The following is a 72,089-nucleotide window of genomic DNA, read 5'->3' on the forward strand; positions in this document are numbered from 1 at the left end:
ATATGTATATATATATCTTATACTGCTGATATAAGTGAGCAGAGTGACCTCATACTGAAATAGCCTGCTGCCGGGGGCTTCAGTACATATATCGACTGACAAATAGCCTGACTCGCAGTGAAGTGCTGCTACATCGAAGGGTTTGGCATGGGGCAGTAATTTTTTCATTCATTATTCTTCGTTTTCTGAAAAACCCTTATCAATTCAGATAAGCAAAAAAAGTGAGCAAGAGCTCACATAAATATGCTATAGTAGATATCGCACTCTATTCCTGACCATGTATGTTATATTTGATAAGGTTTTGAAAATGTATAAAGAAAATTAAACCGGACAATGGAGAGCTCCATTGTTTAGGAATAAAAACTTAAAATTTTTTTCATATGTTTGGTTGATTGTTGTTATATTTAATGACACTTTCCTTTATATATATATATATATATATATATATATATATATATATATATATATATATATATATATATATATATATATATATATATATATATATATATATATATATATTATAGGCAGAACATGCACGGGAATACTGATACGTCAACTACAGGTTTGGGTTGGGGCAGCGTGTTTTTTTTAAAGTATAAACATATAACAAAAATAAATAGCACTGAAAATAAAAAGGAAAGTGTCATTAAATATAAAAACAATCAACCAAACATGTGAAAAATTTTTTATTGTCATAGAATGTTTAATGACAATATTATTGTCTTGTATAACATAACATGACAATAAAAGTTAAATAACACTTTTTGTCTTTATGTATATAATATATACTGTCATTGTATATACAATGGCAATATAGATTGTATATAATGCATATTCTACTATGAAAAATCCTTTTGAAAGAAATGAAGCAAACAATATTATTGACTAAAAGTAATTATTACTTTGTAATATTGTTTATTTAATCCTTTTACTAATTTTAGGCAAAAAAAAAATTAATTTTTAGTTTATTTAGACTGTATTTATAGTTTTATCATAAACTATTAATACAGTTTTTGATATGATTATCTATATAAAAAAATAAATACATTTCAAGACTTAGACTAAGTTTTTTTTTTTAATTTATTATTTCATATATACTAAGACTAAATATAAATCAAATTGTTAAAAAAAATCTAAGAATTAATCTATTAATGTAACAATGATTAAATTAATAACTTATAATCTAATAACTCTTTATGAAACCGTTAGTTACTATTGTTTAGATTTCAACGTTATTTCGAGATTAAATAAAAAATGGCGCGCATTTGACAACTCCAAAAAAAATATATATTTACGAAAAGTTAACCATAAAACTAAATATTTTTGGCCGATAGTAATAAAAGCTGATTTTAATTTTAGTTTTACATGTTCGTTTGATCTGTTTATTATTATGAAAAGGCACAAAAATGTCTTTTGAACGTTCCACGCTGACCAAAAAAAAGTATTTTGGTTCCAAAAAGGTCTTAGACGTTCAGAACGTAAACTGAACGTACATTGTACTTTTTTTGTACATGCAATGTTTGCTGGGTTTTGAGAATATTCTAAGTTGTTCTTGAAGTATTCTAAGGTAAACTTGGCTATTTATTGTAGTGTTAGAATATAAATTCCATAAGCCACCATTTTGATTGGTGGCAATGACATTCCATATCATGGTTTTGGAGCAATATTTTATAGTCAAAAAAAATATTGGGGGTTGTAGAATGACAACCAAGTTGTTCAATTAATGTGTCGCTAAATATTGTAGCCTCCCAATCTTCTGCTAACCAGTCCTGGTATTATATATCCGATAAAAGGACATACGTCTTTAATTTTGTTGTTGTTGAGAAGGTCAAGGTTTAATTTCTGGAATCTGTAAATTTGGCTCTTTAAATAAAATTTTTTGCTCAAACTTTTTCTAATTGTTACAACACTTGATGCAAACCAGCGGGTATACTTATAGATAAAATTTCAGAAGCTCTGGAAAACACGTTTTTGCATAAAGATGAATGAGGTTACCTGCCATTTGAGTTACCATATTTGGTCGTGCAATTTGGGTTTTACTTTTTAAATCACCAGTTTCATCATATTTTTCAATGTTTTTATGATACAGCTATGTGTTGCATTAAAATGTGAAGCGATAGCAGCCAGTTTCTTTTTTCATACAAAATACTAATTTGAGCACGTATTTCTGTTTTTAATTCATAAGTTTCTCATAAAGAATAATTTAATTTTTCGCTTAAATTTTTTTTTAATATGTTTTGTTTACATTTGACGTAATGTATATATATTACATATATTACAAGTACAAACAAGGCTTCTAAAAGAAGATCTCAATGATCTTATCCCCAGAGGCCTAAAATTAGCAGTTTTTTTATTTCAAACAAATGAACTCTTTTGATTTTAAAAACCACCTTCATTGGATTTATCAAGAAGCATTAACAAATTTTTTTATTAAAAAACAAATTTAAAAAATTTGTGTGAGACTTTGTGCTCCTCAAAAAGTAAGAGCGAAAGAAACATTAATTAAGTAACATTAATGGCTAGTAAGAAGCAAACCACTAGTAAACGTTTAAATTTAAATTAAAGATATTAGATTATTTAAAGTAAAGTCTAAAGCAAAGAGATTTTTCTTGCTTTTATTTTCCTATATGAATTAAAAAATCTTAAGTTAGTTTAAATCTCAAATTTTTATCCTAAAAATTATGCATGTTAAGTAAAGTTTATGAAACAGGTTGAAATTCTTGATGGTTAGCAACCAAAGAAAGAAAAAATTTAGTAGATGATTTCTCTTTTTTGACGATAGCCCCTGAGGACTAACGTTAACCGTGGCAAAACCAAGAAGTTCGATGCCGACTCTGGTCAGATAAGTGACATTGCAGACGTCGACAGGAAAGGCGTGCGATTGCACTCTATTCCTGACCACGCATTTATTTCTTTTTTGCGACAACTTAACCACAACTTTTTAGATTTTTGAAAACGTTTCAAAATCTCGCAAAATAAAGTATAAGGTAATAATGCGAGAAATTGCTTTTAAAAATAAAATATATATACTTTAAATTTTTTTAAACTTAAATTATTGAAAGATACTATATAGTTAACAAGTGCATTTTTTACGATGTAAATGTTTTTAAAACAACTTGTATGGTTAAGGTGGTACCACAGAAAAAAACAACAGATTTTTGAAGGAAAAATCAAAATTTTTCTTTTAATGTTAACTGGTGCAAAATTTAATGCTCCTTTAAATGATATATAGGTTTCAAGTGTTTTTATGAGCTAAAATAGTGTTTTTAAGATTTTATTATGAGGCAGTATGAAGATTTAGTCCATAGAAACACCGTAGCAACGGGTATTATTTCATATATCTTGCTTTTTATTGCTAAAAATGGATAGGAATTTAACTGAATTGAATGTCATATAATATACTTTGCATTTCCGATTTAAAAACCATTACTTAAAACAACAACTATTTCAATACTTATATTTTCTATATTATGCCATACACGATTAAATTTTTTTCTTAATATTACTTGCAATGTTTTTCAATGCTAAATTTTCTTTAACTTTATTAGGATCATGTTGTACTTACATTTTAGCATGAATATATTTTTACAAAACTTTGCCTCTGCAGTAATTTGTCATTTTGTAGGAATGCTGCAACATTTCAAGACTCAATATTATGCTAAGCTATTGGTATCAATATAGTTTCTTTGCATTTTTAAGCTAAATATCTAATATACTCAAAAATCATGCAAAAATAAACTATAGACTATCTCTCGTCTTTTGACAAAACTTAAATTTTGAATTTTTTGAAACCTCTACAATGGAGCTTAAAAAACCGTCTACTGGGTAAAAAAAACTGTGTACTGGTTTTACTCAAACAAAAGATTTTTACTTAATGTTATTCTCTGCTTATACTTTATAGTGTTATAATACTACTGTACAACTAAAATTAAATTAACTATGAGTACAAAAATATCTAGCAAGCAAAATTTTATTAGACATCACAAAAGAAAGTGGAATGGCGTTATTCCAAGGAAATGTGCAACAAAAACTAAAATAAAGAACCGACTTAGTGAACCTACCTGTTCCAGTAGCAGGAAACTCAATGGCAATATAAATATTAGTGATAGTTTTTTGGATAAGACTTGTGATAATAATAATTATTTTTTATTCAACATTAATATTTTAAAAGAGATTATATCATCTACAGCTTGTCAAATATGTCATAACCAATTAGACATTGTTGATCAACTTGGCAGTTGTATGGGATTTTGCCATGCATTGAAACTCTTTTGTTACTGTTGCGAATGGAGTAAAGACTTTTACACCTCAAGTACAATTTCTCAAATAAAGATGCAGGGACGCAATATGTTTGAATCAAACATTCGTAGTGTTATAAGCTTTCGAGATATCGGTCGTGGTTTTAGTGCTTCGGAGACATATGCAAGATGTATGAACATGCATTGTTTAAGTGTAAATGGATTTTTTGGTATACAAAACAAAGTAAGCAATACTTATGAAAGTGCAGCATTTGACAGTAAGAAAAAAGCGTCTGATGAGAAGCAACATGGGGTACACGGAAAACCAACGCATAAGCGAGTAACAATTGATGGTACTTGGCAAAAGCGCGGGCACAGCTCTCTTAATGGAGTTGTTACAGCAGTAATAGATGACAAATGTGTTGACGTGCAAATCTTTTCCAAACATTGTAAAAGTTTTCAAGTTTGGGAAAAGAGAAAAGGAACTTCTGCATATGAAACATGGTTTGGAAATCAACGATGTCACATAAGTCATCGAAATTCATCAGGATCTATGGAGTCTGCCGGTGCCGTTGAGATCTTTCGTAGATCAATAAGTGAACGCAATTTAATATACCATGAATACTGGTGATGGAGATTCAAATTCCTTCAAAAATGTTATTCTTGACAATCCCTATAAAGATTTTAACATAGTGCCAATCAAACTTGAATGTGTAGGGCATGTACAAAAACGTTTAGGTAATAGATTACGTAACATAGTGAAATCATACAAGGGTACAAAAACGCCTCTGGCTGGAAAGGGCAGACTAACTGATAAAACAATTAATACCATGCAAAATTATTATGGCATGGCTGTAAGAAAAAATAAAGGAGCACTTTATGCTATGAAAAAAGCTGTGTTTTCCATACTTTTCCATTTTACGGATTTTGAAGACCCAAGTTACCGCCATCAGTTTTATCCAAGAACACCAGATACTTGGTGTAAATGGCATCTAGATCAAATTAATAAGACTAATAAGTATAAACCTACTGCTAGTATGCCTATGTGGATTCATCACATTATTCTTCCAATTTTTAGAGAGTTACAATCTGATCAACTTCTAATAAATGTTTACTTGGAGAAACTCAGAACGCAAATGAGTCTCTAAATTCAATTATTTGGACAAAGATCCCAAAAGTGTTTTTGTTAGCAGACAAACACTGGAAATGGGAGTTTATTCTGCTATTTTACGTGTGTGTGAAAAAAATAAACAAACGCTCCAAGAATTACGTTGGTTTTACAAAGCTACTAATCATAATACTCATTTGAAGGTGAGTAAGTAGAAATATATATATACATACATATATATATATACATACATATATATATATATATATATATATATATATATATATATATATATATATATATATATATATATATATATATATATATATATATATATATATATATATAAATTAGAAAAAAACACTTATCTAACTTTTATCTTCTACTTTAAGTTTCACCATTGCTGGATCATCAGGAAGAGTTACTAAATCTCAAAATAATTTATAGAAAAGAATATTTTTACAGGAAGTTATAAATTATTATAAAAAAATTTTTAATTACTATATATTTTTGTGTACGGAAAGTTACAGAAAGTAATTATTAAATAATTTTCTTTGGAAGGGGATAGTTTAATTTGATTTTAGAATAGACCATTGTAAATTAAAATTTTTATTTTTTTCTTTTTAATCCCAAATATATTTTGACAGCATAGTCTCTTTTGAATATTTTTTGTGTTTAAATGATTGTTTGTGGTTGGCATAACGTTTTTTCCATTCCCCTTCGGGTAAGCCAATATATTGGTTATCAGGTATTTTTTGAGGAAACAATGCACTTGTAAATTATATTTTTCGAAAGGCATTTTCCATTTAGAGGGCAATCTATTTTTTGTTTACAATTATAATAATCAGTGTTTTTTTCTTTTATATATTCATTTTTATTAATTAACGCGTAGTTGTGGCCTTTTATAATTCTTTCTAAATTTTTTGTACAACTATAACTTACTTTAATGGTATTTCTGGTAAAAATCTTATGTAATTTATTAGAGGGAGGAAAATGTTTGTCTACTAATTTTAGAAAATTTTTACCTATATTTGTTGAAACATTTTTGTTGTACGGGGGGTTAAACCAAATTATGTTTCTATTTCTATTACGCTTTTTTGCAATTTTCTTTTCAAATTTTAGCTCGAAATTTTGAAAGCCACTTTTTTTAAGGACATCTTCATAAACGCGTTTAGAGGAGCTAAAAATATTTTCATTAGAAGAGTTTTGGTTTAGCCTACTGTTAATTGAAATTGGAATTTGTTTTTGAATTTGAGGGGGATGGTTCGAATTCACATTAATATACAATAATTCGTCATTAGGTTTTTTGTAGGGCTTATAGGAACTTTCTGAGAAGTTAAATGTGACATCAAGAAAATTCACTATTTTTAGATTTATATTTATTTCAATTTGGAAGCCAATATTTTTAAAAATTAAGAGATAGTGAGATTGCATTCTGGTTCCCTAATTTTGATGACGAGCAACTGTTTCAAGATGATTCTTTAATGTTTCACGAGATGCTTCTAATAACAGGGCCCTGTTATTAGAAGCATCTTGTGGGAAATCATCAGGTAAAGTAGACGAACCTTTTTTGATTATTTCTTCTTTTTCTTTTTGCTCAAGAATCGATGGCCAGAGTGCTGGGTCATTTTCAACGCCTGAATTAAAAAAATGAATTTAATTAATGTATTTAATTAATCATTTAACTATTTTGAATAATTGTTTGTGTAAAAACCTTTATTTTCTTTGGGTTTCAATTCATCATTAAAACTGTCGTCTGTTTCATTTTCCACTGAACCAAGAAAACCAAAAAGAAAAAGAAGAAATAATCAAAAAAGGTTCGTCAACTTTACCTGATGATTTCCCACGAGATGCTTCTAATAATAGGGCCCTGTTATTAGAAGCATCTCGTGAAACATTAAAGAATCATCTTGAAACAGTTGCTCGTCATCAAAATAAGGGAACCAGAATGCAAGCTCACTATCTCTCCCGGCAATCACAAAACAAATTTATCAGTGAATGCGCTACATTAGTTCAAGAAGCAGTTGTGAAAGAAGTAAAAAATGGCGATTATTACCGATGGGACCCCAGATGTATCTCACACCGAACAAATCTCGTTTATTCTTCGATTTGTGCGATTCAACTCGGGTAAGATGATTTGGGAAGTTAAAGAACGATTTCTCTGCGTTGAAGATATGGAGAAAAAGAAAGGTGCAGATATTGCTTATTTAATTTGCAATGTTTTAGCGAAAGTGAATCTCGATTTACAAAAATTGAGAGGCCAAGGATACGACAATTGCTCTAATATGGCTGGAATCTATAATAGAGCCCAAGCTCATATACTGGAAAAAAATCCGTTTGCTTTATACATTCCTTGCGGTGCGCATAGTTTAAATTTAGCTGGAGTTCATGCTACTGAGTCTTGCGCTGATATCAAAACGTTTTTTGGCAATATCCAAGCCCTTTACGTGTTCTTTAGTTGCAGCCCAGCAAGATGGAAAATTCTTCTTGAAGAAACTGCTTTATCACTTTACAAGCGTGAAGTGATAAAGCAGAGTGAAAAAATTCCACGAGGAACCATCAAATACAGCCCACTACCTCGACAATACAGAAAAGAATTTTAAAGCAAATATTTTCAACGTAGCATTGGACCACATAATTCTACAAATTCAATCAAGGTTTAATGTGGTGAAAAATGTTTCTTCTCAGTTTTCCTACATCTGGCTTCAGTCTGAAGACCCTTCTTCACAAGATGACAAAGCTCGTCAACTTGCAAAATTCTATTCAAATGACGTTAAAGAAGATGATCTTGTTGAGGAAATTTGTCACTTTGACCGGTTGAAAGCATCTTCCTTGTTCAATAGAGGCAACTCTCTGAATCCTTTAAAATCAAATATATTCCAAAGGCTTACAACCAATTTTACCGTCGATATGCATACTTTTGCGCATCTTTCACACAATGCCAATATCCGTTGCAGAGAATGAAAGATCTTTTAGTAAACTTAAGATTACAAAAAACCACTTCAGAGCCACCATGGGACAAGAGCAACTTTCAAATCTTTTTTTTTTTTTTGCTGTTTAACAATAAATAATCAACATATATATACAAGAAAAAAATAAAAATATGTCCGTAGATACAAAGAAGACAGTAAAATCTTGTCAACAAGCACCGTTTTTGTATATACAATAAAAACTGTCCTTTTTTACAATGATCTTTATAAAATAAAATAAAAATAGTTAAACAGACAGGGGCTCAAAGAAGATGAAAATGACAATACTTCATCGCAATTTTTTATAGAGCCCCTTTATGCATTTTTAATAGAATATAGATATAAAATTAAAAAACCCGTAAAAATTAATTAAAAAATTTTATGATGTTGTCTATTGAAAATGATCTCGCGAAATCATTGTCATATGATGAAGTAATTTATAATTTTGCCTCGAAAAAAGCTCAAAAATTTTATTTAAATTAGGAATTGTTTATGCTGTGGTTAGTTAGCAAAAAATGAAATAAAGTTAAAGTAGCTATAAAGGCATAATGTATTTTTTTGCTTCTATTCTAAGTATATATATGAAGCGAAATCTATAAGGGCGCCAAAAAGGGTGTTGTCCCAAGCGGCTTGAAGGCTCTCGGCGGCCCTGAATATCATCGAAAACATTCCAAAGTCTTTTTTATTTTGCTGTTTTGTAAACTTTTTTATAAAATGTTTTTATACTACCCTAATTACTTTTTATAAAATTTACAAATTCTAACGATTGTTATTAATAAAAAGCATTATCCGTCAATTAACAAAGAATATTATTAAAAAATTATATTTTATTTAAAAGTTTTTACTTTTTTACTATCAGAGAGTTTATTTTATTACTAATAGTAATAAAATAAAACTATAAAATTGCATTTAAACATAGTAATACTATGTTTGAATGCAATTTTATTATTTATCTTATAAACAACTACGACTTTAAAGAAATATGATGCCTTCAAAAATTTTTTAAAAAGAATACATAAAGTTAATAGTCCAATTCCGAAGTAGTAGTGAAATTATCGTTGCTCTAGTTATACCGGTCTGTGAATTTCCTAATCCTTACATTTATACATCCTTATATTTGTTTTTTAAATGCACGGGTTATTTTCTTGAAAAAAAAAGTTCCGTCACTGCTTATTCCAATAAACTTTATAAAAAAAGAAAAGAATAAATTTTTAAAATTGATAAACAAAAATAATAGTTAACTATATAATACTAATTTGAAAACTAAAAAACATTCTAAATAAAAGTTCATATTAAAATACTCGAACTCGAAACTCACACCGACCATAGCGCTCGCATTAAATATCATCTTTGATAAGTCTTAATTGTGTAAATTAAAATACTTTTATCGCTTTACAATTTGTTTAGTTTAGGCCTATAATTTGTACTAAAGTTTGCTTTTAATTAACAGATGTAAAAAACATTAGAAAATATTAAAGTTTTAAATTTGTTCAACCTTAACGTAAATATAAACATAATTAAAATATCTTTCTAATAGAGTTTTAGTTTTCTTTCGGTTGGATCAGTTGAGTATTTTTATTTTTTTTAATTTCTTGTTAAGATTTCTTTCGTTTTTCATAGTTAAGCTTGTTTATAATTTTCTCTCTTTTGTCGGGTTTTTTCAGCGCCTTTTCAAATAACTAAAACACCACACCACAAGTGTGGCCAAACTTTCAAAAAAAAATAATAGCGAGCGTGGTCAGGAATACAGTGTGGTCGCACGCCTTTCCTGTCCACGTCTGGTGACATTGGTACAGGAAGGAGGCGTGAAATTCCTACTTAAATTTTCTTCTGCAGTGCTCTGTGATAAGATCGTAAGGACCTCTTGGAGCACCTTAATAATCACAAAATAAAAAAATTTATTAAAATTTTATTCATTTAATTGAGTAATAATTTATTTTCATGATGTGAAATACAGAGAGTGAATGTAAGAATTTCACACAGGAGAGAGTTAAAATTTAGTCAAAATTGTATGACATTAAAAAACGTTCTTTAAACGTAGCCGATAAATATATTTTTTCATTGAGTTATATATACTTTTAGTACTTTATTTTAACTATTATCAATTTAAAGAAACATAATTAAGAAGTTGTTATCAAAAACAACACAAACATGGTAAAATTTTACTTTAAAAATAAATAAGTCATGGTAAACAAATTTATATACCAAAATCCGTTAAAGAAGAAAATGAAATAGTACAAAGAAAATAAACAATTAATACTAAATCCTCTTGTATTTCTTTTTAACTTTATACTTTAAGTCATCTAACTTTATATGTATATATATATATATATATATATATATATATATATATATATATATATATATATATATATATATATATATATATATATTTATAAATTGAAAATACCACAAATTTAAATATAAAATAGGCTAATTGTATATAAAATATATATAAAATTCAATAATTAGTCCTATCAGCATCATCTAATGTATTAGACTTTTTTTTGTTAGTTAAAAGTTCATATGCACTTTGCACTTCCATAAACTGTTTTTGTGCAGCTAATCTTTGTTCAGGATCATGAAAGCGATCAGGGTGCCACTGACGCACCAGGGTTTTATAGGCTTTTTTAATTTCACTCTCTGTAGATGGGTTGCTTAAACCAAGAACTTTATATGCATTTGTTTCTCCCTTAGGATCAAGGGCTTTAACAAACTCATCATAAAGATTTTTCCATCCATTCTTTTTGCCTTCTTCATATATCACCTTTAAAGTCTGAGAAAATTCAAGCCAGGCAGGACTTTTAAAGAAATGAATAACTGAATCTTTAAATTTCACCTTTTCTCCTTTTTCAGTTGTAATTTCTGCATTGAAATAGAGGAAAGATAACCAAAGACTACTAAACAATGCCATGTATACCAAAAGAATTGCAATGCGATGACAAAATACTTGACGTTTGTATACTCGTCTATATTTCCGATAATAGTTAAATGTCACAGTTGCAGCTAATGAGCAATACATGAAATTAGGTGTATTACCGGATTCACTGTCCGATAACTGAAACAGTATATAATAACAGCAAAATGTTGCACAAAATGGCTTTATTAACCCACCTTCATCTCGACCAATATTGCCAACAAGATGTACACCAACCGTAATTCCAATGCATATTAAAACCATTGATATAATTACAGGTGTTTCAGTTGGCAGTGCCAACCGAATAAGAAATCCGTAAAAATATCCCACTAAAAGTTCACCTGAAAATCGTACCACATTAAACTTTGGATAATCTTTAAACCGCATTCTTTTACCAAGCTTATCCATATAAAGAGGATCTTCATTTGCATCATCAACATACTCAGGTATCCTCCAGAGATCACGTATCCAACCAAGTGTAAAAAAACCACCTAAAGTGGACCACCACAAAAATGCTTGCATATCTCTTCCCAAGTAAAAATGATGCACCCCAAACCAGCCAAAAAAAAGCCATAAAAAATAGGTTACGCACAAACTTTTTTTGTTTCCCATGATAACAATGATACTTCAAAAAAAATGTTCAAATTAAAGAATATTGAAAAGAAAAATTTAAATAATGTCTATGTGCAGTGCAAATTTCAAAACTTTGTGCCAACTTTAAAACTTTATTCTTGAGTCAACTTCAGAAATATTTTACTGCATAAATTTTAGTTTATTTTTTTCTAAAATAAACTATAAAATAACATAATTATTTTTCATTAATATTTAGATTTTTAACCAATATACAGAAAATCTTAACACACAAAAGATATTTTTAACATATAAACTCATGAGAATACCATAGGTCTATAGAAAAATAAAAATAATTATTAATAAATGTAGCTTGTGGTATAAAAAAAAAATATCAACTATGATATAACACCACAGAATAAACAATTTTTCACATTAATACGTAGTTAATAATATTTTTAACTTTGTTAAGAAATATTACAAAAAACAAATAAAAATAATATTTAATAAATAGTATGTAAACAATATTTAATAAAATTAAAAAAAAAAATACAAATACAAAGTTGTATATTATAAAAGCAAATCCATATATGGCCCTATATATTTCATATTAATTTGGAAAACTTATATATTAAATAACTATAATGTGTGTATATATATATATATATATATATATATATATATATATATATATATATATATATATATATATATATATATATATATATATATATTTATATATATATATATATATACATATATATATACACACACACACATTTATATATATATATATATATATATATATATACATATATTTATACACACACATTTATATATATATATATATATATATATATATATATATATATATATATATATATATATATATATATATTATATATATATATATATATATATATATATATATATATATATATATTAGGGTGGCTCTAAAAACAACATTTTTGAAAAAAACCTGTTCCTACCCCTTTACTTTGTTCTATATAATACTAAAACACTAGGTTTAAAATTTTTTTGAACAAAAAATTATTTTAGGGGTAGCTCAAGACCCTTAAAAATTTGACTGGTCCCTAAAATTTTGAAAATAAAAGTTCTTCTAAAGTATGTCAACCTGGTACTCAAAAGAAGCGAAATTATATAAAAACTTCAAAAACAGTAATCACTTTACAAAAAAAGCATGTTTAAAGAAACTATTTTTTTAAAACTTGATAATAATGACTTTTTTTATTTTCAGCTTAAAAACAATAGTTTTCATGCATTTATTTAAGAAAAAAGTTATTTTTTTGTAAATTGATTATTTTTTTAAAGTTTTTATATAATTTCGCTTCTTTTGAGTACCAGGTTGACAAACTTTTGAAGAACTTTTATTTTCCAAATTTTAGGGACCAGTCAAATTTTTAAGGGTCTTGAGCTACCCCTAAAATAATTTTTTGTTAAAAAAAATTTTATACCTAGTGTTTTAGTATTATATAGAACAAAGTAAAGGGTAGGAACAGGTTTTTTTCAAAAATGTTGTTTTAAGAGCCACCCTATATATTTATATATATATATATATATATATATATATATATATATATATATATATATATATATATATATATATATATATATATATATATATATATATATATATATATATGTATATATATATATATATATATATATAATCATAAATATAAACAAACATGATAAAGTAGTAAACTAAACATAATATACTAACTAAGCAGCATAATTATTTAAAAATCATTTTGTACATGAAATGTAATACCTGCGCCTTAATATCATAAAAACTAAAGAATTTTTAATGCTTGAGAAATTTGCATTTCATGACATCACATTTGTAAAAGGACTACAGCTGAACCAATACATTGAAAGTTTACCTTTTTACTTAAAACACGTGTCAAAACATCTTTAAAGTTTTTTTTAAATAACTTAGTATCTATAAAGTCAGGGGCGGATCCAGCTTTTTTTAGTCTTTGAGATAGCTAACTTCCAGATATGGAGCAAACACCAAAATGTTTATATGTTTATACTTATGTCAAATAAGGATGCTTTGCAAAAAATTGCGATGATTGGAGGCTGGGAACAAAAAAACCCCAAATTTTGTGCCCCCCTGCCCCAAACGTGAGAGCAACAAGTTGATAAAATATTTTTTGTACTGTTCTCAACTAGACTTATATTCATCGATAAATTTTAAGTTTCATAGTATTATCTTTTAGTGATCAAAAATAATGACTATATAAAATTTATAACCCCCTCAAATTGAGGGGGGTTTAAACTTTATATGGTCATAACTTTTAAAAGCTAAAATATTTTACTATGAAATTTAAAATTTATCGATGAATATTAGTCTAGTTAAAAAAAATGCAAAAAATATTTCATCAACTTGTTGCTCTCACGTTTGAGGCAGGGGGGGTACAAAATTTGGGGTTTTTTTGTTCCCAGCCTCCAATCATCGCAATTTTTTGCAAAGCATCCTTATTTGACATAAGTATAAACATATAAATGTTTGGTGTTTGCTTCATGTCTGGAAGTTAGCTATCTCAAAGACTAAAAAAAGCTGGATCCGCCCCTGAAAGTTATGACCTTTAGAAATAATTGTTTATTTAGGAAAATTATATTTTCTTGAAACAAAAAAGTTCATATGCAATATATTTCGTTAGGTTCAGGGTCTTAAACTATGGTAATAAACTTAATAAATTTTAATTTCAAGGTCTCTCTTTTTTTTTTTTTTTTTATGAAGACAGTCGGTACTTTTTACGGATTCACCCCGCTCTGATGCCTTTTTCTTGCAATATAAATTAATAAAATAGTTGTCTGTATGCTTCAGAAAAAAAAAATTGGTAAATGATTATTTATAGATACGCGACATGAAATTTTTAAATTGATCAAATACTACATTGTTATATTGGATTCATTGGAAAGAGCTTCATAACAGTATTTCAAAGGTGAAAAAATTATTAAAATTGAATTGTTCTAAGAAAAGTTATATGGCATATATTCATTATATGGCATATATTTGACCAAGTTTAGAGTTATTCTTAACTTTAGGGTCTAAAATTTCGAAAACTAGAAGGTCCTTTAGAAAAAAAAGGGGGAAGTTGGAGGAAATGGGGAAAGGGGGAGGAGAGGTTTTTTAAAATTTTATTAATTTAATTTAAAAAAATTTTAAATTTTAGATGCAGAGGACTTTTTTTAGAAATCGACGCTTGTGCCTCTGCACTTCAAAACCCGTATATTCGCCTTCCCCCAACTACCCGGGTGTTTAGCGGAACTCAAGGAATACAGTACCCGCAAAAAGTATTGCGACAAGTGCTAAAAAATTCATAATTTTGATCTCTGAAGTAAAAAATTAATTTAAAATAGTTAAACTCATTTTATTGAAACCAACCGTTTCTACGAGCAATAATTCCTCTATATAATAACGCATACTAAACTGTTTCAATTCAGTTGGAGTCTTCATCCGTGTTCCGTTGCGTTACTCCTTTCAGCAAAAAAGCCTATTTTTTGTATTTGTAATGCACAAACAACAAGGAAGTTTTAAACAACAAAAAATTCATCACAAACAAAATTTTACAAAAAAGAACTCCGTGCAGAATTAAAGTTAAACTATTCTAGTACTCAAAAAAAATATATGTTGACACAAATTTCTAAAACATTTTTTCTTTTAGCTTCGTCAATAAAAAGGTCGTGGTGAAGCTGCAGTTTTTGATGATTGGGAAAATCGTTTTTGTAGAAGTTTTTAATGTAATTAATACTGCATTCAGTGTTATTTTATCCAATCACAAACTCTTCAACTCTTGTTAAATGACAAGGGGTTTCAGTTGGTTCAAATCTATCGGTAAGGCTGCATCTAAAATGGTAAAGTATAACTGTTTGTAGATCTCATTTGGGTCCTTTGGCTGGTAATAAGTATCCCTGAAGTCAACTTTAAATCTTGCAGGTACTTTCCTCTTCCTGGGCAGAGCTGGTTTGTCTAAATCCATCGTTTTAGCAGATTCAGTTGCCGCATTAAAAAGCGTTTTGAAACGTGACTCAGTACGCAAAGATCTCAAAATTTGTTTCAGGGTCTGAATGATGGATTCAGCCTTACTAAATTTGAGTTGACTTCTCTGATGTTGAATGCTTGAATCTTCTAGGATGGTAAAAATGATTCGAAGACATTCCAATTTAAAAAAGGTGTCAAAAACCTGAAGAGAAAATAAAAAGGTCATTGCTTCCACTCGGTATTTAATAAAGTCAGAGTTGGTGGTAAGCTCTTTCAGCCAAACCAGAAGTGATCTTTAATTACTGGTAATGGATACTAAAGATGGTTTGCGCATTATCTATCTGGTTGGGCAAAAAAGTCTAAATAATGTTCAGTTTTGGTGTCCATCTTCGCCTTCATTTTGGTTTTTTAGGCTTGAAAACCAAGCGAGCCTCATTGGTGAGCCTCTGGTAAAAGCGATGAACTTTTGAACGAGTGACATGAAATTTTCTATATCAGGTATGTTTTTTATTTAATCTTGTACAACCAAATTTAAATTGTGAGCTCTGCAATGAAAATAAAGGGCTTTCTTGTTTTCTTGTTAAAGAACAAGTTTTTGCAAGCCAACTATTTTAAAAGACATGGCAGCAGCTCCATCGTAGCATTGTCCCCGACAGTTCTCGAGCCTTAAGTTGGAACAAAAAAGGATGTCTTTCATAATCAAAAACAGATTCTTGCTTTTAGTTGTGGCTGTCTTATAAAATCCACAAAAATCCTCATTAATTTTTTCCTTTTGTAATTTTTTTTAGACTGAGGATTTGGTATAGGGCAGCAATCTTTTTTCTTTTCAATTAAAATTTCTGTATAAAAACTCTCCACAAACGAGAGCGCAAAGCGAAAAAATAAAATTATTTTAGAGCGCAAAACTGTAGCTTTACCTAAAATTACATTGTATTAGTTAAGAATTGTGTATTTTTTACTTAAGTTTACCCATAATTCTTCATTGTCCTGTAGGACAATGATTTTTTGATTTAATTTACACAGTCTGTGTCACATGTCTTAAATTCCGGTGTCATGAAATAAATTAACCCCCCATAATAACTTAACTCCCATTGCGTAAAAAATTACCCGGGGAGTTAATCTATTTCGAAATAGATTAGCTCCCCTTGAAATATTGAGAAAGTCTCTCTCTTTCTCTCTCTCTCTCTCTCTCTCTCTCTCTCTCTCTCTCTCTCTATATATATATATATATATATATATATATATATATATATATATATATATATATATATATATATATATATATATATATTTATATATATATATATATATATATATATATATATATATATTATATATATATATATATATATATATATATATATATATATATATATATATATATATATATATATATATATATATATATATATATATATATAGAGAGAGAGAGAGAGAGAGAGAGAGAGAGAGAGAGAGAGAAAGAGAGTGACAGAGAGAGAAAGAGAGAGAGAATAGTATAGATATAAACTCTATAACCTTAAACATTATTATTAGCAAAAGAGAATAATTCTGAGGTATTAGTATCAAAATAATAGTAATAGTAATACTAGATCAAAAATAGTAATACTAAAACAAAAACTAAAAATAGATCAAAACAAGTTTTGATCTATTACTATTGTTTTGATCTCCTTTTTATATATAATATAAAGGCTTGTCAAAAATAAACAGTTATAAAGTAATTTTATTCAACGCTCACTAAATACTTATATGTTATATATTTAAATATATATAATACTAAATATATTTTTAAAAAATTTTAAAATACTTACACAATTTTGTAGATATAATTATAAGTTAAATTATTTAAAACGCGTATTAAAGGGGGTTAATTTAATTCAGTGGGGGTTAGAAATACTTAAGCCCCAGGTTAATCCATTTCGCTATATTTTAAAATAATTCAACTTCCGGGGTTAATTTATTTCGAAATAGCTTAACCGGGGAGTTAGAATGTTTTAACCGGGAGTTAACTTTTTGGGGAGTTAATCTATTTCGTGTCACCGGCATTTCCGCCTGAAACATTGAAATTCCGGACGGAAACGGAATGACCTAAAAGTCACAAATTCCGGCCGAAACGGAATTCCGTTACATCCCTACCACTGATCTATATTATAACTGGATAGCGCATCTCTAATATCGAAATTGAAGCCGAAAAAATATTTTGGCGGCCATATTGTGAGGACCCGCGATTTGTTATGATGCGCTTGAAATTCTTAGAAAAGAAACCAAAAGAAAGAAGAAGAAAAGAAAAGGATTAAAAGTACCTTGAAATTAGAAGGAAAAAAAGGCAATATCAACAAAATAGTAAAAATCTGTTGTAAAATGTCTAACGAATGATCGTATTCTTTAGATAATTTATCTAGATTCTTATGTTGATATTCAAAAATTATGATAATAAGTACAAGTTGTAGGTCACTGATCTCAATAATAACTGGATAGCGCATCTCTAATATCAAAATTGACGCCAAAATCGCCATGTTGGAAAGCCCCAGAACGCTGAACGGAATTTGAAAATACAGAAATTGAAGATGTGTTTATGTTGTGTTTTCTACTTCGATTATATCTACTCAACATATTTCGATGATATTATTATATCTAAAATGTTTTAAAGTGTAAAAAGGGAAGAAAAAAAAAACACGAAAAACATTAGCGTTACAAAAAATTGCCCTATAAAGAACAGACTATTTGATAATATTTGTATTTGCTTTTTTGATACTCAAAATAAAACTTTGCTGAAAGTCAATTTCATATTTACTCCGGTTACTATTGGATGTTTATTGTTACAATTTTATGCAATCTTACTTTTTAATAGGAGTTAAATAGTAACTTTACAAGTAATTTTACATGACAAAAAAATATTGAATCAAACATTTATGTATATATATATATATTATATATATATATATATATATATATATATATATATATATATATAAATATATATATATATATATATATATATATATATATATATATATATATAAACATATATATATAAACATATATATATACATACAACCAAGAGTCATGTTCAAAATATATTGTTATCCAAAAAAAATAGAAACTCTCAAATAACAATAATACAAAAAGAATATAAAAAAATATCATACAAAGATAATCATCAAAACTATGATATATAAATTCAAATGGATTGTTACTTTTTATTGATTTTTGAATAAGACTAGTTTACTGAGAGTCTTTCTGACATTTACTCCTGAAACTTTTGCAGATTCTAATTTTCCGAGCTGATGCAATCTTATTTTGCAGTAGCACTTAGCAAGTAACTTAACAAGAGTAAAGATATGATTTTCATAAATTGGGGTATCAAACATATGGTTATCTAAATCTCGAAACACTAAAGATAAATTTATTGCTTCCAAAACAGAAATTGCAATAGCATCAACTATACTGCATTTTATTCTTGGCAAATTTCCAGAAAGTGTTGATAACATTCTAACAATATTTTGTTCAGTCATTTCACACACTTTGATTACACTTATTGAAGGTTTGAAAAGACCACCTCTATCTTTAAAAGAAAGAAAGGTAGATTCATAACGATACTCAGTTGAGCCAATAGCTTTACAGCATTGTATGCATACCAATTGCTTTTCAGCCATTTTGGCAACATAACCAGCAATATACGATAAAGCAGATTTTTTATACTCTGATAATACATTTAGATTTGGTGCTTTTATGTAATCGTGATCAGTAGTTTGTGGTGTTATATTATCTAATAGATTATATTTTCTTATAATAGTTGCTGTACTTATAGTGCTTCTACTGTCTGCATCATCTAATACATGAAGTATACTAACTGGGTCTCTGGTTTCACAGTTGCCAGTGCCGCCTGTGATGCTACTTCTGAGAAGTAATCTTTTGTATGCTGCTGTAAATTGCTGACAAGTTGGATTGTTATTAAATCCACCAGATGAGCGAATTGCCCCAAAAAAAAGCTCTAAATGATCCTGACTAAATTTGTATGTTAAAAGATATTTAAGCGGTGCTTCTTTTTCTTCAACCAAAGTATGAAAGATCTAAAGACATGTGTAGTTTAAAAAATGAATAGAAACTACAAGTTATTATTAACTCAACTTACATTTATCAGTTGAATGCTGATATATAAAGTTATTAATAATAAACATGGTAAAATATCGAAAACAAAAAAGAAAATAACAGAAATACAGGTATATTTATTAATGCTTGTTATAAATTTCAATTTTTTAAAGTGCATTTGCTCATGTAAAAGTATGTAAGTAAATGAGAAAGATGTATTATATATATATATATATATGCATGTATATATATATATACATGCATATATATATACATATATATATATATATATATATATATATATATATATATATATATATATATATATATATATATATATATATGTATATGTATATATATATTATATATATATATATATATATATATATATATATATATATATATATATATATATATATATATATAGAGATATATATATATACATACATGCATACCTGCTTTGTGCTTTCTATTGCTACAAGAAATCCAATAAAAGCAGTCTTTCTTTTTGTTGTGTGCATTTCTGTACCCATTTCATTTTGAAGACCAGTTATGTACCTGGCAATTTTATTTTATATTAATATTTAATTTAATATACAGATAAAAGGTAACATACAGGCAACTGAATATAAAGAGACAGAGAAATAAATATAAAAGCATTTAAACAATTTAATTTTAATATTTATAAAATATACCTGTAAGCTTAACAAAAAATGGATTCCAGATGCATTTATTACTGATGCGAAGTGCTGCTTTATAACCCTTAGCAAATGGATTTCTTGAATTAAGATGGTCGAAAAGCTGATCAATCAATCTTATAAATTTTACTGTAGCTTCACAACCCTTAAATTGTGGTAACTTAAGTTCAGTCCAACAGTATTCGATAGCATCAGCAACACTAGAACTAAACACTTGAGCTGCAAGGTTAACTTTCATTTTCTGTTCCCTTCAATCTATATGTTGAGATTTAAGTTTATTACCAAGTCTCAGACCCTCCGCATCTTGAAGGTTGTGTAAATCTTTAATATATTTCCAGCATATTTGTTTTTTTTCTGAATCAAACAAAATGCCTTTTTCTGCTAATGTATTTCTCATCAGTTTTAGCATATGACATACATCAAGAAGAACAAAAATTTTTTCATTTGCTATTAGTGGATGTGAAAATGAAGGTACCATATTAGTAACTTTCAATGAAACCCCAAGTTCTGCTAGCATACTAAAATGGCAAGATGGACCATCACAAGTAATTGATACAACTTTGACACCTGCGTCAGACAAACGCTGAATACAGATTCTAATGAGATTAGCTCTTTCACTTCCAGTGAGACCATTAATAAAAAAATATCCACATGGAACTTTCCATGAGCTATTAACACATACAACCATAAAAACTAATACATCCTTTGCTACAGGTGTTGAGTCATCATCTATATCATAGCCAAGATCAATGTAACCACTGTATTTTTCACCGTCCCATGATATATGTTTTTTAATGCTCATTTCATCCAACATGAGAGAGCAAACTACTGTTTTATCTTTACATTTTGCTTCTTCAACTTTTATCTTTATAGCTTCGAATGCAGGTTTTGTAAAACCAGGATTCGCATCAATTTTTGCATACCATTTTCGAATGTGTGATTGACAAGGCAAGGCAAAATCAAATGTTTTGCGCACAAACTCGTATGCCTTTTTAGAATAAAATTGCAACGTCAATGCAAATGCCTTTACTTCAGGGGGATATTTTCCCCCCTTTTTGGAATGCTTACCAGTAACAATTTTTTGCATAAGTGCTCTTGGTACTCCAGAAAATGTCTTTAAAAGCATTTCTTGACAGTTTTGGGAAATCATTTTGTTTTTATTCAAACTTTGAACCACAGACTTGATAGAAATTACTGTTTTTTTCATTCTGCTACACTTTCGTTGAACAATTTTTAGCTTTTTTTTTAAAATGCAAATTTTTTGATGGCTCGTTTCAAGTTTTTTATTTAATTCCATATAGCTAGAGCAGCACTCATCCACTATAGTCGATTCTTTGTTTTCATTATGTACTTCAGTTTGCAATTTTATTGCCTATAATATATATAATTATATATATATATATATATATATATATATATATATATATATATATATATATTTATACATACAATAATAAATAAATATATTAACTTAAATAAATAAATAAATATATATATATTTTATATTTGTATTTATATGTATATATAATATATACATATACATATAAATACAAATATAAAATATATATATACATATATATATATATATATATATATATATATATATATATATATATATATATATATATATATATATATATATATATCATAAATATATTTATTAATTTACTATTTACTATAAACAGCCTCAGGAACCTTTGGGTTGTAATACACTAACATTGCCCAACTAATGATTCATACAACAATGTGTAAGCTGTTTACCTTGCAAATATGTTACAAGCCTCAGGCATTTTGCAGCGGGTAATTAAGAATCAAAAGGTGCATACTGATATATACTTAAATCTAATTATATATTTGTGTATATATATAGGTACGTGCGTATCTGGCTTTTTACGGCACCGATTTCAAAGTTAAAAACTGTGACCTTTTTTTTCACAGCGTGCTCGAAGTCGGTGTGGTAAAGATGTATTTATTTGTCTTTTTTTTTAGAATTTTATATCAGCTTAGACTTTATTAGAAAAGTAGAATGTTTTATCTTGAATAAATTATGGTTTTTTTTTACGAGTAATAAATTTTTCAGTTTTTTTATTGCTATTTAAAATTTCGTTCCTGTTCTGGCACTGCATTGATATCGAAGGCATGTTGGTACATATTTGAAATTTTCCAGTCAACTGTATAGATCTATTTTCTATGTGCTTGCTAAATTTCATTAAAAAATATTCATGACCACGTACCGTATTTTTCGACCCAGTGGAGGTACCATTTCCACCTCTTTTAGTGTTACTGTTACTGTTACACTTTATAAAACTGTTTCTGCTGTTGTTACTGTTACTTTTTGTTATAAATTCTGTTGTTTTTTTTACAGTTATCAGTGATTTTCATTCGGTTTTAAAATTTTGTTTCTGTTCCGGAGGTGCATTTATATTGAAGGCATGTTGGTACACATTTAAAATTTTTCAGGCAACTGTATAGATCTATTTTCTATGTGCCTGCCAAATTTCATCAAAAAATATTCATGACCACATACCCTATTGTTCCGCGCAGTGGAGGTATGTATTTCCACTTCCGTTACATTGTGTTAGGGGGAGGGGCGGTTTTTGACATTGGAGAATTCAGTATTTTTGATTTTTTTTTCATTATAATGATATATTTTATAAGAACTGTTATACAAACTTTTTTTTTAATAGCCTTTTACTACTAAGGATATTTGGGTTTTCTTTTTTTTAATTTGTTAAATGATGTACACAAAAACTAACAAGTATAATGAAACATGCAGAAACATGCACTAATTATATTATAATTAGTGCATGTTTTTATTTCACACTCTTCTTACAATTGCCAAAATGAGCTTCTTTATGATATTCATAGGTGATCCAAAAGGTTTTGTAACCTTTTTGGACCAACACGAGTTGCCCAGAGGATTGCTACCACGCTATAGAGGCAACAGACTACATATGCTTTTTCACACATGTGGTATTTTAATCCATCACTATGCCATATTGAAGATATTTCTGTGTTCTGGCTTGGCGTTATGCGGAGGTCTGCGAAATAGTTTATTTCAAGACTTTACATCTGAAACAGGTATTTTTTTTCTTTTTTATACCTGTTCAGTTCATTTGATAAAGTGCTACACAATATTATAGGGTATAGAATTAATTACAAATATAGTTATAAATACAAATTACAAATAGTAATGGCACTTGCAAGATTAACGGGGAGTAAAGACTATTATAAACAAAGATTATTCTTTGTTGCTAATTCACTTTTTCACCTTAGGTGTCCGTGAGTTGTGTGTTTTAGCTTTAATTGGAAAACTACTTTCTGGTCCTTGGATTACAAAATTTTATATTGCACCAGGTACGGGACTTGACTACATATCTGGCATTCAGATAGTAAAAGATGTTCGGAACACTCTTATTGAGAGCAGCAAGAATCCTTTATCTCTACTTAAACGAGAAACTGATTTCTTTGGTAATGATATTGAAGATGTAGTTTTTGATTCAATAATCAGCTTTTGCCCAGTAACTGATGAAATGAGTAAAGCATTAGCTGACTGCCTTAATGCAGTTATTAGCGTCATTGACAGGCAGTACAAGCGGCAATTTGAAATGAGTTCTAATGATCACCTTAAAGACCAGACTAAGTCAGCTAGGCTTCACAACATTGATTCAGAAGAACTTATGGGTATGTTTAGCGCTGCAAAGCACAAAGCTCCAAATGCCACTCTTTGTTTTCTTTCTTCAAAACTTCGTGCTTGCAAAAATAAAACAACTGCACTGCTATGCAAAAAGCCAAATGATATTCAAAACAAGTTGATATTATGGGCTATCTCTAATGCCAGAAAAAAGCGGTTTACAAATATGCAATGTCATAATGACCTGAAGTTAGAATTGATAAAACGAATAGCAGATAAAATTCAGAAAAAAGAAAACAAAGAACGCAAAAATGTAGAAAAAATATTAAAAAGCTGCATGCCTGATCAGGTAAAAGAAATGTTTCCTGACCTAGAAAATAATGAGGCCTCAGATATCGAAGAAATTCTTATTGGAGCTTCTATTGGAAGAAGTATTTGCCACATGTGGTTCGATAATGCCACTAACACCCAGGATGTATATTATGGCAGAATTGTTGGCATTAAAAAAAAGAAAAGTGATGTATATATAGTTTCTTATTGGAAACCAAAAGAGAATGAAAATGATGATGGTGTTGAGTATGATGTGAGCAAATATCAACCTTCTGCAGACATAATAAGTGGTGATATGGTGATAACATAATAGAAATGTGTAATAAGGTATATGATATTTTAAATAATAGTATGTTTTATAAACTTGCATTAATAGATATTATTTACAGATAGTAGGTTAATCTTTATTTTTTATAATAAATTTTACAGTGCCTAATGTATTTCATATTCTCTACCCTCCCCTTTTTTTAAGATAATGAAAAGATTTATAATTATTTAATTTCTTTTTATGTATACATATATGTATATACATATATGTATATAGAAATGTAATTTTAGGTAGTCGGTTAGTTACCGATATCCAACAACCAGGGTTGACCTGGTTGCAACGAGCTATGGGAAACCAAAGCTCATTTACTATTTGACATAAGCAAATTGCCTGGCTCATGACAATTAATGTTAATCATAATGATGGCTATACATTGTTTCTACCCAGAAAGACAGACTTTTGCTTGCATGGATTGAGAGATGTAAGTGTTTAGTTATAATAAATCAGTACACTCTATGCAAATGGCATATGCCATTACCAGATAGTTACGCTAACACAATATAACTTTCTTTTCATTATAACTTATAATCAAATCTATTATATTTCAGGTTAAAAAGTATTGAAGGGTCTACTTCTATCGATTTTTCTGTTTGGTAATGGGAAATGTGTTGTGTATCAGGAGTTAAGTGATTTTTAATTCTTTTTTAAGTTCGGATATCATTCTCATCTTCTCTAATTTGTAATGGGTTTTTCAGTTATTGTGCTAAATATCTAATATAATTTCATTTATCTTTTATTGCAAGGTTTTAACTATGATGGCAGCTTGCTACTGTAGATGTTTATCTTAAAGACCTCAAGATTATATTTATTAATTCAGTAATAACAGTTACATGTTAATTTATTATACATTAGTTAATTGTTAGCCTTAATTTTTTTTTAAATTTTATATATCTGATATATTTTATCTTATGTATCATTGGAAGGTTACGCAACATGATGAAAACCACACGATTGCTTCGATGGATGTTGATCTTTTTCATATCAAGATTAAACCGGTTCATATTTTGTTAGAGATTGATTATGTTTATTAATGCAATAATAACAGTTATATATTTATTTATTATCCGCGACATAAGGCATCATAAATAGGTATAGCGATATTAATTTAGGGGTTTACTTTATTTTAGATATCATTGGATGTGGTTTCTTTGCGTACTAAAGAATCGACTCTTTCTAGCTATTGATGACACAGTTTTGTTTGCTTCAAAAACTAGGCTTTCTTCAAAGCCACAATTCTGTTAAAAACATTACTAAGCAAAAAAGAAAATCATTATTATAGTCTAAATTTTTTGTTAATGAAGTATGTTTTTAAAAAAATTACTTTTATTTTTTGCGGTTTGTTGGAATTTATATATAGTTAGATAGATATAAGGGCTACGGAAGGGAAAATGAAGGAGAGCCGTGGTGGACAACCCCCCCCCCCTCCATTGTTTAGATGGATATATTTTTGTAGGTTTTTAGTTGAACTATTTGGTGTTTTATGATTATTTTTTTGTACTCCGGCCCCCACTGAAATATCACGCCTTTTCCGATGTTATATATGTATATATATATATCTTTTTTGTATATATATCTTTCATTGAAATTCATTAGTAACGATAAAAATAAAGCGAAAACGCAAAGGCTTTTAATGTATTTAAAGATCACCTAAATGCATTTAAAGATACACTCTAGAAATCCTAGCCTTGGTGCATATTTAATAAAGTAAATATATATACCCTTAACCATATATATATATATATATATATATATATATATATATATATATATATATATATATATATATATATATATATATATATATATATATATACTATTACGTTTTAACCATTAAAAATATTTTGTTACTTAAATTCGAAACTTTTTTAATTCCGTTTTTTAATCGTTTTGCACATTTCACTATGCAAAATCAAGCGCAAATTAACAATGATTCTATTACAAAGCTGCCGTTAGCCGAACGCGAGTTTTATACGTAAGTTGCATTTTTCTTAAGCAATCCTTCATAAAAAATAATGTTACTTAAATGAGCATAACTTTTTTTGTAATGATTCTTTTTTCATAATGTTTTCACCATTTTATTGCAAATTTGAAGCTCTTTCGAACCATATATAAAACTTGAATAAATAAATGGTTTGAAATTTTTACACACATACCTAATATATATATATATATATATATATATATATATATATATATATATATATATATATATATATATATATATATATATATATATATATATATATATATATATATATATAGAAGTTTGTGCTTTGCAAACCTTTTTTAGATGGTCAGGAAACTGTTTAAATCGAGTAGGTGTAGCATTATTTTTAAGTCGAACTGTCTGACCAGTTCTATTAATGTCTCTTTCCATAAAATGGTCTGAGCAAATAACACCAGATTTACTTGGTTGCCAATTATCACGATGCATCTTTAAAATCCATTCTCTCTTATGGTCTTCATTTAAAGGAAATCTAAAACATATTAATGTTATAAGCAATGCTTATACATATATATATATATATATATATATATATATATATATATATATATATATATATATATATATATATATATATATATATATATATATATATATATATATATATATATATTATATATATTATATATATATATATATATATATATATATATATATATATATATATATATATATATATATATATATATATTATTGTCATAGATTCTATGATAGAGATATATTATAATATTAATCTAATTATAATACTATTGTTTTTATAATATTATTAAAGAAAGCAGTGGTCATTACATACAAATGAAAAGTTCTTCTTAATTTTCTTTTAACAACAGATTCTTCATCGGAACTTCCTGAACTATCACTTCTTAAGCCCGCAGTTCGTTTCCTTTTTTTGCACCCATAAGCAGAACACTCTGAACCTCGAAGATCTTTTTTTAATCCGCTCATATTTGTATTTTCTTAGCTGTAATTTGATACTGCGTATCTAAAGCGATTAGTCGAAAAACAGAACTAAAGGCTTACGGGATTTAAATTCTTGGGGCTTTCCAATATGGCGATTTTGGCGTCAAAAAATTAGAAGTTTTGTTCGGAGTTGCGCTATCCAGTTATTATTTTTTGAAAAGTAGAATAGTTAAACATTATTTTTGTGTTGTTCTTTTTTGTAGTTACCACCGCTATCGTTGAATTCATGGTTCTTAAAAACTTCGTTTTTGATCAGATGTATAATTCATATTAGAGGAATGTTGATAACTTTTTAAAATCTATTGGGCCCAGTGCAAAAACTTATTTTCTAAGTGCATGCCAAATTTCATTAAAAAATGTTATGTAGCAGACACCTAATTTTTTGTAGCAAAATAGGTACTTATGTGCTATAAGAATGTGTTATTTTGTGGAGTTTTGAACCAAAGTATATACTTTTAGAAAAAGTTAAAAGTTAGGCATTATTTTTATGTTGTTCTTTTTAGTAGTTACCACCGCTATCATTAAATTTATTGTTCTGAAAAAATTCGTTGTTGATCAGATGTAAAATTTATATTTAAGGAATGTTGATAACTTTTTTAAATCTGTTTTTCCCTGTGCAGAAACTTATTTTCTAAGTGCATGCCAAATTTTATTAAAAAATATTATGTAGCAGACACCTTATTACTTGTTGCAGTATAGGTACTTTAATTTAACTTTTTCCGGAGAATTAAGGTAGGCAGAGGGGGGCTAACAACGAACTTTTTAAAAAGATCGTTGTTAGCCCCCCTCCTCCTATATGTATATTTATATAATAATATGTAATAACAATAATAATAATAATAACAATAATAATAATAATATATATATATATATATATATATATATATATATATATATATATATATATATATATATATATATATATATATATATATATATATATATATATGTGTGTTTGTGTCTATAATAGATGTGAAAATGATATATAATGATAATAATTAATATAATTATAATTATTATATAGTAATATTTTATTGTTACTTTTATTACTTATTAAGAATTAAATTTAAAAATAAATTTATCATAATAAAAAGGATATGCAAGTTGGTTATGATAAGTGAGTGAGATATCACTCATAGACTATCATAATTCAATGTCATCAGTATCATAACATAATTGATAGATTATAGGTGATATATCACGAGATGATAACCATATGGTTATAAAGCTTATAATTATTATCATGATAAATTATTTTAAACCATTGGTAAAGTTAACTCATGATTGATTAAACTCAATATTTATTGCATACAAATGATATCAATTAAATGTTTTTGCTTAAAACAGAAACAAGTAACCAATTTTCACTGGAAATTCTTTTTTCATTTTAGAAATAACTCTATGTGACATTGTATGGTATTATGGGTCCCAAAAAGAATATGTGTGTGTTTCGTGGTGCAGCAAAAAACCATTTAGAATCAAACTTTGCATTGCCTTTGCAGGTAGATAACAATTGTAAAAATGGGCATATTCTGTTTGTATTCATCAACAATAATGAATCACATCAATTAACTATTGAGCAAGTCAATAAACTTTATGGCTTCAATATTTGCTATAGTCAAACTAAATTTCTTGTTAATGTATCAAAAAAATGGGCTTGCAATTTTTTAAGAGATTCGAAACGTTTTGTTGACTTCTGCAACGAGCCTTTCATTTGTCAAGCAACAACATTGCCAGCAACACAATCATTTCAGTCAACCCCAAATTCAAGTAAAATTGTTTCATCTTTGTCAGTTGCCTCATCTCCTAAACATAATAATATTTTGTCTTTGCCGAATAAAATAAGTCCTTTGTTATCCAGGTTAAGAGCTGACCAGTTGACACCAAGAAAAAAACTTTTAAAACGGAGATTAAGTGTTTTTGCGACTGAAATTGCTACCGAAAAACAAAAGCATAGAGAGGATGTAAAGGTGTTAAAAGAAAAAATTAAAACAAGGCCAAGATTAAAACATCTCAAAGAGGCTATTGCTCGCAAAGAAAAGACGATTCGAAGTTTGCGGAATAAATTAAAAGTCCAGCGTCTAAACTTACAGCTGAATAAGCTTCAAATTTCAAATTTTCGTTTAAAAAAAGAGCTGCAATCCACCCAAACAAAGCTGTCTACTGAAGAAGTTATCTTACGTCAACAACTTGCTGACAAGAATGTAGAGATTAGTGTCCTGCAAAATGATATGCTTATTTTACAGGAAAAGATAGAGCAAATGCAGCAGAAAATACAAAGCACCAGATGTAAAAAAGTTTACTCATTTGATATTAGGGCACTTATCTATGACATGCTGGAATGTCAAGTTCCTACACACAGTGTGCCCCAACTTCTTCATAAAGTTGGAGAATATTTTGGGTATAGATTTAGTGACATTCCGCATCGCAAAACTGTGGAGCAGATGATGCGCGAGCTGGGTATTATTTCAGAACTCCAGGCTGCTGAGATAGCATTCTCAACAAAAAATTTGACTCTTGGTTTTGATGCCACAACCCAGGAGGGTGTTCATGTTAATGTTGTGCACTTAACAACTGAATCTTCATGCTTGGTTGTAGCCATTGATCAGCTTGCTGGTGGTACAGCTTATGACTATATGAGTCATATTACAAAGTCTGTGGATAATCTTGCTAAGTTGTATAGTGACTTTTACCAGGAACAATATACTGATGTACGAAGCACCATTATCAGCAACATAACTAACACAATGAGTGACAGAGTGACAGTGAACCATGCAACTGTAACAAAGTTAAACACTTTTTGGCAGAAATCTCCTAATGAACTGAATTGTCACCTTCACCCATTGGATACAATCACTTCTGCTTACAAGTCGTCACTACAAGCTTTGGAAACTTCAAAAGGGAAGCTTTTTGGTAAAGATTGTTTTGCAGCAAACATTGTTGTTCAGTTAAATAAACTCCGTTACAAAGATGGTAAAGGTAAATAAATATGCTAAACTCTTATCATATTTTTACTATAATGATGTTTTCTTGATATTTTGAATTATTTTATTTCAAGTTTTTATTTTGAATTTAAATCTGAACATAATAAATGTGTTAACATACTTGTTTCAAATTTGCAAATAATTTCTTTGCATTGCACTTTTGGTTTTAATTTTATTTTTATAGGTGATCCAAAAGGCTTTGTCACCTTTTTGGACGAGCATGGTCTTCCTAGAGGACTTATACCACGCTATAGGGGAAATCGGTTGCACATACTTTTTCATACGTGTGGAATTTTAATACATCACTACCATAAACTTCAGAGTTTTCTTTTTTCTGGAGTAGTGTTATGTGGAGGACTGAGAAATAGTCTTTTCCAAGACTTCACATCTGAAACAGGTTAGATGTTATGATGGAATAATAATTAAAATATTTGGTTCTAATTTTTTTTTATGGCATATTTTATTTAATTTTAGGTATACGCGAGATGTGTGCCCTAGGTTTAATTGGAAAGTTAGTGACTGGTCCCTGGATGAAAAAATTCTATGTTGTACCAGGACTTGACTACTTGTCTGGCATCCAAGTGATCAAAAATGTTTGCAATGCACTTGTTGAAAGCAGCACAAAGGCTCTTTCCCTTATTCACAGAAAAACAGACTTTTTTGGAGGTGATCTCAATGATCCAGTTTTTCAATCACTTATAGACTTTTGCCCAAGGACTGACGAAATGAGAGACGCATTAGCCAGCTGTCTAAATGCTATCATTAGTGTTATTAAGCGTCAGTATGAGCGACAGTTTACTATGACCTTAACTGACCAACTCAAGTCCCAGACATTATCAGCACGTCCACATAATATTGACTGTGAAGAACTTGTGGGTATGTTAAGTGCTGCAAAGCAAAAAGCTCCTAATGCCACAATTTGTTATTTGTCATCAAAAATTCGCGCATGCAAGAATAAGACAACTGATTTTCTTTCTAAAAAACCAACTGATATACAAAATAAATTGATAGCCTGGTCTATCTCCTCAGCAGGTAAAAAGCGCTTAGCAAACATACAATGCCATGAAGAAATGAAGGCAGAATTGATTAAAATGGGTAAAAAGATTCAAAATAAGGAAGAGAAAGAAAGAAGAAAAGTGGAAAAAATATTAAAAAAATGCATGCCTCTACAGGTAAAACAACTCTTCCCAGATCTGGAAAATTATGAAACTGCAGATATTGAAGACATTCTCAATGGAGATGCTGTTGGAAGAGGTATATGCCACATGTGGTATGATGCTGACACAAAAAGCCAAAATATGTACTATGGCAGGCTTCTTAGCATTAAAAAAAAAATAATGCTTTCTATATAGTTTCCTATTGGAAACCAAATGAAAACGAGGATGATGATGCTGTTGAATACGATATGAGCAAATATCAATTATCTGCAGACATCATAAGCGGTGATTTGATGTTATCATAAGCAAATTGTGTGCAAATAGGTAGTAAAAAGGTATATGTTACTGTAAATGATAACATAGTTTATATACTTGCATTAATAGATTTCATTTACAGATGTGGATCTTTTTATTAGATCTATTTTACTCTTTCACCCTCCCCCCATCCTCTTCTTTTTTTGTATGCTTATAAAAGGATATTTTTTTAAATTCATTAATTGTATATATCAGTTTTTATTTTAGGTAGTTGGGTAGTTACCAATATCTAATAATGTTGATTTGGTTGCAAAGTGAGCACCATTTACATGAACACCCTCCTGGGAAACAGGAAAGCTCACTTAAAGTTAAACTTAACTATTTACTTGACTTGTCACAAATATGTTGATGATGATGTTGGTGATACACAGATGCTAATGCATTAACGAGACAAAATGTTAGTGTTAAGTCATTTTATTTAACCAATATACCTTAGACATATTTTATATTTTAAACTATTTTAATGTATTTTATTTCAAGTATTATGGTGAGTAGTTGCTCAAGAAAACATTAAAAGGTTGGCTTTTTTTATTCATCAATGATTTTTCTATTTAAATAGTAAAATGTGTTATACATCAGGAGTTCTTATTATATTGATTTAATAGTTTTAATTGATTCCTTTATGGTTTGGTTATAATAAGATCATTATTTTTTTAACTTTTATTTTTATGTCAGCAAACATTGAGGGATCAACTTGCTTCTATTGATGTTTCTATTAAATGGTAAATTATGTTATGCATCAGAAGTTAAGTTATTTTGATTTATTTTTACCCTAGAGCTTACCAGATATATTTTTATTTATCATTGCAAGGTTTCAACTAAGAGCTTGTAGAGTTTTGTTTCTATGAATGTTGATGTCTTAATAAGACAAGAAAATAGTTAAATTATATTTATATATATATTATTTAGATAAATATATATATATTATATATATATATATATATATATATATATATATATATATATATATATATATATATATATATATATATATATATATATATATATATATATATATATATATATATATATTAGTGCAGTAGTAACAGTTAGGTATTTATTAATCAGGATATTTGACTTCTTTTGCCTTGATGATTGTGTATTATATTTTTTCAGAGATCTATTTTATTTTAGATACCGTTTAATAGTGTTTAATCTATGGACTAAAGAATCGACTTTTTATCTCTTAGGATGTCAATGATCAATGGCAAAAGGAAAATTTGCGCCTTGTTCGCATTATGAAGTATAAATATTCACACACAAAAAAGGCTATTTTCATAGCCACAATTCTGTTAAAAACATTATTAAGCAAATGGGAAAATAATTGTTTAAGTGTAATTTTTTTTATCTACTAATTATATTTACAAGCAAATAACTATTTACATTTGAATGGCGTATTTATGTTATTGGAGTAGAATAGTAATCTATTTTAGAAGAGGGGTATATATCGAAAGAGATATTGAAACTACTTATCTTAATATTTGACATAATATATTTCCGCTTATTGTATGATAAGGTCAGTGTCGTAGTGCCGCAAGTGCAATTGCGTAAGTCCCACTATTTTTTAAGGCCCCACCAATAATAAATACACGTCTGTTTTTTATATAACAAGTTTTTTTATAAGAAGGTAATTCAAAAATTTTTGTGGAACGGGGTAACATTTTTAAACTATAACTGCAGTGAAAAGGGGGCAGAAATAAAAATATCAGATAGTCCAGAGACACGTTTTTCCTATATTTTATATATTTTATACTATAAAATATATAGAATAGATAGGATAAAGCGTTTTACTGGTAAATATTTTTGTTTTCAAAATGTACGCAATATTATTATAATCGTTTTTATATGATGTTCGCAATATTTGTTATATACCTATGTAAATTGATTTTTAAATTTTTTTATATAAGAAATATTATTTTAGTTAAAAAAATTATTTTTATCGCTACTTCAGTAGAATTTCAATAAATATTCAAGCCCGAAGAAAATACTGCGCGAGTTTGCAACAAAGTTTTATTACAAAACTACCGTTAACCGAACGTGAAATTATGAAGTTGGTCGCAGTTTTCTTAAGTAATCCTTGTTGTTAAATTTTGATACTAAAAGTTGCATAACTTTTTATACAATCGTTCTTTTTTTATGAAATTTTCGCCATTTTAATACTAATTTAAAGCTCTTTCCAATGATATATAATAGTCTTATATATAAATAGTTTAAAATTTTTATGTGCGTACCTACAAGTTGAAAATATAATACTCCTAAAAGTAAGTAAATAATCTTTCCAACTTTTTTACTAAAATATATAAGTTAAACAGCATTCTATTTATTGTTGTTAATAATAGATTATATATATATATATATATATATATATATATATATATATATATATATATATATATATATATATATATATATATATATATATATATATATATATATATATATATATATATATATATATATATATATATATATATATATATATATATATATATATATATATATATATAACTTTACTATTTATGATGTAAGATAGTTTTGTGTTTGTAAAAGTTGTAGTTATTGGTGATTAAATAATACCAATTTACTTAATGTTTTTCTAATATTTTTCCGTGACATTTTCTCAGTGGCTTGTTTTCCCAGATCATTAAGTCTGACTTAGCAATAACATTGAGAAATTATTTTGATTAATTTAAGAATATGGTTTTCATTAATACCAGTATCAAACATATGTTCATGCAAGTCTCTAAATATAGCAAGTCCTAAACTTTCTAAAACTCAAATAGATATAACTTCTGGGATATTTTTGGACTGTGGCAGTTTTCCAGGAATTGTTGCTAGCATTCTTGTAATTTTTTTTTCAGTTTCTTCACAAACAGTAATAACATCTTTTGTTGGTTTCATAAGACCACCATTGTCCTTTACTCTAAGAAAATTGGATTCTGGAAAATGTTTTTTAGAACCAAGTGCATCACAAGATAACATACAAAATATTTTCTTTTTTGCCATTTTAACAAAGAAGCCAGATATATAAGAAATAGCTGCTTTTTTTTACTCAGTTAGCAATGAAATATTAGTAATAAAAGAATAATCATGATCAGTAGTCTTAGATGTTCTTTCAGATAAGTCGTATTTTTTGATTATGTTTACTGATGTAATATCAAAACTGCTGTTATTTATCGTAACTGAATCATCAAAGACATTTAAAATATTTTCTGCTTGTAATTTTTCACAATTTCCTGATCCTCCTTCAATATGGCTCCAAAGTAAAAGTCGTTTATATGCTGCAGTAAATAGTTGCGCTGTTGGGTTATTGTTAAATCCTCCTGATCCTCGTATTGAACCAAAAAACAACTCCAGATGGTCTTGACTTAACTTATATGTTAGAAGATATTTCAAAGGTGTTTCAGGAATTTTAACAAGATAGTAAAATATCTAAATATATATATATATATCTAAATATATATATATCTAAATATATATATATATATATATATATATATATATATAAATATATATATATCTATATATATATATATATATATATATATATATATATATATATATATATATATATATATATATATATATATATATATATATTTATATAATACATACAATATATATAACTTTACAATTTTTAGATATAAATATAACTTTACAAAATATTTTAACCTGCTAATACTTTTTATAGCTATTAAAAATCCAATGAACCCAGTTTTTCTTCTTGTTGTATGCAACAATCTATGAGATGAGTCTTGTATGTTTGAAATATAATCATATGCTTCATCAAGAAATTTATCCCATATATGCTTATTACTCATTTTTAGTGCGGATTTATGACCTTTAGCAAAGGGATTTCTTGAAGATTAGAATGTCAAACAATCTATCAAATATTCTAATAAATTTAACTGTTGCATCACTTCCTTGAAACTGCACTAATTTAAGGTCTTTGCAACAAAACTCTATTGCATTAGCTACACTTGAACTAATTGCCTGAGCAGCAAGATTTACTTTCAATTTTTGTTGCCTCCAATTAATATGCGCTAGTCTTAATTCATTTCCTAGGCAAAATCCTTCATCTTCTTGCAGTTTTTGAAGATAAACTATATATTTCCATAATATTGCATTGTTTTCGCTATCAAACAAAACATCACTATCTGCAAAGCAATTTCGAATTAGCTTAAGCATGTGACAAATATCAAGGAGAGTATAAACTTTTTTATCAGAGTTGAGAGGATGATTGAAAGAAGTGTTCATTTTTAAAGCATCAATTGAAACACCAAGGTTTGATAACATGAAAATGTGACATGAGGGTCCATCACATGTTAGTGATATGACTTCAACACCAACATCTGTCAATCGTTTAATACATAAATTTACAATGTTTGCTCGTTCGGCACCATTTAATCCATCTATAAAAAAATATCTACATGGAACTTTCCATGAACTATTTATACTGACAGCCATGAGAACTAGGACATCTTTTGCAACTGGTGATGGTGATATTTTGCAACTGGTCATCTTGTATGCTGTTCCCAAGATTAACATACCCCTTAAATGCTTTTCCATCCCATGATATGTGTTTTTTGATAGCCATTTCATCTAACATAAGTGAGCAAATGACTTTAGATCCTAACTTTTCAGCTTCTATTACCTTGTATTTAAGTGCTGCAAATACTAACTTTGTAAAACCTGGTTCTGCTGAAACTTTTCCATACCATTATCTAATTTGTGCTTTATGTGGTAAATTAAAATTAAATATTTTTTGCACATAATCATAAGCTTTACTTGAATAAAACTGCAGGTTAAGTGCAAAGGATTTGATTTCTTCTGAATATTTAAATCCTTTACCATGATTTTTATGCACAATCATTCTTCTGGTTATAGCTTGAGGAACTTCTGAAGACGTTTTTAATAGCATTTCTTCACAATTTGAGGATGTTTTTTGTTTTTGACTTAATATTTTTAGAACTAATTTAAGAGACTTTTTTTTCTTCGAGATTTTTGCTGTTCTGCTTTTACCTTCTTTTTCAAAGACATAATTATCTTGTTTCTAGGATCTGTTTTTTTTTTCTGGAGTTAAACTGCAATTATATATTTTTTTTGGGGGAGCCAACTTTCATGCAGATAGGTATAACACTAGTTTCAAAATCACTTTTTTCAGAATTTTCAAAAGTTGATCTATTAACAGGAACTTTTCTCTCTTTCATTTTCTAATATTGAAAGAAAAAAAAACTATATATATATATATATATATATATATATATATACATATATATATATATATATATATATATATATATATATATATATATATATATATATATATATATATATATATATATATATATATATATATATATATATATATATATATATATATATATAGTTATAAAATTTTAAAATTTGATATCAAACTAGAAGGAACCTCTAAGTTGTGTTTACTCACAGAGCTTAGCTAATAGTTCATGCAGCATTTATAAAACTAAAGCATACAATAGCAAAATGGTTATTATATGTTTTAGCTGCTTACCATACAGTTGTGTTATAAACCCTCTAGCACACTGCATAGGGTAACTAAGAACTAAAAGGTACATATTGAACAAACCTGTAGAATATATAAAAACATAATTGATTATATACCTTTTTTAAGTGGTCAGGGAATTTTTTAAATCTTTTAGGAAAAGAATTTTCCTTTAACCTAACAGTTTGTTCAGTTCTGTCAATATCTTTTTCTAAAAAATGATCAGAACATACCAAACTGCTACTACTTGGGCTCCATTCTTGATGGTGTATTTTGATGATCCATTTTTTTTTTTTTTTCAGTGTTTGAAGGAATAAAATTAGTAGGAAAAATAACGTTTGATATTTTACTAAGCTTGTTGTACTTTTTGCACAACTGATTTTATTTAAATCCATTTGTTCACATTGCAAGCAAACTAACAGAGGTCAATAAACTTTAAAATAATTTTATTTTTAAAAATAATTAAGAAAGTCACCTATGAAACGTTCTAGGAAACTTTCATTTTAAAGATAATTCATCATCAGAAATTCCATTACTATCACTTCTTTTACTGTCACTATGTTTTCTTTTATTGCAATCAAATGTTACACACTCAGTGTGTAAATTCATTCTATAAATGTCTGGAGAAAATTCCAAAAAGCGAGGGACACAGTGTGACACTGTGTCCCTCGCTTTTTGGAATTTTCTCCAGACATTTATAGAATGAATATTGTAATTATTTTACTGAAAAATAATTATCATTATTGGAAAAAATATATACATTCTATCTATGCTAGATATAAAAAAAACATAAAGTTAAACCATCAAAATAAAGAAATAGCTTGTTCGCCTAACAATATTTTAACTAAATAATATTTTTCCGTGGGTCCTACCAATATGGCGCTGTCGAAAATATTTTGGCTTTAAAAATTACACTATTTTCTAAGGAGATGCGCTATCCAGTTATAATATAGATCAGTGATTCCTACTTTAAAGGACTAGTATATAACTTGAAAAAAATCTTAAATTGAGATCAAAAAAATATCTGAAGTTTTACTTTATCGAAAAAAAGTATTTTTTATTTGAAAAAAGATTCCCTCGGTCGTCAAGTTTTCCAAGTTTTTAGCTTAAAAACGATTTTTTTGTGTATGTTTAAAGCAAAGGATTATTTATTTCTTCACTTTTTACGGAAAGAACTTGATTTCTTCCTCTGATTTCTTCCTCAGTTTAAAAATAAAAAATCAGAATAATATTTATTATAAGATTGGATAAAATTTCAAGGGGAGAAAACAAATTTTCAAGGGGGCAAGGTTATAAAGTCTGGTATGTTGTTTTTCTCCATAAGCTCGTTTCATATGGTGTGTTGAGAATTGGTAACGAAATACATAACATTTTGATTTGTAAGAGCATGTTCATGTGGAACTCAGTTCCACATCAACGCGTTCCCACTAAACAGTGGGAGACATGGAAAAAAGATTTTCAGTTGTATCTAGTTGCAACTGGAGTAACGCACATAAAAAAGGCGTTGTTTTTGCATCTAGCGGAGATGGATGTAAAAGAAATCTATAAAACGCTGAAAGGAACTGACACCAATCAATACAAGGCAATGTGTGATAAACTCTATCAATATTTCAGTCCAAGAAAGGATATAACATACGAACGTCTTTACGAGAATCAAATAAAATGAAGAGGAAAGTAAAGTGAGTTTCGTTACGCTATTGAAAAAACAACGGAGTACTGTGCCTTTCCAAATGTTACAGAGGCAGTGAAAGATCAGTTTATATCATCGTGTTATTCTTTAATACTTTTTCGCTCTTGTCTTTATGAACTTTCCGCACACGCAACAAAATGAATCAGCTGGATACAAACAACCTCTTGATGCCATATCAAATAAATAACTTCTCTTTAACTACAAATCGTTAATCTTTCAGTCTGCAATAACACAAATTGGAATCCTGGTTCAAAACAGCTGTGCTTTTATACTTGAACAGCTACTTTTGGAACGTTCTAGAAAGTTCTGAGAGTTTCTCGAAAGTTCTAGAAGTTTCTTGAGCGCTCTAGAGTGTTTAGGTGAATTGTAGAAACATCTGGACAATTTTAGCAGTTCAGAAATATTATAGTAGGAAGCTCGGCATTGAAAACAAATCAAGAATTTTCTCGAAAACACGCAATTTTCCAAATTTCATTGTCCCGGTCACAGAAGCAAAGTTTTTCTGGAATAACAGAGGAAATCGCTGTTCTAGACCTAACGGGTCAGGAAAACACACTTTCAACCCAGCAACAGAACAAAAGTGAAAATGTGTTACATTGTGTGACTTATTACTGATGAATGCATATTACCAGACAAGTGTAACTTTGCCACCATCAAAACATCAAAACTTTGCCGTCATCAAAACACATTTGATTTATATTAACCAAGAAGTATTAACAACATAGAATATTTCAATTCAAAATATGCTCGATGTTGTCGCTTAACTTTTAATATTCTTTAGAGTATGCAATTTGCGAATAAACTATTTCAGAACGTTGCATATATATTATTATTTTGTATTTAGTCATGGCCTACTTTATTTATAAATAAAGTAGGCCATGATTTAGTTCATACTTGTAAAAAAAATTTACCGGTAAATTCTAAAATTTTTATACACCTGAAATTTTCTTTTGAAAGTTTGTTTTATAACTGGTAAATTTTCAAAAATTATGGTATGTCTAATAACTTGTGATTAAATGACGAAAGTAACAATTAGCAGGAATCATATGTTATGCTTATTTTAGAAAAAGATTTGCAAAAGATTATAGAAAAAGGTTCTCTTTTTCTAAAATAACATACTACAACAGGAGAGTTTGTTATTTTAGCTACTTATTTTAGCATAGTTTTTTAAATTGTAAACTAAAACAAACTTAGTAATCTCAAACTTCAGAAAGATACATAAACATTATTATTATTATATAATAATATTATTAATATATAATAATATTACTATATATATATAAATATTCAGAAAGATACATAAAAATAAAATTTTTAATGACTATGTTATTAACGGATTATTAGGCGCTTGGCTAGAAGACTATATTTGTTTAAAAAAATTTATGAAAATAAATATCTGCTACAACATTAAAAAATGTCTTTATGTAATAAAAAAAAAAAAAAAACCAATGACCTAACTAACTTTAAAAAAAAAAAAAATTAATTTGATAATAAAAAATTAATATTGTTTAAAAAAATGAATTATCTTATAGACTCAAGTCACTTTTAAAGTTTCTATTTTCTTGTTTACTCTTCGACAAATTTTCATCATGAACTCCGCCTCATTTGATTACTTATTCACGAAAAAAGGGTTCAATTAACTTTTGCTCCGAACTTTCGCTTTTATTTTACATAAACATGGACATATAAATCTTTGGAGTTTGCTCCTTGCTGTTATATAAAGTTAAATTCTCAAACAAAAACAAAAAGCTTGCAACGGGCCTGATTTTAAATATGTGAAAAAATTAACAAAAATGCAAATCAGAATATTTAGAGAACCAGATTCCAATCTGGTTCTCTAAATATTGTGATTTGCATTTTTGCATTTTTTTACTTTTAATTTTTGAAAATTCATAGTATAAAAAGGAACAAAAATTAACTGAAAAAAAAATAAACTTGATGTTATTTCATTGCATAAAACATAAAAACTTTTCTTCAAATGGAAAATAATTGTTGCCTGGAATAGACTAACTGAAATTAGCTCATTCCAGAGACAAGTTTATTCTAAAGCACTATTTTAATTGAATAAGATTTTATTTTTCTTATCTTTCGTGTGCGGGTTTGACAACAATACAACAAAAAGAAGGTTGTTAGGGTCACAATCTATAGTAGAAGATTACCCAGCTAGTAGGCCACAATCTATAGTAGAAGATTGACAAGCTTTCTTTACCATCTTTTTTCAAATAGATTATATATGATAAAACGCAATAAAAAATTATATCTGATAAACATTTTTTTTTATCATATAGGTTATATCAGATAGTTTAAAGGACTCATATTTTTTTTTAAAACTGATCTAGCAGTCGATATCCTTGCGGATACCAAAAACATTATATTGCGTCATACTACCATAACAAAATATTTGATTGAAAAGGCAAATATAAAGAAAATAAAACTGTATAAAAAGCGCGCTCTAACAAACAGTGACTTAGTCAAGGTTTGTATGAATGGGTAGCATCCAGTAGCGTAGCAAGAAATTATGCCCCTTCTCCCACCCGCCAATGTTTCATTGTAACCACTAACCTATTCCTACTCAACAAAAAAATAAAATAAAAAATCAATGATTATTTAAGAGCCCCTATTAGCTCTATGGCTCTCACGCAGTAAGGAGCCATATATTCATATATATATATATATATATATATATATATATATATATATATATATATATATTGCTCTACTTTGGTATTGAGCACTCTTTAACAAGAAATATTTACACAATTACTACAATATATATATATATATATATATATATATATATATATATATATATATATATATATATATATATATATATATATATATATATATATATATATATATATATACATATATTTATTTAAGTATGCGGCCGTGGCGCAGTGGTTAGAGCGCTTGCTTTATAAGCAGCAGATCCAGGTTCGAAACGAGCTCTGGACAAATTTTCGCGTCACGGTAAGGAGGGAGGCGTGAACTTCCTGGTTAAATGCACTTCCACGGTGCTCTGTGACAAGACCGTTAGGACCTCTTAAGGCACCTAAAATAAAATTAAAAAAATATATCTATATATATATTATCAAACTTGTGATTGTTATCTAGTTCTTCCTCATTTTTAGAAAGCTTATTTCCCAGAAAATTGCTTTTATTGCTTTAAAATTTTTTTTTTACCAACTTCACTCCACTTAACCCCCTGAATTAAAAACATTTGAAATAGCAGATATGCAATTTTTAGAGTCACATCAGATAGAATAAATGTCTTTCGATTTAGCGAATGCAGTTGTAATGATGATTTCATTTTCGATAATCATTTATTTTATTTAAAATAAGTTAAATGGTTCATTACAGCCATTCTCATCACAGAAAATGAGATTGTACAATTCACTGTTTCCGCTTGCTTTTTCTTTTTTTAATTTTGCTTTTACTCTGTAAACGTTTGTCTTTTGCACTATAAGGAAAAATGAGCTGGTAGCCAAAGGCAAGCGTAATACCATTATATAATAGATCAACACTATCGCTAATATCAAATAATCAGCACAATTTCATATGTTCTGAAAAACGCTGTATTAAATTGTTTGAACTCGTTGGTATTCTTTGCATCCTTACATAAAAAAAAATTGCTGTTGTTTGTAATACTGGTACTTTTTGGACACTTTTCCCGATTTATGCTGTACAAACGTCTTCTGATATAGTCAAGTTGTTACCTGTATCAATGAAACTGTTTATGATGCCTTTTGCTGCTGCAATTTCTCATATTTACCTTTAGATATTGATTATTCGCAATAATTTAAGATTCTCATCCTTGCAGACTTTTGAGGCACATAAAGTCATATTTATGACTTTATATGCCTCAAATGCTTATTTCCATGATATGAATCAGGATTATGAAAAGTCTTTCAACCAAATTCAAAAGTATTTTGAGTTTGGTTAAAAGGATGTTCATGCCTCTTTTTTTACCAATGTCGCTTATTGGGCTAGAGTTGGCGTCGAACCTTGACTCTGAGCCATAACTCTAACAGCTGCGGCTGCAATTCTAACTTTCAAATCTAACAATTAATCAAACATGTTCATGAAAAACAATATTGTCTAGTCCTGTGTGGGTGTACATGAAATAAATGTGAAAGAATAAGCACATCATTTTTTTTCAGTGGTATATTAAAACCTTTTTAATTGTTTTGTATTTTGTTTACAACGTGTTGTGATTTCAAAAAAATATGTTGGTTTTTGGATTTAATTTTAAATTAGTTTTAAAAATGACAAAAGAAGAAGACGTAAGAGAAAAAATTATGCACAAATATTTACAAAATCCTAATAGTAGCAACAATTCGATAGCAAAATCGTTGCAAATACATCCATACATCATTAGTCCTGTAATTCAAAGTTTTCCTTAAACAAAATCGATCAAACGCAAATCTGGTGGTGGAAGAAAGGAAAGTTTTAAACGCGTAAAACTAGTTAGAAAACTGGTTAACAGTTTCAAGAATAACCCAAGCCTTTCACTAAGGGAACGCGGAAAAATATATAGATTTTCTCATAGTTTTGTCGCAAAAGTTAGAAACAAACATGATTTTCATTCTTTCAAAGCACAAAAAGTGCCCAACCGTTCTGTTGAGTTTCAGAAAAGTGCAAGAACCCGCGGCAGAAAGTTGTATGACAATTTTATTTCTAAAAAATTTCTGTATTATCGAAGGCGATGAAACTTATATCAAGTAATATCATTAACAAATTCCTGGTGCTGTTTATTATATTGCCAAATATAGATGAAAAGCAGATAAGAAGTTTAAATACACAAATCATGACAAGTTCGCTAAAAAAGCTTTGATTTGGCAAGCTATTTGCAATTGTAGCAAAAAATCAGCACCTTATATTTCTCATTCCACACTTTCTGGTCAATTAATGTTAAAGAATGTTTACAAACACGCCTTTTACCTCTCATTAAATCACACAATAACAGACCTGTGTTCTGGCCTGATTTAGCTTCAATTCATTATTGTAAACTAGCTATGGAATGGTATAAAAAGAATAATGTGAAATTTGTGCCTAAAACAGAAAATCCTCTAAACTGTCCGGAACTGAGAGTTTTTGAAAAGTACTAGGCTATTATTAAAAGAAAAATGAAAAAAACAAAACAAAAAAGCTTTGCAGAAACATTAAAGATATTAAAATATCATTAAAAAAAGCATCAAATAGTTTTGATTCTTATTCTGTGCGCAAGCTTATGAGTACCACTAAAGCAAAAGCTCGAAATTTTATTAGATTTCCACAGGAATAATTAATTTTTTTTTTAATATTTGATCTTCTTATATTATTGCATTAAAATTATTACTTGGTTCGAAATAAAAATTGAGGAGTACTTTGTTTTAGTTGTTTTTCTACTTTTCACATTTATTTCGTGTACACGCTTTAATTTGAAATATAACTTAACCTGATAAAAACATATGACCTAATCTATAAACTTATTATTTGAAGATATCCTTAAACCCTAAAAATGCTGTGCAGTTCTACACTATTTTCAAAGGACTCTTATTTTAATAGCTGTGGCAGTTTTTCACAAGACGTTCTGTTTAGCAATGCACTATATTTTCTAGTTTTCCAATAGCAATTTAAAACTCCACAATAATTGTCATAAAGCCTGTGTTGTGTTGTTTGAGTTACTTGATTCATTTATTGGGTTCATGTGTTCTGTATAAAACCTATAAACATTTAAACTGTTATAAAATTATATTTTATTTGAATAATTAAACATTTTTTTGAAAGTAATTTTTTGACGTAAATTACTTTCTAATAAAACGTTTGATTGTACTTTACATTTTCCACCAAAACCATACAAATTGGGTTAAAATTATTGTCCACTGAATTGTCTTAGGAAATTATTGCAAAACCCATTACTTAACCATTGAATTAGGTTCAAGGGAATGGTTTTTAATGTGACACTGTTTGTCCCATGTCACCCCGTATCCGAGTGAAATGGGGCAAAGGTTGGGGTAAAATGGGACAAGTTAGAAACAAATAATTTTGTGTATTATTTTATTTTGTCTATACTACTCCTGATATAATGTACCAATACACAAAATATATTTAAGTTATATAAAGGTTGCTTGATGTTTAAATTAAGTCAAAATTACGTTGATGTTTTGGAGGGTAACTTTTTTGCTTTTTTTTATCTTTATCTTCCTTTTTTCATTTCGATCCTAATAAAATTTTAACTAGTTTATTAGTCAATACCAGAGACCTAGAAAATTTTGCTTTTGAACTTTTTCCCTTTGCTACCTTTTATCCGCATTTGAAAATGACCTTATTTCTTCTGCTGTCCAATGGTAGGCAGAAGTGCTGATTTGCTGATTCTTGTCATTAATAACTTCAGATGAATTGATAATGATGTGGGGATTGTTTGTGTTTGCCAATCAGATATATTACGTAAATGGTATAACTCAGTTTTAGGGTCTTTCTGATCAGATAAACCAGTTAGCCTGACAAAATGCGTTTTTGAAACCGGTTGAGAAATACCGGTAGAGACATTAGCTGGAATCAGCCGATTAGATACATACGAACATAAAAGTCTACTTCCCTGAAAACATATTAGTCGTAATGGAAAATGCTAGCTGCTTTAAAACTATGTTTTGCGAAGTAAAAACTGTCATATCAATTTTCATGTATGTATATATCGTCAAAGGAGTATTTGGATGCACCTTTAACAATTAATTACATGCTGAACTGTAAAATGCCCCATATACTAATCTGTTAAGTGGTTGGAGTTTGTGGCTGCAATGGGGTGACATGTCAAGAGCACAACATTAATTTCCTTAGCTTTATCCATTATTTCAATTGATATATAACTTTTGAGGTTGTCCATTATTAAAAGTAATGATGATCCTTGCTAGGATGTCCATACTTCACAAAATGATCAAACCATTTCAAAAAAATATCTGTATTTATTCATCCACTAGGATTAGTATTAACTTTGGTAACTTTTCCTGCACCTTTAAGCATGTGGCTACAAAAGCGGACACAAGGAAATATCAAAAGCGGTGGAATAGAATTTCCAAGGACGTTTATGCAACCCACAACTGTAACTAAAACTCACCTTTCAGCAGAAGTTACCTGTCCTACTTGTTATACTCCTTTACCACCAACCACTTTCGCTGGCTTATGAAGTTGTAAGAGCGGTTCTATCAATATTGTAAATGCAATCCGCAGAAAACTTATAGCGCTCTGCACACTGTCAAGATGTTTTAAGGAAATATCTACAACTGTGCGATTAAAACTAGATGTTCGACTGAGGCTGGTAGCATTTGGCATACGAATAGATAATTTTGTGCAATTTAAGAATAAATAAAGCCACTTAGATCCAGCTGTTTTACTCTTCCAGTTTTCTGGTATTTTTATGTTATTTTTAATTGATTATTGATATGCTACACTCTAAAAAAAAATCCGTTAAAATATCAATGGAGTAACTCCGTTGACAGTAAATCCGTTAAACTCTGTAAAGTTTACGAATTAAATTGATACAAAATAAGGGAATAAAACAACGGATTACTACGTTAGCTATAATATAACAGAATAACTTTGTTAAGTTAACGGTGTTCAGTATGGTGGAACGATTTTCATAGCAAAAAAAAAAGAGTTTAAAAACCAATATTATTGAGACACGAATCAATGTCTATTAATTATAAGATAAAAGTAAAAAAATATTTTTTGATTTTGATGAGATCTTGAGGGTCCTCTTTGGAATTTAAGTTCTTGACAGGTCCTAATATTTTTGAAATTTTTTTTTTCTAAACCATATCAACCTTGGACTCAAAAAAAGCAGAAAAAAATGCTTGTTTCATAAATAATAATTTTATTAAAAAAATTTTTTAGTGAAAAAAATACTTGCAAAAATATACCTTGAAACCCCCGTTTTGTTGAGGACGGGGGTTTTTAATGAAAAAAACAACTCCACTTTTTTAATTTTAATTTTTTAATAAAAACAAATATTATTTTCAAAATCAGCATATTATTTTGCTTCTTTTAAGTATCAAGTTGATATAGTTTAGAAAAAAAAAATTTAAACAATATTAGGACCCATCAAAAATTTAGAATCCAAAGAGGAACCTCAAGAACTCATCTAAACTAAAAAAAAAAGAGTAAGGTTCTTTTTTCATCAAAAGATATTGATTTGCTGCTCAGGCAAATCAAATTTCAAAAATTTTCAAAATCGCTCCACCCTAGTGTTCAGGCGTGTAAAAGGAGTTCAAAATATAAATTTCTTTGAACACTTAATATTTATTTGAAGCTTTCAACTTAAAAGTGTACTGAATTTTAATAAGTGAATATTATCATGTGTGTTTAAGGTTAGTTATTTTCATTATTAATGTCATTTCTTCATTAAGTTAAAATTTAAGCTACATTAATTAATTAATTGTATAATTTAACGCTTTATACATTTACAGAATGTCAGTGCTAATCAAAGTATGGTCTTCTGATCGAATTATTAAGAAGTTAGTTGCCATCAACAATAGTGAAGATTTTGCTGCTGTGGTGACAATACTATAAAAGCATTTTAAAATAAATATGCAATGTTTTAAATGCTTAAATTATGTTGCAGATTTATTAAATCTTTTTTACCATTTTCGAAATTTTCATGGCTTAGCCACAAGAGGATCTGAATAACGCTGTATGTTTAATAACTGTCCAAGAGTATTCCTTAGCTTTAGTAAGTTAAAAAAGCATTTTGAGCAACATCATTTTGTTGTGCCAGATCAAACTTTAGGCTTCAATAATAATGGAAGTTGCAGTAACAACTCATGAAGTGAGTCACAAGAAGATGCATCTGACACACATTTTCCAAGTGACCCACACGAAGATTTTAATAATGCCACAATTGTTAACTCTAGTTCTATAACAAGTGACAGTATTGAAGTATCTGTTATGAAGTTTGTATCAGAAATAACTTCAAAACCAAACATCACTTTAGCTAATTCGCAGCTTATTATGGAAAATATGTCTGGCCTACTAAATGACGTTGCTGTTTATGCTTCAAAGATAGTAGAAACTTTAGCAATTAAGTTGAAAGCTCCAACTAATGAATTTGTTTTTGATGCGATAAATGATGGCTAAAAGAACGTGGGTACTATAATGAGGCAATAGAAATATTGCTAGGTATACGTGAAGAGCAACAATACTCTATAGCATTGCAATCAATGCATTCTGTTTTAGTAGAGGACAAATGATATGTTGTGCCTATTGATATCCTACTTGCCAAGATATTAGAACAAACTTCATCAAATATTACTTTCCCACAGTGCACACCAAATTCACTCCCAAATAAAATACAAGATTTTGTTGATACACATACTTTTCATCATCATTCATTCCTTCAACGGCACGAAAAAACATTTTTGCTACACTTTTTTATTGATGCATTTGAAGTAACAAATGTGCTTGGGAGTCATACACGTGTACATAAACTTGAAGCTTTATACATGATGATACGCAATATTGCTCCTGAGTATCAGTCTAAGACTGATAGCATTTTTTTAGTTGGTTTATGGTATCCACTAGATGCACACACAGATAAATACTCATACTATCCAATCCTTCATAGTGTTGTATCTTTATTGCAACAATTGGAAAGTGAACAGGGTGTTGTTGTCAAAGTTAATGTTGTGGAAGAAACTATTCATGTCATTTTGATTTTATTTTCTGCTGATAATTTAGGAGCACACACTTTGTTTGGCTTCATGGAAAGCTTTAATGCTAAATACTTTTGCCGATTTTGCAAGTGTGCACATTGTGAAATTCAAACTTTATTCAAGGCAGAAACCTTTGATAGGAGAACTCGAGCAGAATATGATATGTGTGTATCAGAAAGTAGAAGCAATATCTACAATGCTTCAGAATCTGGCATTAAGCATGGTTGTCTTTTTAATTGTTTGTCACTGTTTCACTGCATAGAACAGAGTGCAGTTGACTGCATGCATGATGTATTAGAAGGTGTTGTACCTTTAGAAATATGCCTTGTTTTGCAATCACTGATAGACAAAAAATATTTTCTACTTGCAGATGTCAACAATGTAATCAATATGTATAACTATTCATTGAGTGATAAAAACAGCAAACCCCCGGAAGTTAATATTAAAAATATTCGCATTCAAGCTGCTGAATCATGGTATTTGATAAGAAATCTGCCTTTAATGATTGGAAACCTAATTCCAGAAGGTGATGCTCATTGGAGACTTTTACTGATGTTACTTGATTGCATGGATGCAATATTTGCTCCAACTATAACTGTTGACCTCATTCTTCAGCTTGAGTTTAATTTAGAGGAACATCATGCCTAATTTAAAACCATATATCCTGAAAAGAGACTTATTCCAAAACATCATTTTATGCTACATTATCCAGAATTTATGTTAAAGTATGGGCCTTTAAGCTGATACTGGTGTATGCGTTTTGAGGCAAAACATCGATTTGCTAAAGAACTTGCTTCTGTTGTTTGCAATTTCAAAAATATTTGCAAAACTATTATGCATCGTAGTCAACTCAAATTAGCAAACACATTGTTTAGTGGGTCTTTGTATGCAGAATATGTACAAACTGGCATATGTGATACAGTAATTGTAGGCAATTTACAATCAGCAGTATCAAATAGTTTGCGCACAGTTTTAAATGTGGACAATTATGATGAAATATATGTTGCTCATTCAGTTAGATTTGGCTGTTATGAAATCAAACCGGGTTGTATTTTGTGTCATGACATTGTGGAAAGTCATCCTCAGTTTGGAGAGCTAAAGTGCATTGTTTCTCTAGCAAAACAAATATACTTTGTATGCTATCCATTTGAAACATTGCATTTTCATGAACATTTTCATTCTTTTGAAGTTAAAAAATCTAGCAATCCAAGAATACTGCTCGTTTTACATACAAATCAGCTTAAGGACTATCATCCATACAATGTCATATGTATTGCCGGAGAAGATGGCACATACAGACACTTTGTAAATCTGAGATACACAATTTTTCAGAATAAAAATTTAAATTAGAAATATTGATTTTTTTTTCATTTATGCATTACAAACTGAAAAATATATAAATCTTAATAATTATTAAATATGTATAATTGTTTAATTGTATATGAAGTTGGTACTGTGTATTTATATACGTTCACTTTAACTAGTCTGCATTTTTGTTGTGTATATAAAAAGCTAAATGACTTTGTATTGTTTTTCTAGTGCGTTGCAAGTTTCGTTTGACATCAGATAAATTTGTTGGCTTTGTCTATGAAAATGATGGCACAGAGGTTGATGAAGTTGATTTTGAAATAATAAAGCATTTAGCAGAATCAAACACAGTTCTCATTATCCTTATAGATGGTCAGCAGTGGACCAATGCTAGTTTGGTAATTTAATTTAAATTACAACTAAAGACAGCTATTCAGTAGCTGTCTTTAGTTGTAATATAAATGAATTTATAAAATACTGTTTACTGTACAAACACATTATGTATAATGTGTAAATTGTTTATTAAACCTTTTTTTTGTCATAAATTCTATGTAATATTTTGAAGTTAGCATTAACTTTTGTGTTTTAACTTTATAAGCTGTTTTTATATATTAATTTAACACCATTAGTGTTGCCTTTGTTGCAGCCAAGTCAAAGTACTTTAATTTCCAGTAATACGTTTTCCAAATCTAGTGTTTCTGTTAACAACAGCCATCTAATGAAAGCTGCAAATGAGGCGTTTGTTTCAGCTAATTCGATTAAACCCTTTCTTGCACAGCACCCTGTAAGTAGAATACTTAAATGATTTTTACTTGCTTTTATATAGTTGCAATTTACTTGATTTTTAAGTAATAATTTTTGAAGTAATAACTTTACTTTACTTGCTTTTTTAGCAATAAAAGTTTTCAAGGTTTTGTAAACAGTAATTTTTTAATGAACAACAATATCATATATTACTTTACAGAGTACTTGTCAATATACTGAAGAGGTTGATTCTCGTAAAGTTTCGATCTCTACTAGACAGCACATTATTCGAGTTGTTGTGCACAAATGATAAGTGCTTATATAGTAGTTATCTTGATCGGTATCAAAAGATTTCAGTGGCAGCAGTGCCAAGTGAAGCACTTGTACTTCCTCCATGCATTTTTTATGATTCTACTAATCGTCATGGCTTCCTGGAGAGAGGATTGGAAAATGCTAGAAGAAAGTTACCTGGTGTTTACTGTAGATGCTTACCTTTTTTTTTTTATATTATCAACTTGCATTGTATTTCCCTTGTGTGTCATTGTGTTGTAATCCTCCAATGTATGTCTCCATTGAAAATAATTTATTTTAGTAACTAAAAGTTTATTTGAATTATCATCTTATTTTGTGTCATACAAGCGGCTACATTTACTAACTTTATTTTTTTTTGTATACTAGGATCACAAAAAAAGTTTGTTTGGTCTCGTAAAAAGGGAATCAACTCAACTCGTTGTGATACAACTCAACTGGCAGATCCTGAACTGGCAGAACTGTCTCAACCAGCAGGTCATTCAGTAGAGCTTCAAAATCCTAAAAGGTGCCCCCGTGGATTCATGTCTTGCACATTATGTTTAGGTTATTTAATTTATCATTTCTGTAAAGTTGTTGTAAAAACCTATGTTTTGTTATAAAAAACATATAAGTTGTAAAGACCTATATTTTACTAATATAGGTCTTTCAAAATTATTCATAAGGAGTTTTTTATAAACTTGTTTATAATTTTAATATCTATGTTATTGCTCTGTGTTTTTTATATTTAAATTAATTTCAGAGTTGAGCAACCTCGATGAAATTGAAAAGCTTTATTCATTGCGTGTAGAAGAAATTAAGGCTTCTACAAAGTTAACGTTTTGTTTTCGACAAAACTGGGTTCATTCATCAGATCAACCTTCATTATCTCGACTGATGCTTAAATTTCCGAAATTCAGGATTATTCCAGAACTGGTGTTTTGTTGCCAACTATTATGTGACTCTTTTTATCAGATATCAATCTTTAGAGTATAATGTTCATACTTTTGCATAAGTGATTACAAAATTATTGTACAGAGTTTGTTTATAAATGATTTATAGCAATTAAATTGATATGATTAATACAGTTTTAGGCATTGTATTTAATAGTAGCATATTTATTTGTATATTCATATGGAATTTCATTTAAAATATTCAGACTGCATGGTTGATATCCTCAAAACCTTTAATCAGACTGTTTCAGACCCAATAATAAAGTATGCTTTACTGTTAAATGTTTACATCAAAGCTGTGGCTGTAATGGCTTCTAAAAAACATTATGGTTTGCATTATTTTTATTTTATTAAGATATTTTATTTGTTTTGCTTAAAAAATATTTTGCGTGGAATTAACTTTTAGGTATGTTTTGCACTTTTACGTTTTCTTTATACTTATATAATTGATTTAGATTGGAAAGCTTATTATGCGTGCAAGCTTCTATGCTCGCTTCTGCGACAAGGGGGGAAACTGAAACGTTCTGCTCCAGAAGTAGCCATTGAAATCATTCGGATATGCAGTTTAAAAAAATATTTTTTTAGTTGATTTACAGTGCACGTAAATTTAAAATTGAAAACAGCAAAAATTTATAATTTATAAATATTTAAATAAAATTTATAATACTATTGTAAAGGATATAACAATTAGTTTCATTGCAAATTTAGGCTGAGCATGGATTGCAAGATGTTGCAGAAAAAATGTTGGAGTCCCCTTATCCGGTGATATTAATACAGGGGGTCGAGGGAGAAAAAATTCTCTCTATAAAGATTGCAACTGAAAAAACTTTGCTTGAAGCCGGTGCATCTATCGTAGAAGGCATCGATCGTTTATTCAAGCTTTTTTGGTGCTTTAACATCGAATAACACTCATGTTTTGGCAGTTTCTGCAAGATGTTTATGGGCTGCAGTACGGTTCGTTGTCTAATGGAGTGGTTGAGCTGCGATCAACACTCGCTAAATATGTTTAATTTTTACTTAAATGTGTCTTTTACTTAACATAATATACACGAAAATTTACAATTTTGTGTTATTTTTTATTTATTTCTACAAAAGATTTTATTGCTGTTGATGCCGTCTAAAACCCTAGCAAATAATTCACCGTCTAAACACCGTATAAATTATCTAGAACTGTTTTATTTCAGCAATTTCTAAAGATAAACAAAATTGTTATTCATATATTACGGATTGTTTTGTTTCTTCAACAAACTATCCGTTAAATTTACGGATTCATTTGTTACTTTTGAGTAACGGATTGAATCCGTTAAATTATTACTCCGTTAAATTAACGGAAAACTCCGTTGGTGCTATATTGAGGGAGTAGTCCGTAACATACTCCGTTATTTTTAACGGGTTTTTTTTTAGAGTGTAGTTGCTTTATTTCTCTAACATAACATGTGGATTGTAAAAATATATTTATACTGTTCATCAAAATATATATGTTATTGTAAGAAGCTTCTTTGTTAACCTTTATTTTCCACTTGATTTTAAACTTGATTTTTTTGAGTTTTATACTCTTGTGCAGCTCCTCGCAGTGATAAGCTCCTAGATTCACAGCGGCTTTTATTGAATCAGGCTTTAACCAATTTTTCACTCATTTGTACTTTCTTGGCAACTGAAAAAATATTTTATATACCACTCACTCCATTATTAAAATATTTTGCTATTTTTAATTGTATTAACCAAAATCCAGAATAAGCTATAAATTTTGATTTAATTTAATGAAAATAAAATAGTACCACAATAAAACATGAGATTAAATTTAAATAGGGTTATAGTGAAGACCTAAAAAAAAAATTTAAACTGAAATTAAAATGTGTTTAAAAAATATTTGTCAAATCTAAAGTTCAACGCCTAAAGAAGATCTAAAGTTCAACGCTTAAAGAAAATCTAAAGTTCAACGCCTAAAGAGCACATGCCATATATGCATTAGTGGTAATAAAGACAGCGCAAACTTACAACTTACAAGTTAAATGTTTTTTGACCAGACCGTTTGATTTCTTTGAAGCACCTGTAACTACAAAGTAGTTTCTGCTGGGGTTTTGCTGGGGTAGATATTGCATCTTTTTATTAACCCTGCATTAAATTCAGAGAAAATTTTTAACAAATTAACAAATTCCGTTTATTGATCTTGTAGTATGTTGTAGTTACTGATATACAAAATTATGTGTAACATAACAGTTCTAGTGTACTTCAATATTAAAATTCAATATGTCTAGCTTGTTGATTAACCGCTTTTATTCTAGATATAATAAAAATATTTAATGTTAAATGTAAGTCAAAAGTACTAAAGTACTTAACGATAATAATAATCGATTAGTACAATTTAAATGATTACTGTATTAAATAATTTATCATTTAAGCAAACGCTTAAATAATTTTTTTAAAATCTGAAAACTTGAACAATTTTAAACCACTCAATACTTCTCTTAAATGTTGTTCTTAAAAGCGCATCAAATAAAAAAAAGCGAAATAAATAAAAAAACATGCGGAGCAAAAAAAAGGAAAAGTGAGACAAAAAAAAAAAAAACTGCAAGAAAAAAAAAACGTGTCTGTTGATTTGAACTTCATTTAAAAAATGCACTACAAATGCTTTCGTTACCTTTCGCAATTCAAGAAACAAAAACGCATTAAATGTTTTATTCCGTTTTATTCAAAAAGTGGGCATAACACCATTTATTTTACCCCGTGATCAAAGTAAGTACTTTCATGCTTTATTCTCCATGACAGCGTCTTTGTTTCCATTTTAAAATTTCTTTATCAAGTAGGTTATCTTTTTTTGAATGTATTTTTTCATTATTCATCAAAATCCAACATAACAAAAAAATTAGGACAGACTCCACCTTTTTGTAGAGTCTTTAATAACTGCAGACAGTTGCAAGAGGACAATAGTAAATTAAAAACCATGCATACGATATAAATTATGCATACAGTATAAACGATGCATAAATTATGCATACTATATTTGCATAAATTCGATAAAAAGCTTTTGCAACTTTTCATTATCAACAACACTACGAAATACATTATGAATTATACCGCTTTTAACAATTTACCATTGTTTATAAATCTGAAAATTTTGTTCAAAAGTCAAAAATATATTAAACGAGGTTTGAACAAAAGATTTTTTTTTTAAGACAAGGATATTCATTTTCATTTTTTCACAACAATCAAATTCAACTTATTACCTCATTAACTTATAGAATTTAATGAACTTAATTTTTTTAATAAAAAACAATATTGAATTAAGTTTATTATCTTTTCTGGTTTATTTACATCTATTTTCATTTTTATCATTGTATTTAAAAAATTGATGTTGCAGATAAAATATCTTGGTTACTTAAAAAACAAGTTCCATAGGTTTCTTTACTTTTTCTTGGCTGGACAGCAATATTGTGGGCAAGTTGGAATGCATTGAACAGGGCAAATTGGAGGACATGGTGGTGGTGGTGGTGCAGGTTGACCGGGCAAACCTCCTTGTCCTGGATTTCCTGGTGGTCCTGGTGGTCCTGGTGGTCCTGGTGGTCCCATTGGTCCTGGGCCTCCTGGAGGTCCTGGGCGTCCTGGGGGTCCTGGATTTCCTGGTAGTGGAAGTGGTGGTGGTGGAGGTGGTGGTGGTGGTGGTGGAGGTGGTGGTGGTGGTGGTGGAGGTGGTGGTGGAGGTGGAGCTACACAACAAATTTGTAAACAAGCTGGTGCGCACACAGCTGGACAGTCAGCAGAACAAGCCTGTGGACTTCTCTTGCTTAGTGATTCTAACAAAATGAATAGTTTAAATTAAAAAAAAAATTGCTTTCTAAATAAAACTGTTTGAATATACGTATTTACTATAAGAAAAATATAGTTTTTTTCTAATAGTAAATACGTATATATATATAAATATATATATATATATATATATATATATATATATATATATATGTATATATATATATATATATATATATATATATATATATATATATATATATATATATATATATATGCGAATATAAGAAAATTATTCTATTATTATAACTAATGTTAGACAATTATAAGACAAATACGTATGGAGACTTTAATCAAAATATAACTTACGGTGTAGAGTCTTTGCATTTGCAACAGCAAAAAAAAGGAGGAAAGCGGCGATAGATCTCATCTGATAAAAACAAAAGAAATTTACAGACACATTTTAAATAACAATTTGGTAGTTCATATTATTCGCATCAACAAAATTAAATCCTTTATTTAATGTGTTACTTATCCTCTTCTTTTATATTTTAAAAAGACTATAACGTTATTTTTAAGTACCTTTTTATATCTTTGAAGCCTTCCTTGCAAACGAACCTGATGAAAACAACTGTTTCAAAGTTTTATATACTTATGCAGTGCTTCGCTTGAACGCTTTTTGCTTAATTACAACAGGTACTTAGTTTACAATTAGGCGTCCTTGGTTAATCACGGTTAGTAAACGATTTCTTGTAAAAACAGTAAAATGTCACTTTAAATTGAAAACAAATTATTCATCATCTAAAAATAAAATGTTTTAGGTAACGAAAAGAATATTCATCAAGTGCTTTCTTTTTATAAGTACACGGTTTATCTACATCAAGTTGTTTCGGCTTCACAAGTACATGTTATATATCACTTATAAAAAAAAGACTAATTTTTGAATTTTGTTTAAGATTACTTTTATTTATAGGCGTGATGGTTTGAGTACATAAAATATTTGGTTAAATAGACATATAAAACATGGTATACTAAAGTATATAGTAAATTATGGTATATAATAGTAAAAATAAAGCGTAAATATATATATATATATATATATATATATATATATATATATATATATATATATAAATGTAATAAATAAAATGTTTTATCTAATATACAAAATAAAAACAAATAAATATATATACATAAAAAAAGAGGTCCTCAATTTCTAAGATATTTTAAGACTTTCAGTTTCTGGTGGAAGGGGGGGGGGGGTATGCATCCCGCCATCCCCTGAACCCGTCACTGGAAAGCATTAGTTAGTATCACTTTTGATATAGATGCAGAAGTTAACTCTGGTGACAATTAGTTTGTTAATGAAACTCATAGCAATAAAAATGACAGTTGTTAGATTTTTATGAACTAGATTGTGAATTTGATAGAAATGTGATAAAGTTTCTGACAGTTGTCGTAGAATATAACAGATGTGGTGTATCTAATGAAGTTAGAGCTCCAATTGCTACTGTAACACTTTCAGATTATGGAGTTATAAAAAAACCATGACAAAAAAAGCTATAATAGACAACGCTAAATTTAGTCGCAAAGGCAATTGCTCAGAACTACATTATGACACACACAAAAGTTAGCCATGTGTTTATTTGGTTCAAAATCTATTATCTTTGATGAGCAAAAAGATAAAACTCTTTGTACATTAGAAATTAACAGAAAAAATTAATTAACCAGAAACATATCATTTGAAAATGAACAAGAAAAATGAAAAATATCTCTTCGGATTTTTCTTGGTCATATTTCTCTATCAAGTGCATCATCGGCATATATCAAAAATGCTATTATAAATATTTTTGACAAAAATAAAACATCGCTTGCAAGGCCGTTTCGAGCGGGAAGTGTAAGGGTTGCCCCACCCCCTAAATCTGTTTTTAATGCATTTGAGTTGGCACATTTGTACATTTAACGTTTGAGTTGGCAAGTTTTGAAGAATAGTTGACAAATGTCAAATAGAGAAACTTATTTTTTGTGTGTGTCTCAACTTGGAAAAAAACAAATAATGAAACTGCATTTGAGATGTCCAGTTTGATTAGTCTGTATGTTCCATTTTAATAAACTACCATGGAGAAATTTTGTATTGGATTTAAATAGTGCCACTTCCAAACCTACTGCAACACTGGGAAAGCCCTTGCAAAGTGTCATGAGTTGCCAATTGTAAAACTTGATGTTAGACAGAATAACGTACCTAACGCTCTGCATAAGATTGTGAAAAATAATATTACCAAAAATCAGCAGTATCTTTATATAATGTGTGAGGTTAAAAATAGAATTAGCTGAAGTGAAAGAAAGCCTAGAAAAAAAGAGCCTGCCTCTTTGGTTCATTCTCAATGGATGAATAAAAAGTGTATATAAAAGTTTTCTAAAGAAAAAATTCAAGAAAAAAAATCAAAATCAAAAGTTAACAACACTTGCAACATCAATAACACTTGCAATATAAACAACACTTACAACATATATAACATTTGCAACATAAAATTGTTTTCATTACGGTTTATTAAAAAGTGAAGCGCGTCTAGTACCACTTTAATAAATCAACTAGAAACCGAAAAAACGGTTTGCAAACTGATAATACCAAGACAAACGATACAATTAAAAGTGACTGATCTTTGATCATTTCCTAAAAAAAAAACTAAGCAAATAATCTCTGATCATTTCCTTAGTTTTTTTCTTTATAAATATTGAACTAAAAGTAATACCATACGAAAAACAAATTTTATTAAAATTCATTTGTAGCAAATCGAGTTTATCATCGTTTTGCGAACAACTGTCATTGCTTCAAGAACTTTAATATATGAATATTAATTGCACATTTCAAAATTATTATATTAAAAACCAATAATATTAGTCTTACTGCACATTTTAAAATCCAATGCAATATTTTTCGCTTTTCTATATGCTATCTTTCTAACACATTACTTCTAAGGTTGCCAGATGTATGGCTTTTACGAAGGGGAACGCAGTAAAAAATATATATATTTTTACAGGTTTGACGCTGTATTCTCCTCCTTAAAAGCCGGACGTCTGGCAACCCTTACTACTTCTGATTTTTACTCTTATTAGCTTCTTCCTCGAACTCACTTACGCCTGGTGTCTATGTCCAGGGACGAACTTAGACCTGCTTTAGTACCGCTGGAGCGGTAAGGGCGCCCAAAAAAAGCGTCCAAAAGTTATTTTAATTTTCAATTTTTCTTTTGCTTTTTTATTAAAAATTGAAAAAAAAATTCAGTTTTAAATGCAGTAGTATATAAATAATTTTCAGTTTATTTTAGCTACCGTAAACCGGGGTTACTTTGAATAGCGGGGTAACTTTGAATACAAATCTTTTTTTTTCAAGTTGTAATTATGGCAAGTACTTAATTGAATCTGTTCAAACATTAAACATCAAAATGTTAAAATTAGTTTATATTTTGATTATTTAAAGTTTTACTTTGTTTATTGGTTTTTATTACTCCTTAAAAAACGATTTAAATATTTCATATATTTTTCTCAAAAAAATATGTCAGAATACTTTGTACACAACCTCAGCTAGTGTAGCAGCTTGTTGTCTAAGTTGCATAATTTTTGTTTATAAATTTATTAGGCATGTAAAATCTAAAGAAGTTCGTTAGCCTACTATAGTTATGTTCCATTGCTATAGCATAACATACTTTATTGTATACATTTTTTCGCATATAGGGTAACTTTGAACAAGGTTCAAAGTAACCCCACTACATAAATAGTCAAGAATATGAAACAACTTAAAAAATTTCTTTGTCATACATGTATTATATATAATATTATTATGAATAAAAATTAAAGTATCATTTGTATAAACAGTTAGTCACACATACATACACATTATTTCTGTATTTGAACACATACAGAAATATAAATATTTATATACGTGTGTGTATAAACATAAACACATACATATATATAAACATATGTGTGTCTACATCGTAGACACACACATGCACACACACACATATATATATATATATATATATATATATATATATATATATATATATATATATATATATATATATATATATATATATATATGTATATATATATATATATATATATATGTATATGTATATATATATATATATATATATATATATATATATATATTTGTCTGTGTATTTAAATAATTTTTTTGCAAAACACTAATAAATTTTAAATCTTGAATGAAAAATATGTCATGTAGTATATGTATGAACATTCAATATTGTGTTGAATTAAGTTTGTTGAAAGTACTGTTATTTATCTTTAAATTTGTTTTTGTTTAGCATTTCATAGCAGTACTATCCCACGTTTATACGAAAAAAAACTGACGTAAGGCAGTATATAAATTATACTGAGTGCCAGTTTTTCAAATTTTATGTTAACAATAAACTTTATAAGATGAAAGCATTAGATGTTCATTGGGTGCAAGTTACCACCTTGCATAACAGAGTTTAAAAACTTAATCCGAAAACACATGGAAAATCTATAGTATACAAATATACAAAAATGTGCTTCTAGTCAAATTGTCTCTGGTTATGTTTATAAAGCTGACCATTTATGGACAACAAGGACCAAAAGTGGACCACTTAATGTACAATACAATTAAAGTCTGGACGGTTTGATTCTATTCACTCTTTTGACTGGTTTGTTTCTGTTTTTTGTCAAATTGTAGGAGTTAAAGTTCCTATTAGTTATAATCTAAGCAATCTATACAGTGAAAAGGTACTTGAATTTACTAAAGAAAATAGTATCATATTGCGAAGAAAACAGTATCTTGTTATATAACTGGTATCTCTACCCATTTATTGCAACCTCATGATGTTACATTATATGGACCTCTTTAATAGTATTAGAGGAGAATACTTGATCAATCGAAAACCTCTTGTGCCAAAAAAAGAACAGACAGTTACAAAAAATAAATTTCCTTTGTTCTTTCTTTGCTTATAAACATTACATTTTTTCATATCAAAATGTAATCAGCAACTTAGTAACTTAGTGGTTTTGAAAGAAATATGGGATTTACCCATTTAGATATAAGTATAATCTTCAATCATTTGCCAGATGGTAGTTGTAATTTTAGTAAGCCAAGCAGTAATTAATTTACTTAATTATTGTTTTATGTTGATTTCAAGGAAAAAGCAGGGTCAAAGGGAAGGAAAAAAAATTACTTTTGCCCTTTTTAAAAGTTTTTTTTTAGGACTTCTTTGCTAAATGTAAGGATGTTCCACTTGCATTGTCTGTCAGTAAAACTGATGTAAATGAGACTTTTTTTATGCTAGTCCACTTAAAACTTACCCATTAAAATAAAATAAAATACTAAATGGGTGTTTGTTATAAAATAATATTATTTTATTTTAGCAAAAATGAACTAGTGTGAAACTTGACTGTTGTTTTTATTAAATATTTAAACAAAACAGTACGTTTTTAAATAGGTTTTTCTTTTACAAAAAAACGCATTCAAAGTTACCCCATTTGTGGGGTAACGGAATGACTATTTAAATTTATATTATACAAAATCCTTTTATTTAAATATTATTTTGATTTTGATTTATGTAAGAGTCAATCTCAGCCCCTAAATTCATTTTATTGAATTTCAAATATTGTCAATAGTGAAGAAAGAGCAAGTTATAATATCTCAAAAACGTTTAAAGTAACCCCAGTTTACGGTACCTCATTTTTTCTTTAGGACAATAAAATGAATTAAAATGTTAATAAAAGAAATTGCTTTTTTACTAAATTGCTTAATTACTTAAGTAACTGTCTTTCGGGTTACTAACAGAAACTTAGTTTAAAAAAATTTTTAAGTTATACTTAATGATTAAAAAATTATAATATATTTTTAAAAATAAATATAATATATTTTTTAATCAAGAAAATAACATTTTTTAAATTATGTCTCTTCTTTAATTATCTTTAATTTTAAAGGCGCCTTAAAATTATTTTAACCTTTAGTAAAAGTTAAATGAACAGATTTGCTACTATTTAAATCAAAATTTTAAAATTAAAATAATATTCCTTTATTAAAATGCTTATTAAAATGCTTATGTTTTTTATTCGAATACAAGACGTAAAACTATTTTGTTAATTTTCCAAATATTTACGTAATTACGATACGATAAATATATTATGTAAAGTAAATATTGATTGAAAATTGTTTAAAGTATTTCAATTTTAATTACTAATTATTTAAAACATTAATAACTACTAAAATTAAAATTACTAAAATATAGTTAATAAATGTTTAAAATACTTTAAATAATTTTCAATAATTATTTACTAATAGCGTGGTATTTGCAACAAAAGCGTATAAAGTCTTCAATAAAATAATTTTCTTATTGAAAAATTTAAGAACCACCAAAAAACAAGTTATAATTAATTTTTATTTTTAAATTTTTATTTAATCAAATATATTTTTCTGGTAAAAAAATTATAATAATAAATTTTAGAAAATAGACAAACAAATTAAAATAATAATAATAATGACAAAAACTTTTAAACAAATAAAAAAATGTATTTAAAGTTTTATAGGTAGTTTTTATTTAAAAGAAGTTGTGAAAAAGTTAAGAGCCAAAGAACATAAAAACGGTAATTTTTACCTAATACCGCGTAATTCTACCATGAATTTTTATTATTGTTGGTAAGTATTGTTGGTAAAATATTGCGCAACTCCTCAAGGCTCCTTGGTGCTTTCTTGGCAATCTCTTTATCAAGCCAACTCTAAAGATTTTCAATGCAATTTAGATCTGGGCCATTTGGTGGCTAAGTTAGACGCTCATTTTTTTTGCTTTCGAACCATTCAAAGACAATTTTAGCCCTGTGACATGGTGCATTGTCTTGCACAAAAATGAACGGAACGCTTTGCTCAAGTGCATCAATTGATGGTAACAAGTTGTTATTTAAAATATCGACGTAATAGATAGAGTTGAGTTGACCATCAAATAATTTAAACATACCGAGACCATAATATGTCATGCAGCACCATATTCCAACCAACCCGCTACCTTGTTTTGTTCTTTGAACGATACAATCGAGATTATATTTTTCTGAAGGCTGCCTGAAAATCATAATTCGGTTTTTTCGGTTATCAACTTTGATATTCATCTCATCACTGAACACTACTGTCCTCCATTTTTCTTTAGACCATTCTTTGACGCTTTGGCTAAATTCTTTTCGCTTTTTTATATGTCGCTTTTTTATATGTTGTTTGGAAAGTCGCGGTTTTAGAACAGCTTTTTTCCGTAACATATCGTTAGCTATTAGTTTCCTACGCACAAGTGATGCCGATGCTTGACGTCCTTATGAAAGCTTCCATTCCCTTCTTAATTCAAGCAACGGTATGGTTCAATTTTTCATTGCTAACCTGATTAAAAAGCAATCATCATTGGGTGTCGTCAAACGTGGTCTTCCAGAACGATGGCGATCAACGTAAGATTTCGTCTCTTTGAATCTTTTAATGATTGTTAGCATCGAACTATGTGATCGCTTTATTATTTTTTTGATTTCACGAGCGGTTTTACCTTCCTGGTGAAAATGCACCACTTTTACACGATCGTCATAGGTAATAGCTTTTCTGCTCATTTTTTCAAAAGAAAAGAATTTTGCTTTGTTTAAAGTTAAATACTTTTTTTTTAAATACTTTTATTAGTTTTTTAGTAATGACTCAGGTCATTAAGGTGGTCCTCCACAGAAAAGGCTAACTTTTGAAAGCAAAGAGTTTTTGATTTAATTTTTTCACCAAAAATGTGGTTCTATAAACTATTTACAAAAATCAATGTCTCGATTAGCCAATTATTTAAAAAATGAATGAAAAAACTTGCATTTTTTGTGACAAGCTAGCAATCAAAATGCTTATCATGTCGAGCTGAAAATTGGTGTATATACTCACTGAGTTATATTAATCCGGATGAGAGAAGCATTTTATATTATTCACAGTATATAAAAAGTTACAAGATTTGAAACAAACAGAAAAATTGGTGGACAAATGGCCAACATTAGTCTCATAAAAAAGTACTTTCCTTATTTTATTTTATATATCCTTCTCTCATCCGAATCCTTTTTAATTATGTGAAAAATAAAAAAAAAATTAGATAAAAAGCTTAAACGAGTCCAAAGTTATCATGTTTTAAAGATTTTTATTCGAAGCAAAACTTTATTTTGAGAAAACGACAAATATATAAAACAAAAGAATAAAACCATAATAAAAAGTTCACAAAAAACATAACAAAACCCTCCAGGAATATATTTCGAGTTTTTTTCTTCATCATCTTCATCATCATCATCGCTTCTAACTCTCTAAAAATCTCCGTGTTTAAACACGCACAAAGTCTCATCGAACAATTTGTGTTCGATGAAAAAAATAACTGAAATACCGGTATATACCGGTATCGAGAGCTCGGTATTGGTATTGGAAAAACAGCCGGTATAACGGGATACCGGTTTTCGGTATACTGGTATTGGATGCCCTAGTTATTAGCTAAAATAACGATAAATCAACTGTTTATATATTTTCGATGAAGCAATAAAGTATCGTGGTTTATTCTCCTCCAGCTAATTGCCAAATAGAGGCCACATAACAAGGTCCGCAAAAACAAGTTCAGCTCACGTAAGAGCATTATAATTCGTTTCGGCATCAGTGAAAAACAGAGTTTATTTGGGAATACTGCTTTTTTTTGGCAACGTTGGGCGGAGGGGGGGGGGGAGAGAGGAGGGATGATGTTTTGAGTTTCCATCCCCCCCCCCCCCCCCCCTCCTCTATTTAGAACATTGTGAAAAAGTTAAGAACCACTAAAAAAATTTTTGTTTTCAAATAAAATTAATTTTTATTCTATAGATAATAGGATAAGGATTAATATTATGTGTTAATTTTTTTTAATTTTTTTTTTGTGAAAAAGTTAAGAACTACAAAGAATTTTTTTGTGCTAAATGCGGTGGAAACGTCTTTTTTTAATTTATTTTTTCCTTTTTTGTTTAAATATTCTATTAAGATGGTCCTACACTCATAAAAGCTTATTTTTATAAAAATTTTTTTTTTTTTAAAAAAGCTTATTTTATTTATTTTATAAAGCTTATTTTATTATTTTATAAAGCTTATTTTATTATTTCATCATCATCAAAGCGATCACATAGTTCGATGCTAACAATCATTAAAAGATTCAAAGAGACGAAATCTTACGTTGATCGCCATCGTTCTGGAAGACCACGTTTGACGACACCCAATGATGATTGCTTTTTAATCAGGTTAGCAATGAAAAATTGAACCATACCGTTGCTTGAATTAAGAAGGGAATGGAAGCTTTCATAAGGACGTCAAGCATCGGCATCACTTGTGCGGCCGTGGCGCAGTGGTTAGAGCGCTTGCTATATAAGCAGGAGATCCAGGTTCGAAACGAGCTCTGGACAAATTTTCGCGTCACGGTAAGGAAGGAGGCGTGAGCTTCCTGGTTAAATGCACTTCCGCGGTGCTCTGTGACAAGACCGTTAGGACTTCTTGGGGCACCTAAAATAAAAATTTAAAAAAAAAAAAAAAAAAAAAAAATCTTTGTCTAAGTAACCCTTTTTAATTGTTCTTAGTTGTTTTCTTCTCTTTTTGACATGGTCAGTGGACTTTTGAAGAGACCACTTTATAGTTTCTTTCTTCTTTTCATTAAGTTTCATAGGCGTAACATATCCTGTTAAATGAAATTTATTTAGTACAGAGAGGATTCCATTAGGCTCTTCATTAAATTCAATAACAGATGAACTAACTGCAGACTCTAAAATCACTCTACCCACAAAAATATTTTTTGGGCAGCTTCTCCAAATAATCTGGTTGAGTGCCTCGTTGGCGTTTTGGGTCTTACCATGGAGACATTTTTTTAGTAAATCATCTGAAGATAAATCAGTAAAAGTTGGTTTCAAAATGTTAAAGACTGCAACAGAAAGATTCACTTGCTCTACATAAGTATTTACACCATGAACTCTGTCTAAATTATATTTACACCAAGTCTCTGAATCTCTTGGGCACATATGGTGTCGCCATTCCTTGTCATCAAAATCTGTGCAATGAAACAAAACGACCCAAGCAGCTTTTTTCATAGCATACAAATTTTCAAGATTGTTTCTAATGGCTAGGCCATAGAAGTTTTGCATAGAATTGATCACAGATTTAGTTAACTTTCCTCTTCTGTGGAGTGGTGTGTTTGTTCCTTTGTAAATCTTAACAACTTTACGAAGTCTAGTACCCATTCTCTTCTGTACATGGCCAATACATTCCAATTTTGTGATTTTAATGTTCAAATCTTTGTAAGGGTCGCTTTCAATTACATCTTTAAAGGAGGAAGTGTCACCATCTCCTAAGTATTCATTATAAATGAGGTTATTTTTTTCTATTGAGCGATTGAATATTTTGACTGCCCCAACAGATTCCATAGCACCCAAAGAACCAACATGGTTAATAGTGCATTGATGATTTGCAAACCATTCTGCATATTCTGGAGTTTACTTTTTATTTTCCCGAGAGTCATGGCAAAATTTTGAAAGTACTTCAACATCAATACATTTTTTATCAATGATTTTTGTTACTACTCCATTAAGGGAGGAATATCCTCGGGTTTGCCAGATTCCATCAACGGTAACACGTTTTTGATTTGGGCATTCAGAATTAGAATGGAAGCTTTTAGCAGCTTTTAGCATGCTTTCACCAGCTGCTGTATGATATGCTTCCTTTATAGAACCTTGAGTGTGATGATGATAACAATTGTTTGTGATACTAAATACGTTCAAGCAAGAAAAAAATCTTTCCATGGTTTCAAATCCAACACCAATCTCTCGTGAGGCAATAATGCTTGTAATATTTATATCAAACGGCTCCTTCATTTTTGAACCTTCCTCTTTACTAATACATTCACAGGGTTTTAAGGTAAAAAATAGCTCTCTGTTTAAACAATATTCACAGTGTATTTCTAAAGAATGGGCTAACCCCTCGAGATTTTAAATTGTCAATAACTTGTATGTTTTTGTTGCAAGTAAAGCATTTCCCAAATTTTTCTATAACAGTTTTAAAAATCTTGAAGTTTATTAAAATAAAATAATCAAATTTATCAACGTTATTATTCTCCTCTACATCTGATTGTGAAGACTCACTTTCTGTGTCAGAAGAAAAATCTACATCATCAACAGTATTTGATATATCAATTTCAGCTTCTTTGTTTTGTTTGTCATCACTGCATATGACAGATTTGTTGTGAAGATGCTGATTCGTTCTCTTTTCTTTTCCTGTTAAAAATTTTCTTATTCCCTTTAGCCATAATTTTAAATATAATTCGTTTGGTACCAATACAAATGGGGTTGCAATATAAACAAATATCCAAAAGCTCCTAAAATAAATAGCACTTTTTTCATTTACGAACAACTTGTACAGGCTGTTTTATAACTTATGACTTTAAGTTGCGTATAACCAAAACGAGGTTTTATATTAACATCAATTTTTAACAATAAAAAAGATATTTGACTAGTAATAGTAATATATTTAAATAAGTCCTCGTAGATAAAATGACAAATAATTAAAAACCAAACAAACAAAATTATAGTTATTAACTTAAAAATAACTTAAAATGTGGTTGCTATGGGCGTTTCTAAGGATACTTTTTTAAGATACCTAAATATAACAGGTAATATCTTTTTTAATAGAGTTTGTTTACAATCCAATATAATCAGAGACTATTCACAAGTGATGAATAAATAAAATAAGCTTTTTTTAAAAAAAAAAATTTTTTTATAAAAATAAGCTTTTATGAGTGTAGGACCATCTTAATAGAATATTTAAGCAAAAAAGGAAAAAATAAATTAAAAAAAGACGTTTCCACCGCATTTAGCACAAAAAAATTCTTTGTAGTTCTTAACTTTTTCACAAAAAAAAAAATTAAAAAAAATTAACACATAATATTAATCCTTATCCTATTATCTATAGAATAAAAATTAATTTTATTTGAAAACAAAAATTTTTTTAGTGGTTCTTAACTTTTTCACAATGTTCTAAATAGAGGAGGGGGGGGGGGGGGGAGGGAAGGAAACGAAAAACATCATCCCTCCTTTTGTTTTCAAATAAAAATTAATTTTATTTGAAAACAAAAATTTTTTTAGTGGTTCTTAACTTTTTCACAATGTTCTAAATAGAGGAGGGGGGGGGGGGGGGGGGGAAGGAAACTCAAAACATCATCCCTCCTCTCTCCCCCCCTCCGCCCAACGTTGCCAAAAAAAAAAAGCAGTATTCCCAAATAAACTCTGAATTTTTCACTGATGCCGAAACGAATTATAATGCTCTTACGTGAGCTGAACTTGTTTTTGCGGACCTTGTTATGTGGCCTCTATTTGGCAATTAGCTGGAGGAGAATAAACCACGATACTTTATTGCTTCATCGAAAACATATAAACAGTTGATTTATCGTTATTTTAGCTAATAACTAGGGCATCCAATACCAGTATACCGAAAACCGGTATCCCGTTATACCGGCTGTTTTTCCAATACCAATACCGAGCTCTCGATACCGGTATATACCGGTATTTCAGTTATTTTTTTCATCGAACACAAATTGTTCGATGAGACTTTGTGCGTGTTTAAACACGGAGATTTTTAGAGAGTTAGAAGCGCAAAATTATTACCAAAGAAAAATTTTGATTATAAAAATGTAAGAAAAGAAAACATTTTTGAAGATTTTAAAAAAAGAATTCATGACAAAAACTCCGTGTTGCATTACTTTTTGCGCAAAAAGTCTAAAGCTGTAGCGAAATGTAAAAAATGTGCAAGAGAAATCAAGACCTGTGTGTGGCTCGACTAGTGGAATCCATATACATTTATGGACTTCTCACCAAATAAATTTATTGAAACGTTATCCAGTTGAAGTTTCAATTTCGCCATCTACTGATGGTGTTTCTACTACACCTGATTTGCAACTCGCTAGACCCAGAAATAAAGTGTTAACTTATTTTACGAAAAACGAAGACCAAGATACACTGCCGAATGTTTTAGCTATAATGACGGCCACCAATGGCTTGGCATTCAGAGTTATTATAACATCCAACGAGCTAAGAAAATTGCTGATAGCGCGAGGTTTCAATCAGTTGAAATCATCCGAAAGAAATATGCAACTAAAATTCGAAACTCGGTAATAAAAGAATTATCTGAACTTCAACGGCAAGGAAATCGATTTAGTCTTACGTTTAACGAGTAGACTTCTGTAAAAAATAGTTGTTATTTGAACATTGAAGTTCATTCTAGAAACAGATTTTAGAATTTGGGTGATAGCATTTGTAGAAAAGCTTAGCAGATAGACCGGGTCCAACTACGTTTGCAATGCGTTTTTGGACCTTGTCCAGAAGAAAAAGAGCATCATTAGAAGAACCAGCCCAATTATAACAACAGCATTCCATACACGGACGAATAAGAATTTGTAGAGGTAGAGAATGGAATCAAGGGAGAGAAAATGGCGAGCACAATAAAGAGAAGACGGATTAGATTTAGAAGGATTAAGGGTTTTTCAAAGCTCACCAAATTCAAATGAACTTGCAAATAATTTAGCTCCATTGATAAGCAAAAGTTGTAAAGCTGTTCAGACGATCACCGATAAAAAATGAAATCCTTTAAGTTTATGTAAAAACTGAACACGGTAAGAACGGTTATTAATATTAAATATTAAGACCAGATGAATCAGCTAACTTTTTATGCTAGAGCGTTTTTATAAATAAAAAAACTCCATTCAAAAAGCCCTGATTGACTTGAATACAGTTATTAACTTTACAGAATCTGAACTAGAATTGATATTATTAACAGTATCCATGTTGGTACCAGTGATATTGGCTGTAGAGGCTTTATGTCAGAGAGATACTATTCTTCTATCAGCTGATACTAACTTGGCATTACGCTGCAAAATTTAGTAGAACCATTAACTAAAAATATGAAGACCTTCTTAATTAAAAGAGTAAAAGAAAGATACACAATTTTATCTTATCTAATTCAATATCTTCATAAAGGAGATTAAGCCCAAAATAATTTTGGTTCAAATATCATAATTGATTGGCTAACTAAAACTGCTTTGGTAAATTTAATTGTGCATCTTATTCAGCGGCTCTCATCCGTCCAGGCTGAAACTACAGCATTGTTATCCAAAACAGATAACGATGAAGATACCATAATGTGCGAAGACGAACCTTTGAGCTTGAAATTACAGGAGTAGCTGGATTTTAAGATAAAATTTTAAGATAAATTACTTGTAGCATTAAAGCCAAGTTACAACGTTTAAAAAGTGGGAATAAATTATGATGAACTTGAATTTTTTTTTTTTTGTTTTTCCAAAAGTTTTTAGTAAATTTTGCAATTTCGCAGACTATGGTTATGAAACTAAATAGTTTTATAAAATTTTTCTCAAGATTTCAACTATGTAACTACAAATCTTTTAAACCAAATCTTAAAGAAATTTTGATAAAAGCGTGGAATTGTCACCGTAGGTAACGGTAACTAATTTGATTTAAGATATATAAAAAAATAGCTAAAACAATCTTTTGAATAATTTTACAGGGACATATATTTTGGACATATAATATGCTGTATATTTGAATTCTATTATTTGACTGGCATTTTAAAATAGCTAAATAAAAGTCAGGAAAAATTTATCATCAACAATTCAATGCTTATAAAACCATCCAGATTTTTTTAATCCAGATTTTTTATAAAACCATCCAGATTTTTTTTCAGTTGAAAAGTATTAAAATAAAAGAGTTTTTAACACGTACTTTGGGTATGTTAGTAAAATCTCAAAAGATTAATTATATCTCAATTGCTAGGTTCCGCAGGGCAAAAAAGAATAGCCTTTATTAGACAATTTTGAACGCTTGAAGTGTCATTGATAACAGTCTGACGTAAGGCTGATTTCTTGCCGATAATATTTTTTAATATAAAAGAGAATGGATAAAGATATTTATATCATTTATTTAGTTTGTATTTATATTATTTAAGAAATACCTTAAATAAAATATTATCTTAATACAATAAAATTTATTTTATTTTAGATAATATAGATATTTCAATGTTGTAGAAAAATAGTAAAATATCAACTAGGGGGTTTACAAAAACGTTAAAAGTAAAACTTCATTTAGCCAATCATCTATTATTCTGTGCCCCAAACCACTTTATTTTAATTCCTCAAAAAAAAAGTTATAATACAACAGAAAGGTGGAAGAAAATGTACATTCTTAGCTGAACAAGAAAAAAAGTTAAAAGATCCTGAAAATGCTAACCTAGCTGAACCAAGAACGCCACTTATATTGGGTGATAGCGTACACATCAAGGTACCCTGTGGTTCAAATTTTGAAATCTTTTAATTTTGTCCGCAAAAAATAAATTAATTTGAATGTTCAAATTAAGTGAAATTTTGTATTTATAGAGCGATAATAAAAATACCTGTAGAATAAGAACCACTGCATATAAATTAACAAAAATTGCTGCAAATGTAGCATATAGCCACATCAAACGCTGGATGAAATTTCAGTCAGATTGGTTAACTGGTTATGGATTTATGTCAGTTTTATTTTATATTTTGTTAGTTTTTTGCTACATAGACCTCAAAACGTTACCAATTACTGTGATATTCGATCACTATTTTCAAAAAAAAAAATTTTCATGTGCGTTTTACTATATAATATCAACAATTTTTATTATAAATGTTTTATTGCTACATGTACCATTTTTATTCTATAGACGAAAATATTAGTTAGATATTTGAAGCGTGGTATGAATTGGCTTATG

The 72,089-nt window shown here is 28.7% G+C and overlaps 6 protein-coding genes across 11 annotated transcripts; 3 read left to right on the plus strand and 3 right to left on the minus strand.

Annotated features, from left to right (window-relative positions):
- Positions 1 to 10,734: 10,734 nt before the first annotated feature.
- Positions 10,735 to 12,047, minus strand: LOC100202859 (dnaJ homolog subfamily C member 22). The gene has a single exon (XM_065809900.1). The coding sequence runs from the start codon at positions 11,845 to 11,847 to the stop codon at positions 10,780 to 10,782; it is 1,068 nt and encodes a 355-aa protein (XP_065665972.1). The 5' UTR covers positions 11,848 to 12,047; the 3' UTR covers positions 10,735 to 10,779.
- Positions 12,048 to 23,048: 11,001 nt separating this feature from the next.
- On the plus strand, positions 23,049 to 26,194 carry LOC136087360 (uncharacterized). The gene is made up of 6 exons (XM_065809901.1): positions 23,049 to 23,688; positions 23,884 to 24,898; positions 25,130 to 25,320; positions 25,448 to 25,715; positions 25,823 to 25,894; positions 26,027 to 26,194. Exons 1-2 carry the CDS (start codon positions 23,415 to 23,417, stop codon positions 24,879 to 24,881), a joined length of 1,272 nt encoding a protein of 423 aa, XP_065665973.1. The 5' UTR covers positions 23,049 to 23,414; the 3' UTR covers positions 24,882 to 24,898; positions 25,130 to 25,320; positions 25,448 to 25,715; positions 25,823 to 25,894; positions 26,027 to 26,194.
- Positions 26,195 to 26,834: 640 nt separating this feature from the next.
- Positions 26,835 to 27,849, minus strand: LOC136086803 (THAP domain-containing protein 2-like). Its single transcript, XM_065809293.1, has 3 exons — positions 27,698 to 27,849; positions 27,181 to 27,376; positions 26,835 to 26,897 (listed from the first exon to the last, which is right to left on the minus strand). The coding sequence occupies exons 1-3, from the start codon at positions 27,847 to 27,849 to the stop codon at positions 26,835 to 26,837; spliced, it is 411 nt and encodes a 136-aa protein (XP_065665365.1).
- A 1,289-nt stretch (positions 27,850 to 29,138) lies between these two features.
- Positions 29,139 to 32,727, plus strand: LOC136087361 (uncharacterized). Its single transcript, XM_065809902.1, has 4 exons — positions 29,139 to 30,843; positions 31,033 to 31,245; positions 31,323 to 32,340; positions 32,528 to 32,727. Exons 1-3 carry the CDS (start codon positions 29,286 to 29,288, stop codon positions 32,198 to 32,200), a joined length of 2,649 nt encoding a protein of 882 aa, XP_065665974.1. The 5' UTR covers positions 29,139 to 29,285; the 3' UTR covers positions 32,201 to 32,340; positions 32,528 to 32,727.
- Positions 32,728 to 34,332: 1,605 nt separating this feature from the next.
- On the plus strand, positions 34,333 to 53,578 carry LOC136087362 (uncharacterized). Of its 6 annotated transcripts, none has more exons than XM_065809903.1 (8): positions 34,333 to 34,581; positions 50,763 to 50,929; positions 51,225 to 51,315; positions 51,496 to 51,746; positions 51,954 to 52,130; positions 52,327 to 52,553; positions 52,723 to 52,845; positions 52,972 to 53,578. In XM_065809903.1, the coding sequence occupies exons 3-7, from the start codon at positions 51,263 to 51,265 to the stop codon at positions 52,774 to 52,776; spliced, it is 762 nt and encodes a 253-aa protein (XP_065665975.1). In that variant the 5' UTR covers positions 34,333 to 34,581; positions 50,763 to 50,929; positions 51,225 to 51,262; the 3' UTR covers positions 52,777 to 52,845; positions 52,972 to 53,578. The 6 variants fall into 6 exon arrangements, 5 of the variants coding, with proteins under 5 accessions (XP_065665975.1, XP_065665976.1, XP_065665977.1 ...); XR_010641746.1 differs by having other exon boundaries at positions 34,347 to 34,581; positions 51,496 to 51,755; XM_065809904.1 differs by lacking the exon at positions 34,333 to 34,581 and having other exon boundaries at positions 50,789 to 50,929; positions 51,161 to 51,315; positions 52,972 to 53,109.
- Positions 53,579 to 55,802: 2,224 nt separating this feature from the next.
- Positions 55,803 to 56,974, minus strand: LOC100208703 (uncharacterized). The gene is made up of 3 exons (XM_065809909.1): positions 56,846 to 56,974; positions 56,633 to 56,693; positions 55,803 to 56,310 (listed from the first exon to the last, which is right to left on the minus strand). Exons 2-3 carry the CDS (start codon positions 56,691 to 56,693, stop codon positions 55,922 to 55,924), a joined length of 450 nt encoding a protein of 149 aa, XP_065665981.1. The 5' UTR covers positions 56,846 to 56,974; the 3' UTR covers positions 55,803 to 55,921.
- Positions 56,975 to 72,089: the final 15,115 nt, after the last annotated feature.

This window comes from Hydra vulgaris, chromosome 11 (assembly GCF_038396675.1).
Source record: "Hydra vulgaris chromosome 11, alternate assembly HydraT2T_AEP".
NCBI lineage: Eukaryota > Metazoa > Cnidaria > Hydrozoa > Anthoathecata > Hydridae > Hydra > Hydra vulgaris.

Coding starts and splice junctions, on each gene's coding strand:
- LOC100202859 (XM_065809900.1), bottom strand. CDS start 11,847: ATGGGAAACAAAAAAAGTTTGTGCGTAACCTATTTTTTATGGCTTTTT.
- LOC136087360 (XM_065809901.1), top strand. CDS start 23,415: ATGTTTTTATTTCACACTCTTCTTACAATTGCCAAAATGAGCTTCTTT. Junction 23,689..23,883: donor AGACTTTACATCTGAAACAG/GTATTTTTTTTC, acceptor TTTTCACCTTAG/GTGTCCGTGAGTTGTGTGTT.
- LOC136086803 (XM_065809293.1), bottom strand. CDS start 27,849: ATGAGCGGATTAAAAAAAGATCTTCGAGGTTCAGAGTGTTCTGCTTAT. Junction 27,377..27,697: donor TTAAGAAGAACTTTTCATTT/GTATGTAATGAC, acceptor AATATGTTTTAG/ATTTCCTTTAAATGAAGACC. Junction 26,898..27,180: donor TTCCTGACCATCTAAAAAAG/GTTTGCAAAGCA, acceptor TTTTTTATGAAG/GATTGCTTAAGAAAAATGCA.
- LOC136087361 (XM_065809902.1), top strand. CDS start 29,286: ATGGGTCCCAAAAAGAATATGTGTGTGTTTCGTGGTGCAGCAAAAAAC. Junction 30,844..31,032: donor CCGTTACAAAGATGGTAAAG/GTAAATAAATAT, acceptor TTATTTTTATAG/GTGATCCAAAAGGCTTTGTC. Junction 31,246..31,322: donor AGACTTCACATCTGAAACAG/GTTAGATGTTAT, acceptor ATTTAATTTTAG/GTATACGCGAGATGTGTGCC.
- LOC136087362 (XM_065809903.1), top strand. CDS start 51,263: ATGAGGCGTTTGTTTCAGCTAATTCGATTAAACCCTTTCTTGCACAGC. Junction 52,131..52,326: donor GTCTTGCACATTATGTTTAG/GTTATTTAATTT, acceptor AATTAATTTCAG/AGTTGAGCAACCTCGATGAA. Junction 52,554..52,722: donor ATCAGATATCAATCTTTAGA/GTATAATGTTCA, acceptor TAAAATATTCAG/ACTGCATGGTTGATATCCTC.
- LOC100208703 (XM_065809909.1), bottom strand. CDS start 56,693: ATGAGATCTATCGCCGCTTTCCTCCTTTTTTTTGCTGTTGCAAATGCA. Junction 56,311..56,632: donor AAATGCAAAGACTCTACACC/GTAAGTTATATT, acceptor TCATTTTGTTAG/AATCACTAAGCAAGAGAAGT.